The 72,089-nt window shown below is 40.4% G+C and overlaps 1 protein-coding gene across 3 annotated transcripts; it reads left to right on the top strand.

The window, feature by feature from the left end:
- The first annotated feature begins 12,407 nt into the window (after window positions 1-12,407).
- Window positions 12,408-70,883, top strand: LOC120530881 (vesicle-associated membrane protein 2-like). Of its 3 annotated transcripts, none has more exons than XM_039755623.1 (5): window positions 12,408-12,477; window positions 39,138-39,225; window positions 64,923-65,081; window positions 65,163-65,214; window positions 69,265-70,883. In XM_039755623.1, coding segments are annotated over exons 1-5 (318 nt in total). In that variant the 5' UTR covers window positions 12,408-12,475; the 3' UTR covers window positions 69,282-70,883. The 3 variants fall into 3 exon arrangements, with proteins under 3 accessions (XP_039611557.1, XP_039611548.1, XP_039611568.1); XM_039755614.1 differs by lacking the exon at window positions 69,265-70,883 and adding an exon at window positions 68,595-69,014; XM_039755634.1 differs by lacking the exons at window positions 12,408-12,477; window positions 69,265-70,883 and adding exons at window positions 36,545-36,622; window positions 68,595-69,014.
- Window positions 70,884-72,089: the final 1,206 nt, after the last annotated feature.

The following is a 72,089-nucleotide window of genomic DNA, read 5'->3' as shown; positions in this document are numbered from 1 at the left end:
GTCTATTTAAAATGTGGAATTGGTTAAATGGGCTTTTACTTAACAAAACTCGCAGCAGACGAGACCAGAGAGTACTGTACTCTCTGAGTACTCCAGCACGAGCGCCCTCTGCTGGACATTTCGTTAACATTCAGGTCTCTGACGGTTAAATATGAGGGGTATTGTTGCCGAGTGCTGCCTGCAGCCGGACGTTATTGATGTAAAGGCACAATTTTAACCAAATAGATAAACAATGAGTTGAGACAGAGACAGTTTAATTGCACTTAAATTACTTTTTTGTGGGCATGGATGTAGATGCCCTGTGGGACATCCTGAGGGTTTGCGGGATCCCCTCGAGGTTGCTGGATATCATGGCTGGCCTGTACACTGGTACTGTGAGTGCTGTGCAGAGTGGAGGCAGAACCTCTGGGTTTTTCCCAGTTGATTCTGGGGTTCGTCAGGTGTGTGTTCTTGCTCCTACTCTGTTCAATGTTTGTATGGACTGGGTGTTGGGCAAGGTCGTGGGGTCCAGCGGCAGGGGGATCTGTTGGTGAAGAAAGATTCATGGATCTTGACTTTGCTGACGCTGCTGTGATCTTCACGGAGTCAATAGAGGCTCTGATCGGGGTGCTCGAGAGACTGAGTGAGGAGTCTGAGTGTCTGGGCTTGCGAGTGTCCTGGATAAAAACCAAGATCCAGGCCTTTAATGACCTCTTGGGCACAGGCATCAGAAGTGTGTCTGTCTGCATTGAGAGTGTCGACCTTGTCAAGAGATTTACTTACCTTGGCAGTGACATTCATGTCTCTGATGACTCTTCCTGTGAAGTCAGTAGATGGAATGGGAGAGCATCGGGGGTCATGAGGTTGCTGGAAAGGAGTATCTGGCACTCCTGATATCTATGCAAAAGGACGAAAGTCCACGTCTTTAGAGTCCTGGTGCTTCCTGTCTTACTATATGGTTGTGAGACATGGACGCTATCCAGCGACCTTAGACAAAGACTGGACTCCTTCGGTACTGTGTCTTTCCTGAAAATCCTTGGGTACCGTCGCTTTGACTTTGTGTCGAATGGGCAGTTGCTCATGGAGTCCCAAAATGAGGCACATTACCTGCATTGTGAGGGAGTGTCAGTTACGGCACTACAGCCATGTGGCACATTTCCTCGAGGGTGATCTGGCTCATAATATCCTCATTGTTGGGGACCCAAGTGGCTGGACCAGGCCAAGGGATCGCCCACGTAAGATCTGGCTGCGGCAGATAGAGGGTTGTTTCCCGAGGGTAGGACTGGACCACTTGTCTGCCTGGGGGATTGCCAACCGGGTAGTGGGTGCGGCAACACACTTTACCAGTGCATGCTCCCCAACTTGACTTGACTTGATGTAGATGTCCTTTTCTCCCTCGTGTCCTCTTTTTAAAAGTCATGCATCCGGGAAGCCATTAATGTGCATATGCAGTAGAATTAGAAGCCTTTATTGACATTATACCATGTATAACTGAATTACAGAAGTAATTGAAAATAATATAAAATATTTTTGCACATTTGGGGCCAGTAGAACTTCAGGGTCCATGCTGTTAAGCAAACGAATAAAGTGTATAAGTAGCAAGGCTTAACTTACGTTCTCCCTTCCATCTTCTCGATCTCCATCCATCTGCATATTTTTTTCTATCTACTGTACACTCCAGCCACCATAAACAAAAAACCTCACACTGTTCCACTCCATCTGAGCTAGTGTGGTGATTGCTCCTAACCTCCTCCTCCTCCCATCTACACACATATAGCAAATGAACTGTACACTTGCTTTTCCATTCAATTATCTAACCAGCCAATCATTTGGCAGCAGCACAATCTATAGATACAGGTCTGGAGCATCAGTTAATATTTACATTAAAAATGTGATGTGATTTTGGTGTGACATGATTGTTGGTGCCAGATGGGCTTCTTTGAGTGTTTCTGTAACTGCTGATCTCCTGCGATTTTTACACACAACAGAATTTACTCAGAATGGTGTGAACAACAAAACACATTCAGTGAGCTTAAGTTCTGTGAATGGAAATGCCTTGTTGATGAGAGAGGTCAGAAGAGAATGGTTCCACATGACAGAAAGGCTACAGTAACTCATAGATTGATAGAATTTTATTTTTGTCCCCAGCATAACCACTCCGGACAACTGTGATGAGCAGAAAAGCACCTCAGAGTGCACAACACATCAAACCTTGAAGCAGATGGGCTACAACAGCAAAAGAGCACGTCAGGTTCCACTCCTGTCAGCCAAGGAAGGAAAGTTTAAACACACTGGAATAAATGTATGCTTTTTCTACTCTTAAAGACATTTTGATCTATTGGCTTATATACTTAAATACTCCAATATTTTGTTTCTAAGGCAAATATAAACAGTGAACTTTGTCTTTGTTTTTATTTTCTTTAAAGAAAATGTTTTTAATTTGTAATGCCCCAACTGCCCCCACATATATAGTTTTCATTTAGATTTTTACTGAAATCTAGTGTGTCAGATGTTGGACCACAATCATTATATCATCGAGATTACTGTGTGGGATCTTTAAAATGAATGAATGTGGAATTAACTTTCCTCCTTCTACCCAGTTAATTGTATTGTGACATGTAGTGCAGGTATAAATAGTCCTATTGGGTAGAAGGCCATTATTTCTGTTTGCAGCAGTTCATAATATGGCGAGAACAGTTCAATTTAGCAAAAAGGAACACCAATCTGAAAGCTTCTTCAAATGCAGTTGCAAAAACCATCAAGAACATGATGAATATGATGAACCCAACTCTTATGGGGACCACAATGGGAAAGGCACACAGAGAGCTTCCTCGTCTGCAGAGCAGGAGTTTATTGGAAGCAGCAGCCTTGAAATTGTCAATTAGCTGCACCTCCGATTACAACTCAGTAGAAGGTTCATGGAGTTTGTGCAGCACCCACACGTCAGCATCAAGTCTTCAAGTTACACTGTGAGAATCAGACCTTCAAGTGCTGCAAAGAAACCACCACTGAAGGAGACAAATGAGAAGAGACCTGCTTGGGTCAAGATACAAAGCCAGCAGACATGAGACCAGTGGAAACCACATTTGAGAGTACAGTTATGACTGCAGATGCTGAGAAGCTGAATAGATGCTCTCTGCATGTGTGGTTCCTGAAGCCTGAACAATGTACTTAATAAAGATACAAAGCTAGAATCTTGTCTGCAGTTGTCTTTTTACATAGACACTCAAAACAGTTTAGCCCATGTAAAATCTTTTTCTAGCAAGAATAACAATACATATTACAGCAACTATAAAATTGTTCATAATTTTGGTTCTAGATGTGCTGCCTATGGCAAATGAGTACTCATTTATTTAAAAGTATATGAAGAAAGAAACTGCCCATTATAAGCTTTATCACTAGTGCTACTGTTGTATCTCAGTGGTGGACAACACCTTGCAATCATACTGAACAAAATTGACATTTTAATCAACTTTAACCCTTAACATTTGACACACTGTACTTACTAAAGTTTTTTTATGGTTGAACAGAGCTATAGATTTTGCATGTGTAGTTTTATTTCAATCATTCGATTCTTCCTCTACCATAGACCAGTCTTCTGCAGCATACTGAGATTTCTGATAAAAACATTTGAAGCAGTGGTTCTCAGCCTGTGGGGCGGGCCCCCCTAGAGGGACGCGAAGTAACAAAAAGGGGGGCGCGAAGATGTGGCAAAAAGGAAACAAGAATCAAAAATATGAAAAAAACATCTGTTGAAACAAAAACAAATTAACTTAAACTACATTCTGATACAAAAAAATGTTGGGGGCGCGATTAAAAAACTCGGGTCGCAAATACTTAAAGGTTAAGAAACGCTGCTTTGAAGTCTTTCTTAAAAACACATTCTGTTTTAGGATTTTTAGGGCATGCCAGTGAGAATTACACACACGACAGCAAATGGTCCTTAAAGGAAATGCGCTTCTCTGAGCCGTCTGAGCTACCGCCGCTACGCGAAGGTAGTGAACAGCGCCACCCAGTGGGCTTGTCTTGTATTCTCACTCGCAGGTAAAATGCACAGTAAGTATATATGTATGTATTGAATATTTCCTGCTATTCGTGGCCAGGGTGGTACTTCCCTGCATAATGCTATCATAATTGCAGGTATACTCATACCGGCATGGCCGGATTGCTGCAGCCGAGGGCTGCGATATTGATGAAGAATGGCTGTTGGAACGTCAAGTGCTTGGATCCAAGAAAGCAATTAGTCTAATTACAGTACTTGCAGAAACATAATGATAGATTCTACTGATACTGATCGTGAAGCATACGAATGTGATGATTTTACACAAACGTTAAATATAATGACACCTCTGACACACAGCACATGGATCAGATACAGATGTTCTCTTACAGAATTTCGATTTGTTTATATGTAACTGCCTTGACGAGGTTTTAGCAAAGGCTTACCCGGTTTTTCGCAGCGAACTTACTGGATTTGCCGGCGACCTTGTTCGCTGTATTATTTCCAGAAAATTTACCGAGCACCAGGATTAGACAAACTTTTACTTCCCGAACAACCCGTGATACTCTGCGAAACCCCCGACTAGCTCCAGACTAATTAAAGACGTCAAACAGACGCGTTACCTTAGTACCCGCGCCCCGCCTCCTCCTCCAGCCCTCCGCGCAGCTGTGCGCATTTCTGATCCTTGACTGCAAAAGATGGGAAGTCAGTGCCCATTCCTATTTAATATAGTCTGATCGCCTTCCGCTACTATATGGACTAAAGGATGCTCTTTAATAATAATTAAATTAGTCTCATTATATTTTTTGTTTGTCAATCACCCTCATTAATAGCAACTTAAGAATTCTATTACTAACTAAAAATATCTTCTTCTTCTTTCGGCTGCTCCCGTTTGGGGTTGCCACAGCTGATCATCTTCTTCCTTATCTTTCTGTCCTCTGCATCTTGTTCTGTAACACCCACCACTTGCATGTCCTCTCCCACCACATCCATAAACCTTCCCTTAGGCCTTCCTCTTTTCCTTTTCCCTGGCAGCTCTATACTTAGCATCTTTCTCCCAATATACCTAGCATCTCACCTCTGCACATGTCCAGACCAACACAATCTTGCCTCTCTGACTTTGACTTGAGCTGACCCTCTAAAGTACTCATTTCTAATCCTGTCCATTCCTGTCACACCCAATGCAAGTTTTAGCATCTTTAACTCTGCCACCACCAGCTCTGTCTCCTGCTCTCTTGTCAGTGCCACCGTCTCCAAATCATATAACATAGCTGGTCTCACTACCGTCCTGTAGACCTTCCTTTTCACTCTTGCTGATATCCGTCTGTCACAAATTACTTCTGACACTCTTCTCCACCCATTCCACCCTGCCTGCACTCTCTTTTTCACCTCTTTTCCAAAATCCCCATTACTCTGTACTATTGATCCCAAGTGTTTAAACTCATCCACCTTCACCAACTCTACTCCCTGCGTCCTCACCATTCCACTGACCTCCCTCTCATTTACACACATTAATTCTGTCTTGTTCCTACTGATCACCATTCCTCTCCTCTCTAGAGCATATCTCCACCTCTCCAGGGTCTCCTCAACCTGCTCCCTACTATCGCTACAGATCACAATGTCATCAGTAAACATCATAGTCCATGGGGATTCCTGTCTAATCTTGTCTGTCAACCTGTCCATCACCATTGCAAATAAGAAAGGGCTCAGAGCTGATCCCTGATGTAATCCCACCTCCACCTTGAATGTATCCATCTCTCCTACCGCAGACGTCACCACTGTCACACTTCCCTTGTACATATCCTGTACAACTCTTACGTACTTCTCTGCCACTCCGACTTCCTCATACAGTAGCACAGCTCCTCTCGAGGCACCCTGTCATATGCTTTCTCCAGGTCCACAAAGACGTAATGCAATTCCTTCTGGCCATCTCTAAACTTCTCCATCAACATCCTGAGAGCAAACATTGCATCTATGGTGCTCTTTCTTGGCATGAAACCATACTGCTGCTCACTAATCATCACCTCACTTCTTAACTTAGCCTCCACTACTCTTTCCCATAACTTAATGCTGTGGCTCATCAATTTTATTCCCCTGTAGTTACTGCAGTCCTGCATTTCCCCCTTATTCTTAAATATCGGCACCAGTATGCTTCTTCTCCACTCCTCAGGCATCCTCTCACTTTCCAAGATTCAATTAAACAATGTGGTTAATCTGGTTAGTTTCCACTGCCATCTCTCCTAAACACCTCCATGCTTCCATAGGTATGTCATTTGGACCAACGGCCTTTCCATTCTTCATCCTCTTCATAGCTGTCCTTACTTCCTCCTTGCTAGTCCATTGCACTTCCTGATTCACTATTTCCACTTCATCCAACCTCTTCTCTCTTTCGTTGGTAATATGAAATAAAATATACAAAATAAAATTTAAAATATATCAGAAGGTGCGTATATAGTTAAAACAGCTTGTGAAAGGTTGACCATATACAGAAGCCTATTCCTGCCACTCAAAAACGTGTTATTTCACAAAAGCATTGCGTTATTTCACAATAAAAATAAGCTATTACACAAAAGATATTGCATGATGAGTTTGGTATCATTGTACATGCAGTGAATCAAATAGAATAGATAAAAAGATCTTGTACATTCCTGAAGAAAAGCTCAGGGGCTTGGTGCAATAGATCACGGGCTAAAGCCTCTACTCACCCCCAAAACCAGCATTTCTGATTGATGGCGCCAGGGTCTGCATGGGATTTGCACGTGCTCACCCTGCAAGTCAGTGAATTGCGCGTGTGTCCCCGATTTTACCGGAAACATCCCCACAACACGTCACAGTTAACAAAATGTTGTATGCTGAAGAAAAAAATATCCATCCCCGTTTTCCCCTGAATATTCAAGGTATAAAACACTAGCTGCCATGACACCAGATCACACTGTTTCAAAATATGTATAGTACATAATTAACTAATTTAAAACAAAACATCTATATATATATACAACAACAACAACAACATTTATTTATATAGCACATTTTCATACAAACAGTAGCTCAAAGTGCTTTACATATTAAAGAATAGAAAAATGAAAGACACAATTATAAAACAAAATAAATCAACATTAACATCGAATAAGAGTAAGGTTCAATGGCCAGGGGGGACAGAAAAAACAAAAAAAACTCCAGACGGCTGGAGAAAAATAAAAATAAAATATTTTTTTAAAATATTTTTATATATATATAATTCACTAACGCAAGACACCCATGAAGGACACCCCGGAAGGGGCGTGGATTCACTAAGCCGCCGACAAGTAAGACACCTATAACGCACGCAGGATGGAGCCACACCCACCAACTCCAAAACCATTGGATACGACGACAACTCACAGAGCCACGCCCACCAACTCCAAGACCATTGGATACGACAACAACCCGCAGAGCCACGTCCACCAACTCAGATGCGACGACATAGAAAAACCGCCGTCATTTATATTTGTCTGTCGTAGAGGCCACATGCTACTCTCACTTGGAGTCTCCAAGCCACGTTGACTGTTCATAGAGGCGTGTTTCTCGCGGAGGTGAATCGCCATATGCAGAGTGTAAAACGGTTTGCAAGGGGTATCCCATGGGATCCTTAAAACATTCCTTTACAACTGAGTCTAAAACACAATGAAGTGAGCAGTCTTTAAAAACCGAGTTTTCGGTTACGACACACGACCGCATGCACCATAGCAAACTGTTTTACACGCTACATACAGCAATTCGCATCCGCGACAAACATGCGTCTTCTTAGATGTTCCTGCACTTTGTACACACCCCCCTCCCAACTCGCTACTACCATGGTCGGGTGTCTTGGTGGATTATATATAGAAAGGCAGCCAAAACCGCACAGAGCAATGAAAAGTCTATGTGAGTCACAGGTGCGTCTGGACTGTGTAAAGATGACAAGTTGGAGGTGGGCACATGAGCGGGCAGTGCATACTGAACAAGAAATCAGCAGACTGGCATGACGGAGGGAGCGGAGTGGACATCCTTCTCCTCTCCTCCCATTCCACCCTCCACGCCTGAGCGCTGCATGGACGATTGTGTATTGGTTCATTACGTGCATTGTTACAATGTTGCTTTTCTTGATGATTTATTACATTACCGATTTTTCAAATGTTAATTTTCTCCCTGTGCTTAAAAATCATTAAAAACCGGCCCGATTATGCGGCGTATGGTACGCTGCCGGTTGGCTAGTATACTTTATTAATAGGTTTCTGTTAGTGGATTGCACATTCTTTTCATCTTGGCTGTGCGATTTTGCCCTACAAAGGACAGACGTATATCCTCCCTCAGTGTTGTGTCTTGGCACACATGCAGACCAGGCAGCGTGAGCCGGGAATACTGGCTCTGCGCTACCAGTATACCCGTATTTAAACATCTGTACTAAGCATACGAAATTTTAATCTGATTAAAAATAAACGTATGGCTGTATCTTTCATTAGTTAGTTAGTGTCAGCTGATTGCAAGCTATGTGTATTCTTCTTCTCTCTCTCTCTCACCGTGGCATACCCGACATTGGAGGCAGCTGCTGCAATAATCACAAGCTTCCCTGTGACCTTAAACTGTGTGGATTAAATTTAACCCTCTGAACATGTACAACCAAATGTTACCCTATGAATTTTGTTCACTTCTTATTAATTGATTCCGTGAGAGTACATCCTTAATCAGTCCCCTACTAGCCGTCACAAGAGGTGAAGAATTTAGCTTGCTTGATGAAACTGACTACACCAGGGGATATCTTTTTTTGTGTAATAACATAATACTTTTGATTTTCTCAGAGACACTTTAACGTTCCACTAGACAAGGAGGACAGCTGCTGTATAGGCTTATAAATGTTCGAAGCACTGGGCGACATGCAGATCAAGCATCACGGCACAAGCAGCCGCAGCAGCAGCACCAAGCCAAATGATCGAGCATAGAGGAGGTAAAAAAAAAATGTGTTTGTTTCCCATTGTATCACCGTTTAAGAGGGGGTTTTGGAGGAGCAAATGCATCTCCTTAGCATGCTCTTCACAATGCAAAGGCAGAGTCGCGAAATGGCTGGCACGTAGCATGCCCGGTAGGGAAAGGGGTGGGCAAGCGAACCAGGGGGCAAAGCCCCCTAGTGTATATACAGTACAGGCCAAAAGTTTGGACACACCACCTCATTCAATGTGTTTTCTTTATTTTCATGACCATTTACAGCCCTCCATCACTCTCCTTCTTGGTCAAATAGCCCTTACACAGCCTGGAGGTGTGTTTGGGGTTATTGTCCTGTTGAAAAATAAATGATCGTCCAACTAACCTGACTTCTGCACAACACAACTGCTGGTCCCAACCCCATTGATAAAGCAAGAAATTCCACTAAATAACCCTGATAAGGCACACCTGTGAAGTGAAAACCATTTCAGGTGACTACCTGTTGAAGCTCATCGAGAGAATGCCAAGAGTGTGCAAAGCAGTAATCAGAGCAAAGGGTGGCTATTTTGAAGAAACTAGAATATAAAACATGTTTTCAGTTATTTCACCTTTTTTTGTTAAGTACATAACTGCACATGTGTCCATTCATAGTTTTGATGCCTTCAGTCATGAAAATAAAGAAAACACATTGAATGAGGAGGTGTGTCCAAACTTTTGGCCTGCACTGTAGATATACAGTAGCAGGAATGACCTTCCAAGTGTACAGAGTAACACAATTTATTTAGTATATAGAGCTGGGCGCTGGTTGTCATAGAATAACGACTAGGATTAAACTAAACAGCATTCTTTTTCCACCTTTACATTTTCAGCACAAATATAACACATGGAGCCTTAATAATAATCATTTTCATTTTACTTTTGTTTTAAGAATTGTGAATCATGTCAGCAGCCTCTAAAAGACATGTTTTGGTTGAGAAGTGCCGAATTTATAGCTGTTACAAAAGGAAAATCAGAAATATAGCAGTTAGTTCTCATTATGTTTAAAGAAAAAAGAAACCATCTTTTGTTTGCTATGATGATTGCTTAGGTTTTAATATAAAGAACGGCAAATCGGAAATGTGGAGTTTAGGAGTGAAATGGAACAGGACGGTGAATAAAAAGATACTTCTAGAATGCTGGAAACGTGTGTAAAATACATTGTTAGTAAATCCAGAATACATCCAGCAAAAAAATAAACCAACACAGCAAAATGGCCTATGCAGTGTTTGATATTCCTGTTATTCGCATTTGCAATTGGGTTCTACAGTTGACTCTTCAAACCTTGGCTTGTGATGGTTACTTGTCATCTGTGGCTAATTAAAGATATAAGCTTTGATAGAGCATACTTTATCTATCATAATTTAACCCATAATCTTTTCTGTTCCTTAGACTTTTGCCATTCATTTTAGAGCTAAGAATCTGTATTATTCATTTACTTTATACTTTATGTACCTGAGATCTTGAAGTTCATGTGTATTGCACTCATAGTATTTTATGTAGGAAGTGCCCCAATGATACCTTTAGCCTAGGAGCCCCCAAACTTCCTTAATACGCCCCTGCCAAGGACCACTTCTGGCCGAGATGCCTGCACATTGCAAGTTAAAGTCATTCATCACCCACTGACTCTCTGTCTTATATGGACGGTTCATGGTCAACAGTTAACTTAAATGGAATGCCTTTTGTAAAAAAAAAAAAAAGAAAAAAGTTCCCTCAGATACATGAACTGCATATGAAGTTTGGCCAAACTTTGGATCAAATTTTTCCATCCATCAATTCCATGTACCTAGTATGGTAATGCTCTAACAATAACCATGCACTCAGGGCCGTCTTAACATATGGGCACAAGTTGGGGACCCCAGAGACACGGGGGGCCCACAATGTTTTTGAAACCTACAGTACAGGCCAAAGGTTTGGACACACCTCCTCATTCAATGTGTTTTCTTTATTTTCATGACTGAAGGCATCAAAACTATGAATGAACACATGTGGAGTTATGTACTTAACAAAAAAAAGGTGAAATAACTGAAAACATGTTTAATATTCTAGTTTCTTCAAAATAGCCACCCTTTGCTCTGATTACTGCTTTGCACACTCTTGGCATTCTCTCGATTAGCTTCAACAGGTAGTCACCTGAAATGGTTTTCACTTCACAGGTGTGCCTTATCAGGGTTATTTAGTGGAATTTCTTGCTTTATCAATGGGGTTGGGACCAGCAGTTGTGTTGTGCAGAAGTCAGGTTAGTTGGACGATCATTTATTTTTCAACAGGACAATGACCCCAAACACACCTCCAGGCTGTGTAAGGGCTATTTGAACAAGAAGGAGAGTGATGGAGTGATGGAGTGCTGTAAATGGTCATAAAAATAAAGAAAACACATTGAATGAGGAGGTGTGTCCAAACTTTTGGCCTGTACTGTATGTATGTTTCTACTTTGCTTTCAAAACACGGGCCCCAGCGCACTTCTTTCCCTGGGGGCCTATGATGCTGTTAAGATGACCCTGCTGGTGGTTGAAATGACCCATCAATAAACACTGAAACAAGACTGAGAAAGGAGTATTGGAAAGAAGGGCGTATAGTGCAGGGTTTATTTTTCTGACCTCAAATGGAATTCAGTACGTCACTATAAAGAAAGAAGCAAGGAGACCCTGCAGTTGTAGCTATACATACATACGTGGCACAGGTTAGGTGCCAACCAAGTCAGTTTGTTAAGTGGGAAAAAAGTGTTCAACGGAGCTCTCTGAGATGGCATTATGGGTCTACAGTAGGGGCATTGATCTGAAACCGCCCCTCATCGTAAAGCAGATGGACAGATTCCCCTAACGCAGTTGTTTGAGGTGAAAATGAAACGCAGGCAGGGTAAGAAAGAGATCGGGCGCCGTGCTCGAGTTCTTGACTCTGTAGCGGCGAGGAAGCTTATCAGTTATTCTTTTCTTTTTTTAGGGCAATTCGTGCATGTATGCCTTCAAACCTGAAGAAGTCAGGCTATAGACTAAATAAGCTGAATGATGACGCATATCACTATCGCATATCACAAGGGTTTTCTTACCCTTTTACTGTATCATTCATTTATGCTCCAAATCAGTATACAGTAGTCAGCTATACATCGTAGTCCCGAGAGTGGCGACGTGTTGCAAGTTAGTCGGAGGAGGAAGTTAACATTTTTACTGTACTATGTGCACATGACAATATTACTACTAAACTGATTACATAGAATACTTTTAACTATTTGAATCCAAAACAGACGATTTTGAAGGCTAAATCTGCTTCCACTGAGCACGTTATTTATTAAATTTCTGAGGACTGCACACCGTCCTCATGGTATCATGGTATCGGAAGACGTACGAAACGTTTTGTGGTGTCTGTAGTGCCAGGCAGAGAGAAGTGCAGGGTGACACCTAAAGGCAAGAACTCGGATAGCACCGCCGTCGTTACTCAAATTCAAAGCCATCTTTGTTACTGGATTGATAGTCGGCGGTTTTGAAGTAGTGAGAAGTTTTTGTCGTCTCGCCGAACAGCGTCATGTAAGTACCACCAAGTTCGTCGCATTGGTTTGCAAAACTTTTAACTTTCTTACAACCTATTAGAAGTAGAATCCCACCAATAACTTGGCATCTGGCACAGCTTGTGCTGTCGGTGCTGTCCGCAAATATATGGTGCTGAAATGTTTCAGAATACTTTGCCGTTTTTACCCCTAATTAGATTGTTTGTGAAAGTAACTGGAATAATCTCATGGGAAATTAAGAACTTCATCATCTTTTTCTACGTAGTGGTTAGTCATTGTGGAGAATTCCACGTTTTTTTTTGTTTCGTTCTGATCGGTTTTATTAACGATTTAGCAGATAATGCAAGCGACAGGAGAATCTGTAAGGGCACGTTTATTCATGTAGGCAAGGGGGCATTTGTTACATTTTTCATTCTCATTCTATTTTCATTTTAAATGTGATGTCAGACAAAGAGATGAAGGTTCTATTAATTACAAAGTCTAAAAATGCTCCGGTGAGGGTAGGAGGTGTGTGCGTGAGTGAGGGCTGCACTGTATGGTTACCGCGGGCTGCAATGATCAGGGCTATGGTGCCGAGGTCAGGATTTCTACACTGCAGCTCGGTTTTTAGCCGATTTACTGACCGTGTGGGTTGTATCGATTTCAGGAAGCTTATTTTAGTAGAGTACTGGCCCGTCATGAATAAGACTTACTGTGTCAATTAATTTCTTAATGAACTAGCTTTTCATCTATGAATGAATCTTTCTTTGTGAATGATGCTGCCTGGGTTGGATCCGGCTCTGCATGTGAAGTTCCTACCGTTAACAGATAAACAGTGGTTTAGAATTTGCAGAATTGGTATGGTGGAAAAGTACTTTTACTTTGTATACTTGATGTTCTTTTCCAATTATCTATCTATCTATCTATCTATCTATCTATCTATCTATCTATCTATCTATCTATCTATCTATCTATCTATCTATCTATCTATCTATCTATAATATTTTTGCGGGGATAGAGAAATCATAAAAGACTCCTAAAAGGTGTTGAAACCTGAGATTATTGTTCATTATTTGTGAATATGTAATTGCCAAACTAATATCTAAGGTAAGGTTTAGGTTGTCAAAAATAAAAAAGCAAAAAACAGTTTTTATTATGAGAATAATGATAGTACTATAAAACTTAAACAACTTTGCTTTAATGCATTGAGGACTGCATTGCATAGAATGATAAACTGAAATACAACTGTATAGATGGTGATACAGAGGACAAGGTGTTTTAGGACCCTTGGAGAGCATCCTGTTTAAGACTAAATAACTGAAAATGTTAAATGCCCATAAAGACAATAACAGCTCTTCGTCCTGGATGTAAAATGTGTTTAAGGTCTTCTTTTACACTCCATGAAGTAATCACCCCTTTAGCTACCATTCCCTATAGAGTGGACATCAGATGAAGTGAAGAATTTCTTCTTTCTGGCTCTTCCTCACTCCAACTCCATCCCTTTATTAATCCCCACCCAGACAGGTTACTTTGCTAACCATACCACCAGCACTTCAGAACTGGTAATTCACATGAAGCTAAGCATGTTCGGGTCCGGCCAGTAGTTGGATGGAAGACCATCTAGGAAAAGCTCATGTTACTGCTGAAGGGGTGCTTACTCTGTGGTCTGTGTGCAAATCTCAATGCCCCAGTGCAGTGATGTTGACACTGTGCTGTAAAAGTGGCACTGTCCTTCAGCATAAATGACAAATTGACGTCCTGACTCTCTGTGGTTAATAAATCCCTGGCCACCGAGTAGGGTGTTTTCCAATGTATAGGCTGCATTGTTCACCATGGCCTGGTCATTCTGGTCTCTTAACCAAGCCTTGTTCCTTACTAGCTAACCATCTCTCTAATTGCTTCACCGCCTAACAGCAAGTGTGTGGTGAGTGGACTGGTGAAACATTTCTACTGTTACATCATCTAGGTGGATAATGCATATTAGTGGAAGTTGAAGTGTCTCCCCATTCACTATGTAAAGTGGTTTGAGTAGTAAGAAAAGTGCTTTATAAATGTAAGGAAGTATTAATTATTATTATTATTATTATTATTATTACAAAATAATGACAACACAAAGTGTAGATGTTTCCTTATGATGGATTATGTTTAAAAAATCAAACATGAAAAGGGACAAAACTAGTATCAGTTAGTTGTGGTCCTTTAAAAAACTGAAATCCAAACAGACTGGAAAGTCTTGTACAGGAAAATCAACACTGAACCATTCTACAAAGCAGATCTTTGGACATGTTTAGATATCCAGCTGTATGTGTGAGCCTGAAAATAAAAAATCACAGCATTAAATCAAAAAACTCAGGTGTGTTATTCTGTTTCTCAAGTAAAAGAGGGCATACACTTGTGCTTTCAGAAGTAATTGAGAAGTTCTTCGTTAATAATTTATTCAGTGCATTTTTGACGCATTTAACTGTTGCTTTATTTATTGCGGTTTTATAGGAATGTCTGATATTTTTAGAAAGAGTGAGATAGTCTATATTTAAAAGGTTGGAATTATTTTGGTTACAGGATTAGATGATTAACTTCCAAGAAATTTAAACAAGATAGTCCTGATTATTCATTCATTCATATATTATTTCTCTAATTAAATTCACTCCATTTTGGGGTGCAAAAGAGTACCCTGGAGTATCGTATGCAAGCCAGAGATAAAATCAGGCCAGAAAAACAGTCCATTATAACACAGTTTCAGTGCTGATCCAACAACAAGCAGCAGCAGCAACAACAACAACAACAACAACAACAACAACAACAACAACAACAACAACAACAATAATAATAATAATAATAATGTAATAGTCTCTATTCTATTTATCATACATTCAAAGGATTTCACTAAAAGATGGAGTGGAAAGGGCCAGGGCAAAATTACAGACAATTCAAAACATGTAGACAGAGAACAAAAGGCGAATTGGGGAAAATTACATAAATAAAAAAAAAATAAAAAAAAAGACAAACATGACATAAGAAAGTCACAATTTTAGGTACAGTACATCATGTGTACAGAGTACAGGGAAATTCTTACTTGCTTGTACTGTAAAGGAAGGCAGGGATGGACTGAGTACCCGACCAGAATTAATGGTTTCTTGCCTGGCTGAAGGACTCATGTAGTAGATGAAGGGTTGCCAATGAATTGATCTTGTGAAGCTATGAACATGAAATGAAAGGATAGGTGAGACTGAACATCCAGACTGTATACTCCCCCACATGCTAGGTGTCAGCACCCCTTGGCCAGATTATCAATGTACACATCTGCAGGGTAACCTGGGAATTGTTAAACCATTAGACAACCCTGCTGGTCCCATGGGTGCTATCAGGAGGAGCTATTGAGAATTTGTTTCTCTATTCCAAGGAGGTTCATTCTGATCTGGAAATGCTTCATTGGTGTTATATCATGACACCAGAAGTAATTTCTTGGTGTAATATTGTGACACCAGAAGTGCTCCCAAGTCTGACATAAAATGAGATGCCTCATCTTATTTGAGTGAGTTGGAGTCAGGAGAGGAGGAGGATGAAGTTCACCTGGGGAAGTCTGAAGGAATAAAAGAGAAGGAAAAGATTGGAGCTTGGTGTGTGTGAGAGTGTGTATTTGTGTAGAGCGGAACTACCTTACCTCGAAACCTAGCCTTTCTAGATTTCTGTGATGGATGTATAAAGAGAACAGTGACATACTTGCATGTGCTCTTAAGGAAGGGGATGGAGTGGCTTCCTGACAAAGGTGGATGGTTCCTGATTAGGAAGCAGAATCTCAGAATTACAAGAGTTGAAACACTGCTGCATTATGCATTAATATTCAAAAGTATTTTGCAAGTCAAATAAAAAAAAATTAATCTTGTGTCTGTCTTGAAATAACAGCAGATGATTGGTTCCCTTGCTGTTGTTGGCTTCACAGGAATGTGCCTGAAGACTGCTGGTTCTGATGTTTGCTATTTATTTGTGTCCAGGGTATCTTCTCAATTTTTGCAGAGCAGGCTTTGACCCCTATGGATCAAGCAGGTTCAATAGTGGATACATGAATGGATACAATAGTTTCTGAAACTTTCCATAATACTTTTCAGGCCAGTAGTTATTTTTGCATGTCTAGTATGTGACAAGGCTACTCTGCTTTCTCAACAGAGGTTGGCTGTTAGTCCCATACGGTATATACATTCTTTCTGCATCTCTTAAATATTCCGTCTAGCATTAGTTTTATACACATTTTAATAATTTTAATCATCTTTTGAACTTTATTGATCACACGTGTAGGTGCAGAGGCCACTAATAGGGAGCACTGCAGAACACCCTTTCCCACACCAATGGTGCTAAATAGAAGCAAAGCACTCAGACTGACTGTGCTCCAATTATAAAATATGTACAGCATATGGAGGCAATGCATCCTAGTCTAACATGTTGCCTTTGATGATGGCATCTGCCAAGTCCAAAATAATACTTATAAAACACCAATAAACATGAATGATGTGCTTTTCTTTGCTTGCTTTCCTACAGACACCCTTTTGCTCTTTTGTCCTGTTGTGCTGTTTCTATTGATGTAGTGATGTGCTTCAGTGCCCATGACTTCCAGCAGGAGCTGTCCAGCTGTTATTTTACTAAATTTGGAAGGATGCTATGAAATTTAATATCACACTGCTTCAGTCATTCATCACATGCAGCATCTCATAAGCTCAATTGCCTCATGAGGTGGATTTTCAAATATTAACAATGATTGACTGATTTGAACAGAAGACAGTGGACTATTGTTTCTGAAATCAGGCATGCATCCTGCTGGTCAGAAGTTATGAGTGATAATTTCAGTAGTTAGATTTTCAACAAGTAAGTGTTGATGCTAGACAGTGTTCCCTCACTGCTCTTAGGACTTGAGCCCTATGCTTGGTCCATCATGTTTACATGGGTTTTTTTCTGAGCAGTTTGGTTTCCTTCCATATCCCACAAACATGGGTTTGATGTCGACTGATGACTCTGAACTGGCCTGCTGTGGTTGTTCTGTGGTGAACTGGTGTTCCATTCAAGTTTAGTTCTTACCATGTACCTATTGTTTCCATGATGGTCCCAGGCTATCGAGAACCCTGTAATGGACTGAGCTGGTTCAGAATGGGTCTCCAACAAGTTATAAAAACTGGTTAGGCTTTCATTGTATAGAGAAATGGCAGTGCCAAACACTTGCTTACAGTCACTTTTCTATGCCTTCACATCAAAGCTGCCTGTGGAGATTGGGTACAGATTCAGAAATTTGTAAACAGAATCCCATGAATAATCTGGAGCTTAGTTATATTTAGCAGTAGAATTCACACTTTGTGAAGGACGTCAGAGAATACTTGCCAAAGAGTCACAGCTTGTGTTCATGGCAGAGAAACAACTGCCTAATTGGCTCCATTTAGTAGGAATAATTATAAATACACTCTCAAAATGTTGTTAAATTCCCAAAGACTAAGTGAAAATTTATTTTTTGCTTCTCTGAGTTTAATTTACCAGCCTGTGCCAAATTTCTTTTTTGAGGTTGATGAATCACATGCAGACATTAAGAGAACTCATCAGAGACAGAAACTGCAGAAACTGGGAGCTACCAGGGTGGCTCATTACTTAGTGGGGTTACCTCACACCTCACTTTATGTGGCTCAAATCACATGTTCTCTTCATGTCCATGTGCCTAACTCTACTTTCTACTCACAGCATTTTAGGTGACCTAATGACTTCACATTGTGCCTATATGAGTGTGTGGCAGTGTCATCCCGCATTGTGTCTGTTAGTAATGGCACAGGCTCCAGCTCCCTGGGATCCTTAATTCGGTCTGTCAGTAGTTGCTGATGCTGGGGATATTTTCATCATTCCTCACTTTTCACTGTTAGTTGCCTTAAACTTCATTACACACCTTAATATATAACATATTGGGATGTAAATGTCAGGTGCTGTATCATTCAGTTCTATTGCTTTTTAGGAAGCTGTCTTTAAGTCTTTAGCCAGCCTTCCATATCCAAAGGTGTGGCTGGTTTCCTTTAGTAGTAACGCCGTTCATCTGTCTGTCCGTGAATCCAATTAATCCAGTTCAAGGTCATTGTGACCAGAGCATATTCCACCAGGCCAATTAAAGGTGGTTTGTAATCAGTACATTATTGTTCACATCTTCAAGATGAGGGAGTGCAATCCATGTAGGCAAAGGGTGAACATGCAAACTTCACACAGACAGCAACCAGGGAGGGCTTCAGATCCATCTCTAACCAGTGTGCTGCCCTTCAGAATTGATCATTAATTATATTTTTCATTTATAATGTTTTAAGCCTGTTTTTTTAGGACTTATTACTCTTCATATTTCCTTCTTCCTTTGTGTCACCTTTGGGAGGGTATGGGACTACAGCCATCTTGGGTTTTATTACAAACTGTGATTGCTCTGAATTTTCACTAACCCTAAAACTAAAATGTTAAAACTACATTTGTTTTCAGATAACCTTAGGGCTACCAAGCCAAAGGCACTTTTAAGGTAGGGTGGAGAGACTTAGAACAATTCGAGATTGACCAGTGGATTGGTGGAGTAGTGGTAGGATGGTGAAGGTCAAATGACCACTAAATCCCCATGAACATCTCTGTCCTCAGTTTTGCTGATACACTTTAGACACTGACTGACAGAAGGAGGGACAAGCAGCCAAAGTTTCTTGGTCCTTCTGCTGGGCTCACTCTCTGATAGGATGACTTGCTGCTACTCCACATCAAGAATGTGTTGAATTTGTCCTGAGCACTGCCTGCATTGAGAACACCCCAGAACATGCTGGCAGAATTGTTTCTGTCAAATGGTACTTGGGAATTTTTGAGATGTTTTAACGGCTGCTAATAAGAAAGGGTAATCTGTTGAGCATATCTCCACCTATTACTGTACCCTGCAGCCTTCACATGGACAAGTGGACAGAAGATGAGGAGAGTGACTCGAGCCCTTGTGCCTTTGACTCTGGCCTTGTATCCAGCAGGGGGCTCTAGCTCCCTTGTTGGAATAAGTTATTTTGTAATTACAGGCTGTTACATAACCTGAAACTATATAGATATAATATAAAAAGGTGATACCCCTCCCTTAGTGATACGGTGGTAAGAAATCACATAGGAGAAATAACGTAGCTTTCTTTAATGGTGGTTTACGCAGCATAACAGACGTGGAATCCATGACAAGACTTTTGTGTAGTGAGGACCCGATGTATACTGTTTGCCCATTTCGTCGCTGTGTTGGAAGGATTTTCCAGATCGGATGACGGTGTCTCCCATCCGTCTGTCGGCTTCAAAGGTGTGCCGGGTAATGTTCCAAGGCTTTATACTCTTTCTCCATGTGCAGACCCCCACTTAGGTGAATAATACAATTCCAAACAAGGCAAAGAGAGAATACAATTTCATGCTGAGTCTGACACACAGAAATAGTGCATATTGTTCATTTCGCAGCTGTCCTTAACTTGTCTTGTTTTAAAATGCTTTGCCTAGCAGTTCTAAATGCTGGGCCCCTGTACTAAATCTGGCTTCGTGTTAGCTGTATATGTGACAAGAAAATAAAAACAGATTTAAAATATTTGCACAGAGCACAGTGACATATTAAACTTATTTTCTGATTACAGGCCTGTCCAAGCATCCTTGTTATATCATGTAGGTTACCATTTTTGGGCTAATCAATGGTCATTTTTGCAAAACAAACTGGCCACATCAATACACAGATGACAACAAATTCCATTTTTTCATGTTCATCAATCAATTTTCTGAAGATGCTTATCCAGTTTAATGTCATATGGAGTTCACAGAGTAAACTGACCTTAGAGGGGATGCCATTATTCAAAGGGCACACTTACTCATATTGGCACAATTAAGAGCTGCTAGTTAACCCAAATTGGGATTTGGGTGAAATCTCCTCATGTGCAAGACTTCATACAAATAGTGCCACCATACTACCTCAGTGTTTCGCTCTAGCATTAAAGCTACTGCCTTCATGTCAGAATGTGGCAATCCCAGTACATCTACTGCTTAAGAACCATGGTTGGGGGAGCTAATTGAGATCAACTACAAAATGATAACAGTGACCTTCATGTTAATCATTTCTAGGGCACACCTTCACTTCAAAGTGACCTCATACTTGAGGCAAAACCTTCATGTTCCTCTGAACCCAACCACCTTTGGATCTTTCAATTATTTCAGAAGAACAAAGGAAATCAGGTTTGTATGGAGCAAGTTCCCTGTTGACACACTGCTGTGTTGACCAAATGCTGAAAATTCTATCCACTAAACTGTAAAAAGCTCTGGAAGGAATCCGCTAAATTGATAAATCTACCTTTATGAGTGGAATATGTCCAGAGCCATATTTGAATTCAAAATGATTTCTTATTTTTTGGCTTCTGCTCTAAAAGAACAGGACTTTTAAGGTGGCACTTGCTGTGTTCTGCAGCTGTACTGAGTGTCGAATTGAGATAAAACCCACCGCACAAACACTCAAACGACTTATCTGCCTGTGCAAACATGCGAGCATGGAAAATTAATTAAACCCGTTGGTGGTGTTCACTAATATAATATTTATCTTTGTCTGCGGCCACATGCTGACCTTCAGCCTGGCTGAGAGATTCACTTCCAGCATTGTCTACTGTTTGTTTCATGGGCATGTAACTTCACATGCATCTGAAGCACCAGTTAAAAGGTGCCAAGTGGAAGCCTCCTTCAGAAAATGTGAAGAGCACAGGGACCCTGAAAGTCGTGGATGATCGTGTTTGTCAATCTGCTCCCCTTGGCAAGATGGCGTAATGCACCAGCTTCCTTGCATGGAGTTACCTCGCCTTTATTTGCAGTCTCTGGTTAGACATATGGAGAAAGAAGATAACAGATCCATGTGCCCAAATAATCCACTTTGTATACTCTTCTGCTGATTGTACATTAATGATAATTTTATTGCCTAATTAAAGAAGTTGTTCAGTGTTGGTGAGGGGCCACCACAAAGTCAAGAAAACCTGTTCACTCTTTACAGACCCAAATCAAGGTAACCTGCACCTCTCCTTATGAGCCAGGGGCCAATGGGCTAACACCATGCCTTGCCACTGTTTAACTGCTGCTGGATTGACAGATTGAAATGCAACTTGCCTCCTCTTCACATTCTCTTTGCCTTGACAGACAGGCATTATGAACCGCAAACCAAACAAGTGTTTGTTCAAACTCTGCCTCTGACTCCCATTTCAACTGATGGTGAGCACATTATATGGAGAATGTGAGCAATAGATGACAGTTGGAATGACATTGCTTGTTTGATGCTCTTGAGACCTGGCTTCTCAACCTGACCTATGGGTGGTCTTGGTTGGTGCAGGCCTTTTTTGCATTTAGTTTCTTATTAAACTTGTTTAGTGACACATCTTGTTTCTTATTTTCAGATTTGCTCGCATATTCACATTTGCAAAGGCATCACTATGAAACAGCATGAACACATGAAGGACTCCTTAGACATGTATGTTATGTTTCTGATAATAATGAAACATATAAAGTATATACATAGTGTAGGTCAACACTTGGGAACAGTTTTGCGATGGTGCTTACTCCAGAGGTGTGCAATATAAAGTTTGGGTTTTGTTATAACTTTAGCTGCAAATGAATTTAAATTTCTAGCACTTTCAGTATAAAAATTTCACATGATGATACAATGCAGTCTGACACTTTACCTGCAGTACTTTAAGAATGAGAAAAAACATGTCAGGTTGGAATGGTGGTGCAGTGGTTGGTGTGAGCAACTTACATCTCAGTTTTGAGTCCGGCGCCTAGTTATCTCCATGTCTGCTTGGGTTTGACTTCAAAGATGTGAAAATTCAGTGGATCGTGTACTCCATAGTGCCTGTGAGTGTGTGCATTGTGCAATAAACTTAAGTCCAATCCAGGGTAAATTCCTGGATATGTTCAGGTTGGGGTTCTCAACATTTTTTTTTTTTGCTTTGCGCAATCACCCACCATAACCTATTGTCTATAAGGGAGGAGAGAAAGCCTTAGATTCATCAAAAATTTTGATCTCCGGTTTTTACTGAACCTCTGCGCTTTAGGATCCCTGATACCAAAATCATCGATACCTCGAATGGTGGGTGTGTGTCTGTCTATGTGCGTGTGTGTGTCTGTATGGCACAGTTTCTTGAAGATGGTCTAGAGCTAAAATGGCTAAATGAAGAAATACCAAACTCGAACGAAACTTCAGCCTGTGCTGAGATGATGATGTGCTGATTAGTTTTTGAACCAAATCGTGCAAGAGAAAGAGGCACTCTAAAGAAACCCCAAAATACGGTAATTCTGCAATTAATTTTGAATTCTTTTTGCCAATTGCTTTCATAATGACTTATTTTATGGTCAGAAAGATCAGCATCACAGCATTAAATAATTACTGAAATGTTATAGAATAGTTTGGGTAGCTTGGTTCCTAGAGCATATTAGGTATTAAGTAAACTTGTATTAGGTAAAATCCATCCATCCATTATCCAAGTCGCTATATTCTAACTACAGGGTCACGGGGGACTGCTGGAGCCAATCTCAGCCAACACAGGGCACAAGACAGGAAACAAACCCTGGGCAGGGTGCCAGCCCACCGCAGGGCGCACACATACACACACCAATGCACCAAATCTGCATGTCTTTGGACTGTGGGAGGAAACCGGAGTACCCGGAGGAAACTCACGCAGACACGGGGAGAACATGCAAACTCCATGCAGGAAGGACCCGGGAAATTAACCCCAGGTTAATTAAGCACTATCACTGTGCCACCGTGCCACCATTAGGTAAAATCAAGGGTGATATTTTTCCCCCCCTTCTTAGATATCATATTTGTAGGGGGAGACTTTAACAAGGTATTACAGTGTAATGTTTTAGATAGAAATGCATACCTTTTTTAATTAAGGTGCCATTAAATTGATTTCAAAATATAGCCAAGACATTACTAATGTTGCACAGCTATTACTGCTTGAAACGACTGATTTATACTGATTTACACAGCCATGACCCCACTGTTCTAAACTCTCTTAGCTCATCCTTAATTAATCATGATTTTTATTAGTGAAAACTTATTAATTTCATTAGTACTACTGAAACATGTTGCTGTTTAATAAAGCATGTACATTTTCTTTGCTTGTGGTTGGTACTGGCATTTAAAAAGTTCAATTCTGGGTTATAAATGAACTGGCTTTCACAAGAAACATGTCAATCTACTGTTTGTCTGTTTTTTTTTTTTTTACAAAATGAAGGTTATTTCATGTGGCAGATTATCAAGATGCTGAAGATTTCACACAAAGGTGTCATTTACTGAAGAGGGGATAATGGATCTAATCAGGACTGAAAAGAATGGGAAGGGCCAGATGCACAACTGCATAAGTGGATAAGGACATCAGAGGCTGTAGTTTGAGAAATGCATGCTTTATAGGTCCTTGAATACGCACCAAATAACAGTGTCTTCTAACTCCAGGATTCTAGCCTTAAAGGCATGAAACTGGCAAAAAAACACAATGGTTAAAACTGGCAAAGAACTGGAATTACCCATTGTTTGTGTGCTCTTGCCTGATTTACTCTTCTTGAGATGTAACTTGAAATAGAACAGTTTCTCTGTCTTATGGGGTTCACTCTCTGTGCCTTCACTGGCTGTTTCCTCATTTACCGCAGGTTCAGGGGCGGATAAAGACTTCTAGAGGCCCTAAGCACTTAAAAGATTTTGGTGCCCAATATATACCTAATTCAAAATATAAACAATAATAAACCATAAAATAAAATTTTGTTTTTTGAAATGAAACAAAGCTTACAGTAAAATAGAAAATGATTATTTTTGTACACTTCCACTGTTGAAAAGTTTTCTCTTACTTTTTGTGATTGCAATGTCTTTGATCAGATCTTCAACACTGATCTTAAATACCACATCCGCTTCTATACGTAGTAGAGGTAAGGCATCCAGCCTGCCTTGTTGTATTGTTGTTCTGCTGGGATTTTTAATATACTTCATCTGAGAAAATGAATGCTCAGCTGAACAATTTGTGACCATTAATATGAAAAATATATGAAAATGTGGCAGAGGTCCCCGACTGGGACTCCCCTATAATGAAAGGTCTGGGTGAGAGAGCCTTTCCAGTGCATTACCTCCCCTAAAGGACAGCCCTCCTTGACGTGCAGCAGTGCCACGGGTTTGGAGCATGGAAGCTCAACCCTGTTGGAGCCCTTGGCCACCGCCAGCGGGTGCCTGGAGAACTGCTGAGCCCTAGTATGGAGCACTTCTACCACATCCGGTAGTGATGCGTGAAGTAGGTCAATAAGCACCTCTGGGTGCCTTATAAAAGGAGCCAGCAGCCACGACTCCAGGAGCCAGAGTCGGGTGGGAGAAGACCAAGAGAGAAAGAAGAGAAGTGTGTTTTGGACTGTGCTTGTGACCCAGCTGTACACGTGGGAAACAGGGGAATGCGTTTGTGTCCCACGTCTGTCTGTGTCGGGGTTGGGGTGGCTGGTGCGCCCCAGGTAGTCCACAAATGCAAATGTCTTCCTTTGGAAACACACACTCAATATTATTTTCCACAATCTTCTTTTATAATATGCTATCATTGCTGTCCAGGATTTTAAATCACCTGTAGCTCGCAAACCATTTGAACTATTCACCTGAAAATTGGTAAACATATATTAAGTAAAGTCTACTATCCACTTTTGGGGTGATGATTAACCTCCCAGGTTATTCCTCTTTTTATTTTTATTTTATTTTATAGTAAAATCAACTCTCGGCAGCAGCCAGCAGGGCAGATGTGTGGCACATGAGTACGGGCGCCATTCTCATCCCTACAACCTTCGCCGTCACTTCCCCTACCTCTTCATATCTTAAATCATTCTTGAGGCAGATTGAAGACTTAAGTGCCAGCTTAAGTGAAAAATTAGGGAAAACCTACTTAGTAATTGCAAAGCAAACACTGACTTAATCAGTTTTAAAGCAAAAAGATGCAGATGAAAGAAGAGAAGAAGTGGGCTGCTAGGGTGGAGAAAAGAAGAGCTGCTCAGGAAGCAGCAAGTGCAACAACCTCTGAGCAAATGAATGCTAAACATACAGAAAAAGAGTATTCACTTCATGTTATTGTGCAGTGCACCGTTACTGGTTATGTTACAAAGTTCAGCATGACTGGACGACTGAATGGGACAGCAGATATTATCAAGATAAGAATAGTCATGTGAGCCTTGGTGGACTGTGTGGCAGATACCCGATTCTAATTTCGCTCTATTCCAAGGATTAATATGTATTTATTAGTGAATATGTATGTATGTATTTTTTTCATTCAATTGGGAGCCCCCCCCCTTTTTGTGGAACCTGGTTCAGCTGCACCATTTGCAGTTTGTACCATATGGTCCATGGTAAATCTGGTAATGGAAAATTTTTATGGTGCCCCCTCAGTGCCCTAAGAACATGCTTATTTTGCTTAATGGTTAATCCAGCCTTGCACAGGTTTAGGACCACTGTTCTAGATTAAATTAGTTTGAGAAGACTGTTATGTTAAATAACATACCCATTCTGAATTACTGTGTTCTACAAACAGCACCATTAGCTGGTGACATCTGTACTTTCTTAAAACCCCTTAAAAATAAACAGTCTAGCAGAGGAACCTTTAGGGATCAAATGTGCATGACACCAGTTACAAGCAAGCTGCACGCCTACTAATCACTTGGCATCTTCTAGTAATGGCCTCATAATTGGTAGATGGTGTACTCGGTGGTGATGTTTTAATAATCCAAAGAAGATGAAATCATCTGTACCAACATGCAATAGACCACAATGTCTTATTAACTCTCTCTCTTATTCAGTAAATGCAATGGTTTTCTTCTTTTACAGCTGTATACAAAGTGTTTTTAAAGCTAGGAGTGCAAAAGGTCTATAAAAACGAAGCCAGAACTTGCTCAATTGGCTCTTTTAGCCTAAACATTTGCCCCAGCTATAGCTCTTTCTACTTCCAATGGTTAGAAATCTCATATAACCAATCATGCTGCCTTCATCTAATTAGCTTTATTACATTATGGCCTGTTTTGCTCATCAACCGGTCATCGAATTTAACTAAAGATATTCTAACAGAGCTGCATCCATGCAGACAGGACAATAAAGATTAACTCTGAAAAAAAGTGCTGGTGTACTTCCAGGTTGAATTCAACTGTCTTTCTAAGTAAAGACACTTTTATGTTTAAATAGTACCTTTTTTTAGTAAATTCCATTGGTAGAGGGGCAATGTTCAAGTTGCATACCCATCATAAAACTGTCCACATGACCCCCAGTATTTCTTAATTAGGATGGGAACAGTAGTGAGTGACAAACAGTTTTGAAAGATCAAAGTGTACCGTGCAAATATATTAAAACAAAAGCAAAATAAAGCTCAGTGCAGGAAATAAGCCATTAAATACGTCATAAAGAATTGGCAGTGCAATTGTGCAGGTTAAAACCACTCAATAGATACTTTCAAATCCCTTGGAGTGCTTCAAGGCGTCAGGTTGGTCTCCTTGGCAAGATAAGTGCGCCCTTCTCTTCCAATCTATCTCTAACTCTCCAACTCACTTTGTGCCAGCAAAGTGAGTGGGTCCAGATGGAGTATCGCCACGACTGCTGAAGGCCTGTGCGTTGGAGCTGTGGAGTCCTCTACAGAGCATCTTCAACCTGAGCCTGGAATAGGGGAGAGTTTTGAGGCTTTGGAAAACATCTTGCATCACCCCAGTCCCAAAGGTATCACGTCCTAGTGAGCTGAATGACTTCCAGCCTGTCGCTCTGACGTCACATGTGATGAAGACCATGGAGCGGCTGCTGCTTCACCACCTGAGGCCACAGGTCCACCACACCCTCGACCCTCTGCAGTTCACATACCAGGGGAAGGTGGGAGCAGAGGATGCCGTCATCTATATGCTACACTGATCCCTCTCTCACTTGGACAGAGGCAGTGGTGCTGTAAGAATTATGTTTCTGGACTTCTCTAGTGCCTTCAACACCATCCAATCTCTGCTCCTTAGGGTCATGCTGACAGAGATGGGAGTAGATTCATACCTGGTGGCATGGATTGTGGACTGTCTTACAGACAGACCTCAGTATGTGCATCTCAGGAACTGCAGGTCTGACATTGCGGTCAGCAGCAAAGGAGCACCGCAGGAGACTGTACTTTCTCCGGTCCTGTTCAGCCTATATACATCGGACATCCAATACAACTCGGAGTCCTGCCACGTGGGCTGCATCAGGAGTGGGCAGGAGGAGGAGTATAGGAACCTAATCAAGGACTTTGTTAAATTGTGCAACTCAAAACACCTACAACTGAAAACCAGCAAAACCAAGGAGCTGGTGGTGGATTTTACCAGGCCCCTCATGGACCATGATCATCAGAGGTGACTGTGTGCAGAGGGTCAAACCTATAAATACCTGGGAGTGCAGCTGGATGATAAATTGGACTGGACTGCCAATACTGATGCTCTGTGCAAGAGTGGATAGAGCCGACTATACTTCCTTAGAAGGCTGGCGTCCTTCAACATCTGCAATAAGTTGCTGTAGATGTTCTATCAGACAGTTGTGGCTAGCGCTCTCTTCTACACGGTGTTGTGCTGGGGAGGCAGCACAAAGAAAAGGGACACCTCATGCCTGGACAAACTGGTGAGGAAGGCAGGCTCTATTGTAGGCATGGAGCTGGACAGCTTGACATCTGTGGTAGAGCGATGGGCACTGAGAAGGCTCCTGTCAATCATGGAGAATCCACTGCATCCACTAAACAGTATCATCTCCAGACAGAGGAGCAGCTTTAGCGACAAACTGCTGTCTACTGTCCTGCTCCACTGACAGACTGAGGAGATTGTTCCTCCCCCACACTATGCAACTCTTCAATTTCACCCAGCGGGGTAAACGTTAACATTATTCAAAGTTATTGTCTGTTTTTACCTGCATTTTTATCACTCTTCAATTTTATATTGCTTTTTATCAGTATGCTACTTCTGGAGTATGTGAATTTCCCCTTGGGATTAATAAAGTATCTATCTATCTATCTATCTATCTATCTATCTATCTATCTATCTATCTATCTATCTATCTATCTATCTATCTATCTATCTATCTATCTATCTATCTATCTATCTATCTTCACCCCAGTGGGTCTACCGAATCACACCTAGCTAGCCTTCCACCGTCCCATACAATGTATCACACTCACAGGATCTTGGGAGGTCTGTTCCCTCGGAGCACCATTGCTTTCGCTCCCTCGCAGGGGCTCAACTTTGCCCTTTATTGTCTGCGCTTGCTTGCGCCACCAGTCTTTCTTTTCTTCTTTTGTTTTGCACCTCTGCCACTCCTTTTAAATACTGGTGGGCACAGGTGCCTAATTAAGCGCCACGGAGTGCCAACAAAGGAATCAACCAGACAGTGTGTGTCTGCATGTGAATGCGCCAGCCACCCCATAGCCATGGAACTGACCTTGTGACAGCCATTTTCAGACATTTTATAATTATCATCCTATGTACATATTGTTTCATTTGAGTTCAGACTGTTTAATTGCAATACCAGTCAGGAGTAACAGCTGCTTTGTGAAGGACAGTCAAACTCCTAAACCTGTGGACCACACTGCCCACCCTTCCCAGTTACATCTGTGATGGATTCTTGACAGCCAAGTGAGTTTCATGGTGGATATTCTGAACACACACAGTCATACCCTCCATTATCAGCTTTCGTTGCTCTATTAAGAGGAAATGAATCAAAAGGCGTGGCGCCTCCATTACCTGTTTGCCTCTTCAGAACTACTGTACTTTATTACAGTAGGGCTTTACTCACTTTGTAGCATTATACCATAACATTTTCTAAACCCACATAATCCTGAGCAGGATTGTGGGGGCCTGTGGCCTATCTGGGTAAGCATAGGGTGCAAGGCTGGAGCAATACATTATAGTTTTGTTAGTAATTATTTGTATAAATAAAAAGCAATTATACCCAAAACGCCAATAAATTTAGCTTGTTTCCAATTGCATCCAATTTCTCTTGATATTATTGTTATTATTATTATAATTATTATTATAATTTTAAATCAAAGTTGCAAGAGCAGTATACCTCAGTAAAGGTCCAAATTGTCTTCCAGTTTGCCACTGGTTGAAAACTGCAATTACCCCGCTGCCACCTGTTGTTCCCTAATGGCTGATATATTTAAGACGGTCCATTAGAGTTTGTTTTCATTGACCTTCTTTTATTTATTTATTTTTTTGTCTCCATTTTTTGTATATTTATGACTTTTCGTTTATATTTTGCTCATCCTTTTAGGATTTTTTTGCACTATCTGTGTTTTCATTTCTGACATTCACTTTACTGCTGTGTGGTCTGCTTTCTGTTTTCAAAGTAATTGCTACTGATCGTTTCCCTGTTGACTTTGCCTCCACAACTACATGTGTCTGTCTCATGGTTTCAAAGCCCCTCTAGTAATTATATAATAATTGTGTGGCTGTGATCTGTTGGCATAATTTGTTTTTATACAAATAATGTGACCTGTAGGGGGTGCCCACTGAACACATTGGAAAGACTCTAGCATACAGCAGATTTTAACCTCAGACTTGCTGGAAGCTTTCCTTAACAGTTACTAAGTATACCACATAGGGCTTAAAAAGGTTCTAGACTACATCTACACTACTTCATTTTCCTTTGAGTTTTTAAATGATCTCTGTCCACAGTAGCATGTTCACATTGTTTATGAAAGTATCTCTACCAAAACTAAAACAACTGAAAATGCATCTGAAACAAGATGTTTGCAAATATTGGGCATGTGCACAACAAATGGAAAATGCATGAAGGGATGGCTATGGTACCAACCAAAGGGATTTATCACAAAACTCCATTCATTCATCCATCCATCCATCCATTATCCAAACCTCTATATCCTAACTACAGGGTCACGGGGGTCTGCTGGAGCCAATCCCAGCCAACACAGGGCGCAAAGCAGGAAACAAACCCTGGGCAGGGTGCCAGCCCACCGCAGGGCAACAAAACTCCAGTGACTAGTAAATCATTTTCCTTTTGCACATACATGCAGCATTCAAACTGCATGAAATGCATTTTAGATGCATACTGGTAAGCCACATGACAAGCGCCATTAAAGCAACTTCATCTATGTCTGCTATAATGGAATATCAGTTTCTTCCATGATGGTGGCCAATAAGGCCGTAAAATGTTGTAATGAGCAAGGGATATGCAATAAGCACAAACAAATCAGAGTGCAACTTGAGTCTGGGGTTTCAAAACCCTTCATTTTCAGCCACCCACACTGAAGTATACAGCTCTGGAGACCGTTTTTAAAAGTCAGGGATTAAAAATACAGGGGTAGTGTTGACAAAAGGCAAAAATGGAGACTAATGTCTACATTTTTAAATGAAAGCTCAGAAGTGTGGACTTAGCTCTAGAAACAACCAATTCTACTTATGTAATTAGATGATTGTGAGGCAAAGAAATAGAAAATGTATAAAATAGGGAACACATGCTGGAGGAACTGGAAGGCTGCCATGGAAAAAGACAACTTTCCATTCTTCTGTTAGATTTCACTCTGATGAGAATTTTCAGAACAAACCTCATTATGATCATTTTACTGTTTTCCAGTGATTTATTTTAGTTGTTACCATTAAATGGTGAAAAACTTCATTAGCAAATACAAGTTAAAGGCATTTTAATCATAATGTTTTTGCTTCCTTTATTATTAAAACCTACTGGATGAAAATGATTTTCTTCAGTTTACATTTCTTACATAGGATAGTATGAATATACAGCGGTTTTACAGGTCTGTTACCCAGTGTCCCAAACTCTTCATCATCCTTGTGTGTGTAGAGTTTGAATCTTCTCCTTGTATCTAAGATTCACTCCACTTTACCTCCAACATCCCAATGACATGTCTGCTAAATATTGTTTTTAGATAGATAGATAGATAGATAGATAGATAGATAGATAGATAGATAGATAGATAGATAGATAGATAGATAGATACTTTATTAATCCCAAGGGGAAATTCAAATACTCCAGCTGCAGCATACTGATAAAAAACAATATTAAATTAAAGAGTGATAGAAATGCAGGTATAACAGACAATAACTTTGTAGAATGTTAATGTTTACCACCCCGGGTGAAATTGAAGAGTCACATAGTGTGGTGGAGGAACAATCTCCTCAGTCTGTCAGTGGAGCAGGACAGTGACAGCAGTCTGTCGCTGAAGCTGCTCCTCTGTCTGGAGATGATACTGTTTAGTGGATGCAGTGGATTCTCCATGATTGACAGGAGCCTGCTCAGTGCCCATCGCTCTGCCACAAATATCAAACTATCCAGCTCTGTGTCCACAATAGAGCCTGCCTTTCTCACCAGTTTGTCCAGGCGTGAGGTGTCCCTCTTCTTTATGCTGCCTCCCCAGCACACCACTGCGTAGAAGAGGGCACTCAGCACAACTGTCTGATAGAACATCTGCAGCATCTTATTGCAGATGTTGAAAGACGCCAGCCTTCTAAGGAAGTATAGTCGGCTCTGACCTCTCTTGCACAGAGCATCAGTGTTGGCAGTCCAGTCCAATTTATTATCTAGCTGCACTCCCAGGTATTTATAGGTCTGCACCCTCTGCAGACAGTCACCTCTGATGATCATGGTCTATGAGGGGCCTGGTCCTCCTAAAATTCACCACCAGTTCCATGGTTTTGCTGGTGTTCAGTTTTATACCGGGACGTTCAAGTGTATGAATGGACTGTGGAGTGGACCAGCACTGCTCCCTGCCTTGTACAAAATTCTTTCAAAATGCACTCTGGCCCCAAGCAAACATGAACTGCAGTAAGCAGATTTCAAATAGTTATTTACTAGTGAAGAGCAAAGCAATTTGACTAAAACTGAATTAGTAGTGAAACTTAGTGTTGCTTCAAAAAAAAATCTGAAGCAAACTGTGTTTTGTCTCTTGTGCATTTCACACCATAGTTTCTCATCTTTATTTCCATGTACAGAAGCATGGGAAAGTGTATTCTGGTACAGCACTTGAAATCCATTGACCTGGGTATGTGGGCACCAGTCAGACTCTGGAAGTATCCTGTTTCAGATTGATTTATGGAGTTGGGGAAAAGTATGGATGGTGTTACCTCTGACCCCAAATGAGGCTGAATGTGCAGGAAGGCAGTAGATGAGGCAGATCACTTAGAGGGAGCTGTAGAAGATCGGCGATGAGTTGGATAGTCACTAGGAATTGAGACCATGATTTCATCTGTGCAATAATTCTTAATGAGCAATATTCTGTTTTTTTCACTCCAAATAATTTTAAAAACCTCAGAAACCTCTTTCCAGTGAGTTTTTGTTTGATAACTGTAAAATCGTACACAAAACAAAATTTTATGGGCAGTTTTTCATAACTTTATTGGAAACAAAACTTTGCCCATCACTATCTATATACTGTATATAATTCACTAAGGCAAGACACCCATGGAAAGGCAAAACACCCATGGAAAGCACGCTGGAAGGGGCGTGGATTCACTAAGCCACCGACAAGTAAGACACCTATCGTGCACGCAGGAAGGAGCCACGCCCACCAATTTCAAGACCATTGGATACGACGACAACTCGCAGAGCCACGCCCACAAACTTGGACGCGACGACACAGAAAAACCGGCGTCATTTATATTTGTCTGTCATAGAGACTACATGCACCTCCGAGCCACGTTGACTGTTTATAGAGGCATGTTTCTCGCAGAGGTGAATTGCCATATGCAGCATGCAAAATGGTTTGCAAGGGGTATCCCATGGGATCCTTAAAACAGTCCTTTACAACTGAGGTTAAAACACAATGAAGTAAGCAGTCTTTAAAAGCCGAGTTTTCGGTTACGATGCATGACCATGTGCACCATAGCAAACTGTTTTACACGCTACATACAGCAATTCGCATCCACGACAAACATGCGTCTTCTTCACTCATGGACAATTATATGTTGCTCTCTCCAGAGTTCTATCTTTTCATTCACTTTCTGTTATATCCTCAAACTCTCCTTTTTTAGACAACTGTGTCTTTCCAGAAGTGTTCAACTATCAATAAATAATTATGCGGCGTTTGTTATGCCGTGGATTCACTATTGTGTTGTATTTTGCTCTCTCCAGAGTTCCATCTTTTCATTCACTTACTGTTGTATTCTCACACCAACCCGTTTTAGACAACCGTGTCTTTCCGGGAGTGTTTAGCATTCAATAAATAATTCTGCATGAGATTGAGCGTGGGTCTACCCGGCGCAGAGAGGCATGGGTAAGCCATTGAACCCCATTCGGGCTGCAAACTGTGGAATTCCCACTAAGTGCAACTCATACACTCCCACTGGTTATGTCACTACCCTTCGTACACACCCCCCTTCCACCTTGCTACTACCGTGGTCGGGTGTCTTGGTGAATTATATATAGAAAAGCAGCCAAAACCTCCCTGAGCAATGAAACGTCTATGTGAGTCACAGGTGCATCTGGACTGTGCAAAGACGACAACGACTCAAGTGACGAGTTGGAGGTGGGCACATGAGCAGGCAGTGCATACTGAATGAGAAATCAGCAGACTAGCATGATGGATGGAGTGGAATGGACGTCCTTTTCCTCTCCTCCCATTCCACCCTCCGCGCCTGAGTGCCGTGCACCCCCATCCCTCCATCTGGCAGGAGTAGGCGCGATGGCGGTCCCCCAGTTTTCAGTCACGGACGATTGTGTGTTGGTTCGTTCTGTGCATTGTTACAATGTTGCTTTTCTTGCTCATTTATTACATTAGCGATTTTTCAAATTTTCTCCCTTTGCTTAAAAATCATTAACAAACCGGCCTGATAATGCGGCGTATGGTATGCCGCAGGTTGGCTAGTATGCTATATTATTTTCAAAGAACTGAGCACTCCCTGCTGGACACAGCTGATGTTAATATTACCAGAAGAACTATTTGTCTCCATTTTCAGGAGCATCTTACATACCTAAGTTAAGATGACAAAATTAAAGAAGAGTACCTAAAAGAGACAGCAAACACAGCCAGACTTGTGGGTAACTCACAATGACCTCACCCAAGAGTTTGCATTATGGATTTTGTGACCACTCTTTTAATCTAAACAATATCAAGTTGTTGTGAAGCCTTTAAAATATTTCAACATTTCAAAAAAAAAATCCCAGTGCAGACACAATTTCCCTAGGATCATAAAGCTTTCTGAAGAAATTCTTGGCTATGACGGGAAAGGCACAAACCAGGAGGGCATGGAACAGAGAATGTCAGAGCAGGTGCAGGGGCTTTACGGAATGGGCATCTTGCATTATTGGCAAGTGAGAGGAGAAGAAGAATGCCACTCCAGAACTAGAAAGGTTATCCAGTAAGCTGAGCTGGTAGGTCAGAGGGACCCTACTGACTACGGGTAACAAGTTACACACTGCAGAGATGTCATAGTCTTCCCAAAATTCCAGTTACTACACCAAACTGTCCAGCATAATGGACTGACGAAAGATCTACTACTGACTAATGAAATCACAAAGCATTTCCCTTGTAGTTGAAATTTCATCAAAAAATAAAGTAAAAACTAAGACAATGTATCATTTAATCTCCTATAACACTTAAAGCATCTGAGGATAGGGATGTAGTGCTCTCTCCTGGAATTCTGATTCCTGGCCCATTCTTTGTGTAAGTGTCGATGCAAAGACACACATTGTCATCCTATCCAGCTCTGGATCCTGCCTTGCACTCAGTGCTGCCTTGTAATGTCATGTAAGGCATAATAAAAAGTATACATTAGGAAAATTGATAAATGAAGAAGTGTAACATTTCAAAATGACACACAGGGATAATATAACTAATTGGCCTAACTGGTTTTAAGGCCTTGACAGTGTATACATGGTCACTAGACCTAAGTGGAAACCATCGAGAAAAAGACAGAGAAATTTGGTGAGAAGGAGAAGCAGGGGTGTAGCTGCATTTACTTCATTATGGGTGCAGAAAGTGTTTGGAAAGACAGCTGTTTGATATTTGATTGCATTGTTCAATGTGTGGAGACACAGTGGATTAGTCATTAATGCCTACAGTTCCAGTGTACTGGGTTCAAACTTCAGTCCGCACAGACTGTAGAGTTCACATGTTCTCCTTTTGTATGTGTGTGTGTGAAGGGGTTTCTCCAGGTTCTGCAGTTTTCTTGTAGAGATTCCTTTTTATCATCCTCAAGATAGACAAGTAGGCTTGAAGGATGCCTGTCAATTGGCCTCAATATGAGTAGATTTGAGTGTGCTCTTGTGACAAGCAACTGACCACCAAAAGTCTTGCAAAGAGACTATTTCCCCTCAGAGATTAACAAATTATATTAAATCAAAATTTTTTAATCCAGAGTTGGTTCTTGCCTAGCATCTGATGCAGGATGTTTTGGTTTTGGCCCTACAGTTTATTATAGTGGTTTTGAGAATGGTTTTCCTGTTAGAAGAATGTGCACCCTCGGTTCTCCTGGCGTGACAGTACTAGTCAGGTTATCAGGACAGCATGTTTAACTGCTTTGAGATGAGGTCACTTACTCATTGTTTAATTAAGCATCTGTAATTATTGTTCAAGGCACTATATAAAAGACAGATTAACAGAGACTGTCTGCAGAGCTTGTGACCCCCATATTTCTGTTTACAGTAGACTGCTCAGTACCTCTCACAGCATGGCCTTGATTCACTTTCAAGGGCTTTAAATGAATGGCAAGTGTGCCTGCCTGACATTTCTGCTTTCAGTCTACTGAAAATGCTAATTCTGACATTTTTCCTCGCTTTATGAGAAAAGCTTAAACACAATTGGCTTTTTAAAATTATTTATTTTTTATTTGATTGTCCATACATTTTTATTAATGTGTGTTCATCATCAAATTAAGAGGAAGAAATAACACATCTGCTCTCAGCCTCTGCCCACTCCAATTCTGCACAGAGCAAGAGAGCTCGATAGCGGAGGTGGACTGTAGGCGGTTGTTGCAGCTTCAATCCTTTATTGCTATTCTTGATTCATTATCTTTAGAGGTGCATTCTAATGCTGGAAAAACCATCAAAGAAGATAAAGGAAGCTGTGGATGCTGTTTAAATAACTCACTGAAACAAAAAAAGAACATCAAGAAACATGAATGCTTGATCGAGCAGTTCATGTGTTCAGAGTAAGACAAGATTGGTGAAATCCTTCAGGAGGAGAAGCACATAAGTGAGATGCTTTATAAATTTGAAATATTTTTTTGTTTGTCTGTACTCTGCCACCCCAAGTATGTGGATGTACACTGAACAGGAAATGAAAGATACTATCCTACACCACTCACAATGCCTCAAAAGCATGCACATACAAACCAAAACAAAATCAAACTGATTATAACTATAAAACGATCTTTTGTTCGTTCTAATTCAGAGGAGCCCAGATTACACAGCAGTGTTTCTAGAGCAGCACACAATTACCTAGCTTGTCAGAGGTCAGCAACACATGCGTCACAGGCGCAATCAGATGTGAGAATTCACCACTCAAGGCTGCAGGCAGCTTCACAGAAACAATCAGCCATTCACTTAATAAAGAGAAAATGCAGGGAACAAGTGGGTGGCTGGAGCAGCGTCTAGAATAAATTGCGGGCATGCTGCCCAACTTCCCTGCTCACAAAGCACTTACCTTTAATATGAATTGAACTTATTCTGCTGTATGTAGGTGGGCAGCATGTTTGATCTGAATTTGTGAATGCGGTCTTCTCTTTGATTGCCTTGACTTTTCTAAGTTGCTTGTTGTTATGATGGGGTTGGTTTTGATCTTTTTTCCTATGCTTTCCTTTGACAGTGAGTGGATATTTTGGGGAGTTTTCTAGACTGAGGACTTTGTTCCTGTCATGAGATTTAGTTTTGGTTTTGCTTTACAGTTGTTTAGTTAACGTCTTTTCATTATAACATTTTGTTTTGCTTAGGCCATTTGATGTGGTTTGCACTGCCTTGCTATGTATGGGCGACCAGAAGTGCATAATATGTATGTGCGACAATATAAATGTCAGCACGGTATGCTTCATTGTTTTCTGAGGTATAATCCAAAATTATTAGAATGCTTTTGTTGTTGTTTAGTGTCCTTTTCTCTTGATTCTTTTAAATTGAATTCTGGTCAAGACTGAGCTTTGGGTTTTAGCTCAGATATCTCAATTTTTGTTTCGTGGTTTTCAAACCTTGGCCTGTGTTTTCAACTGCATTTCATCTCCAGGTCCCTTATTTGTTTAATCTACCGATGTTGTACTCTTAGCAGAATACTGTGTATCGTTTGAGTGGCAGGTGTCCCCTCTTGACAGTTTTCTGCTTATAGCTCTCTTTGCTGTTGGGACAGGTTCCTCTTTGTTCCCACTTTTCAAATAAATAAGTAGCAGAATGGACAGAAGATCTCATAAATCCAATGACCTAAGCTCAAATCTCAGCCCAGTCACTGTGTGGAGTCTGTATGTTTTCCTTGTCTTTGTTTAGTTTTTCCATGGGAGGGCACATATTTCCTCCTATATCCATGACACGTTAACTGGTGCCTTGAAATAAGCCTGCTGTGGGTGTATGAATTTATGTACCCTACAATGGAGGGCCCATGGACCAGAATCTGTTCCTGCCTTATCCCTGATACTACTGGTTTAGGGCCTAATTTCCCATGAGCAAGTAATGGAATAGGCACATTTAAAAATGGATGGGTGGAATTACTTTGTTACTACTAGTTCAAACTACTACTGCAATAAAATTGCTATAACATGACAAACTAGAGTTGCCAACATCATCTTTTTGAGGCTGTAGATGATACCAGCCATCTTGACATTATGCACAAATTAATTATAACATTAGAAAAATAGAAAAATTTAGACTAGAGATGGCCATTCAGCCCAATAAAGCTTACCTACCCACATAACTCCTCCAAAATATTTTTTTCAGTTTTGAAGGCCTCCTCAAGTCCTACTGTCTACAATATTACTTGCTAACTGCTGTGCTCTGTGTGAACAAAAACCAATATTTTGGCAGAATGTACCCTTAACAAGTTTCAAGTTGTGTCTCTGTGTTCTTGTTGAACCCACTTTAAAGTAACAGTCTTGTTCCACTGTACTAATTTCCGTTATAGTTGTAAACATATTTAATCATGTCACCTTCTAATCTTCTTTTCATTAAACTGAAAAGGTCCAGTCCTTTAATATTGCCTCATAAATCGTCTCCTGCAGTCCTGGAATCAACCTAGTCGCTCTTCTCTGGACTTTCTCTCGTGCTTCTATGTCTTTATCATGGCCAGGAGATCAAACTGCAGTGCAGTACTGCAGATGAGGCCTCATCATTGCGTTATAGAGCTTGATGTATTACAATAAAACAATTGCAGATTAGAGATGAATTATGATTTATGCTGTGTTTCTCTGCCTGTTGTATCCACTGGTTCACTCAGGCATCTGTACCCCCCATCAAATGTTCACTGACCTTTAGAAATGACCTCAAAAGCCCCACCCACTACATCTCCCTGATATTTGATGCTGCTTCCCAATTAGGAAAACAGGAATCCTCTAAATTCTCACAAGGGCTTAATTGCTTCTAGCAGTACCCAAACACCATTTTTGGTGTCCCCACAGCTTTCCACTGTCACTGACATCCTGAGAAGGAACACTTACCCATTGCAGTGCCCTACGGATAGAAGTATATTACTGACTGACAGCATCACACGCCTCTGTTTCTTCTTCTTTTCACAGGTCAGCTACTGGCTTGACTCAGGCACCTCCCAGAGCTCCTCCTGAAACTGGCATGTGGGTGCAATCTAACCATGGCCAGATGGATGAGGTGAGTTTTATTAAAGTTAAGGGTTACAATCTCAAGTAATGATGCAAAGGGTTGTGTTTGAGTGGCACTGTGGTGTAAATAAAACATAACCATTTAAAGGAGATGCCTTATAGAAGTCCATAAAGAGTGTCTCTTCTTCCTACTCCTTTATAAAACACTGTCCAGACTGTCATATCACCACATGCAGAATTTTGTGATTTATATCAGAGATGCATTTCATAAGGGCTAGGGTGAGAATCAAAAGACCTGGCCCTGCAATAAGAGCTTAATAATAATGATTGTTTTATTAAACAGAAAAGGATAAATAATACTTACTTAAAAATACTGAACTTTAAGTGGTAAGTACAGAAAACACAAAATTTTAAATATGAAATTAAACAAGCATACAACTAATTACCAAAGCCCAAATATCCACAATATAAAATATACATCTCTAAAAGAAATAGGCAAAAATTCAAAACCAGACAAGTGTAATGCTCCCTCTTTCATTTTGGGAGCCTCATGAACCCAACACCATCAGTAATATAACCAGATGAGTTTGGCAAATGAGGACAAACACATAGAAAGCGAGAGGATAGTGAAAAGGTGCTCAGTGCTTTTTTTAAAAGCAATTCAAAAATCAAAGTGTTCAGAAAGGTGCAGTGCTCCAAAATTCAATAAATAAATAATTCAGTGAACAGCCAGCCTCTTTAGCAATGACCTTTTGTGTCTTGCCCTCCTTGTGCAAGGTGTCAATGGTCGTCTTTTGGACAACTGTCAAGTCGGCAGTCTTCCCCATGATTGTGTAGCCTACAGAACTAGACTGAGAGACCATTTAAAGGCTTTTGCAGGTGTTTTGAGTTAATTAGATGATTAGAGTGTGGCACCAGGTGTCTTCAATATTGAACCTTTTCACAATATTCTAATTTTCTGAGATCCTGAATTTGGGACTTTCATTAGTTGTCAGTTATAATCATCAAAATTAAAAGAAATAAACATTTGAAATACATCAATCTGTGTGTAATGAATGAATCTAATATACAAGTTTCACTTTTTGAATGGAATTACTGAAATAAATCAACTTTGTCATGATATTCTAATTTTATGACCGCCACCTGTATTTGAATGAACATGAACTCATGATCTTTTAAACATTAAGTAATGCTTTTTAATGCTTTCTTAATGATCAAGGATCATGAGAATATGTAAAGAGACGGTGCACAATTACAGAATTAACCAACTGAAACCAGCAGAAATCACATAAAGAAATGAAAAATAACAGAAAATGAACACAAACAACAATAAAACATAAAATACACAGAAATTCACATTGATACATAACAGTTTTGAACACAAGTCCTTTTACAGTAAGGACTAAATTTCTCAATTCTTCCTGCCAATTAATAATTGGGTTATACTTTTGAAGTCACAGAATATCCAGAATAAACTGTGAAATAGGAGATGTGATAATAAAAAGTTCATTTTTTTTCTTAATGGATGAGTGCAATTTGTAATTTGAGAGGTATAATAAAATCCTAAAACCAGTGCAGATTGGTTTATCATCAACTGAGACTATTGTAATCTTATAATTTAATAGAATAGTTGTAATTCCTAAAGTGGACAGTAATAAAGTACTAAAAACGCTTTCAATTAATGCAGTGATTTAAATATTGTTTGAAGTGCTGGAACTAGACAACTATATTACTTCAAGGGAAACCAACACCCACCACATGCAAAAATTACAAAAGACGCTGATATCTACACATCCAAATGATTTGAAAGAAAATAAACTAAAAACAAAAAATGCAAGATGTAAGAGATCTGGGTAAGATCTGGGTGAAACTACAACAACAGAGAGTGGCCAGAACTTATCTGTGCTTTTGGATGACCAGGCACAGCATGATGAATGGACTACAGCTCATTAATATCATTTAGATATGGTTGCCTGAACACATCTGGTAAACTGAATGAGAAGAAAAATTAGTAGATATGCCATAGACTGAAACAATTCAGGACATTTAAAATTCCAAGAGACAGGGAATATCAGAAGCCTACCTAAACATGATACCTTAGCATCTGGGGTAGAATGATGAGGATGGTTAAGTGGTTATGACTTCCGGATAACTCACAGGTGGCTGCCTTTTATAGAAGTTCTCTCACTTTTTTATTTACACAATGTTTATTAAATGTTCTTTTTTACAATTATTAGTTAATTAATTTATTAACTATTAATGTTAATATTTGGTCTCTGACTGTTTGCTCTCAGTTTTGTAATAGATTTTTAATTTGAAGATATGCTGCTGTCATCTGTTATAGCTTAGGTTCAAATCCCCATTTTATGTCCATTGTACTCTTTGTTAAGCCATTTATTTATGTTAATGTTACTTTTATTAATTATCTGCTGTATTTTCTTTGCCTGTGTTATGTTCTATGAGTTTTGTGTGTGGTTTCCCTGAGAGGCGGGGGCACCTGGCAATCACCACCGGAAACTGCTATCGGCCTTATAAAACCAGAGGGTCTGCCACAGTTCCCGGTGGTTCATTCGACTATGCTAGGGAGTGGGTGAGTTACTGATACTTTTCTGTATTTGTGCTACTCTGTTTTCTGGAATTTTTGACCTTCTGTTGAATCTTTGTAACCTTGTCTTCAATTACTTTATTGGGACTTTGTTTGCCTTGCTGTCAAATCCTTTATGCCTTTTGTGATCTTTGAAACATCACAGTATAATGGAGCATTTTTGTGACAGGTAAACATTTGATTTTATAAAGATTCTGTGTTTTCCCTTTTACTAGTTGGGCTTTTGATGGTAATATCCCCCTCTAGTGGGCATTTTGGAAGCTTTTGGAACACTTGTGCTTTGGGACTCTGAGTTCATAACATCATTTTAGATGCAGACCAGAGCATCAGCCTATCTCAATTGCCTTTTGGACAAGCTATGATCATGACAGATGTCACAGGGTGAGTGAAGAGTATCTGAAGCATATGAAGGCTGCCATACATATATGACTTCTGAGGAAATCCATCCATCCATCCATCCTCTTCCGCTTATCCAAGATTGGGTCGCGGGGGCAGCAGCTTGTGCAGAGATGCCCAGACTTCCCTCTTCCCAGCCACTTCTACTAGGTCTTCCAGGGGAATCCTGAGGTGTTCCCAGACCAGCCAAGAGACATAATCCTCCAGTGTGTCCTGGGTCTTCCTCGGGGCCTCCTCCTGCCCGGAACACCTCACCAGGGAGGCATCCAGGAGGCATCATGATCAGATGCCCAAGCCACCTCATCTGACTCCTCTCAATGCGGAGGAGCAGTGGCTCTACTCTGAGCACCTCCCGGATGACTGAGCTTCTCGCCCTATCTTTAAGGGAAAGCCCAGACACCCTGAGAAGGAAACTCATTTCTGTCGCTTGTATTCCCGATCTTGTTCTTTCAGTTACTACCCACAGCTTATAACCATAGGTGAGGGTAGGAATGTAGATCAACTGCTAAATTGAGAGCTTTGCTTCACATCCCAGCTCCTTTTTCACCACGACAGACCGATGCAGAGCCCACATCACTGCGGACGCCTCACCAATCCACTTGTCAATCTCCCACTCCATTCTTCCTTCACTTGTGAAGAAGACCCCGAGATACTTGAACTCCTCCACTTGGGGAAGGATCTCGCTCCCAACCCTGAGAGGGCACTGCAACCTATTCTGGCTGAGGACCATGGTTTCGGATTTGGAGGTGCTGATTCCCATCCGAGCCGCTTCACACTTGCCTATGAACAGATCCAGAGAGAGCTGAAGATCACGGCCTGATGAAGCAAACAGGACAACATCATCTGCAAAAAGCAGTGAACCAATCCTGAGCCCACCAAACCAGACCCCCTCAATGCCCTGGCTGCACCTAGAAATTCTGTCCATAAAAGTTATGAACACAATCGGTGACAAAGTCCAACTCTCACCAGAAACGGGTTCAACTAGCTGCCAGCAATGCGGACCAAGCTCTGACACCGGTTGTACAGGGACCGAACAGCCCCCACCGGATTCCCCGAGGGACACTGTCAAATGCCTTTACCAAGTCCACAAAACACATGTAGACTGGTTGGGCAAACTTCCATGCACCCTCCAGGACCCTGCCAAGGGTGTAGAGCTGGTCCAGTGTTCCGCGACTAGGACAAAAACCACACTGTTCTTCCTGAATCCGAGGTTCGACTATCTGATGGACTCTCCTCTCCAGGACCCCCAAATAGACTTTTTCAGGGAGGCTGAGGAGTGTGATCACTCTGTAGTTGGAACACACCCTTCGGTCCCCTTTCTTAAAGAGGGGGACCAGCACCCTGGTCAGCCAATCCAGAGGCAATGATGTCCATGCGATGTTGCAGAGGCGTGTCAACCAAGACAGTCTTACAACATCCAGAGCCTTGAGGAACTCCAGGTGCATCTGATCCACCCCCGGGGCCATGCCACCAAGGAGTTTTTTGACCACCTCGGTGACCTCAGTCCCAGAGATGGGAGAGCTCACCTCCGAGTTTTCAGGCTCTGCGTCCTTATTGGAAAGCATGTTAGTGGGACTGAGGATCAACAACATCCTGATTCGAGGTCAGCAGCGCACCATCCCCACCCTACACAGTGTTGACACTGCACTGCTTTCACCTCCTGAGACACCGGATGGTGGACCAGAATCTCCTTGAAGCTGTCCAGGAGTCATTCTCCATGGCCTTCCCAAACTCCTCCCATGCCCAAGTTTTTGCCTTAGCAACCACCAAAGCCGCATTCTGCTTGGCCTGCTGGTACCTATTAGCTGCCTCCAGTGTCCCACAGGACAAAAGGGTCCTGTAGGACCCCTTCTTCAGCTTGATGGCATCCCACACCGCCGGTGTCCACCAGCGGGTTCGGGGACGGATGCCACGTCATGCTTCAACCACCTTAAGGCCACAGCTCCGGTCAGCTGCCTCAACAATAGAGGCACAGAACATGGCCCATTCAGACTCATGTCCCCCACATCCCTTGGGACGTGGTCAAAGTTCTGCCAGAGGTGGAATAAGGAATGTATAAGTGGGATATATGAAATATTCCTGTATTCACCTGGTAGCACTGCAATCACTGCCACATAATGAGCTCTGTTACACCTTATCGCAGGAGCAGCTTGTCCAAAGATGGAAAGAATGAAGCTCTGGAGCAAGGAGGAAAAGAAACTGAACTGACTTTCCTTCATAAATGTAGAATGTTCAACCACTTGTAAATAATTTGGAACGACTTTTACATTTCATAGCAAGTTATGGCAAGCTCAGGCACTGTGGCATTTTCTGTACTGCAAAGAACTAGCCTAAATGTCTTATTTCAGACACAATTTTATTTCTGGATGGGTTCTATCTGATCATATCAGATGGAGTGGGAAAAAGCAGGAATGGGTCTGTGGATTTATGTGAATAAGTAATGGTAAAACAGACATCACATTTCAATTTAAACCAAAATGTACTATACAGACATTCAAATACTGACTCAGTTTGTCCACATTATAAGTTACATCACCCTGATAAATTAATAACTCACTCTGTTACCAACACTCTAATGATGAATCATTCTAACCCTAGAATGCTGTTTATTAATCTAGGGGAACATTGGATTGAGCAAATGTCCATTAGCATGTTCCATCTGTAGATATATCAAGCCAGGCCCCTCTCTATTCAATGTTAATGCCTCTAAATGTAAACCTGTGGCACATCTAATAATTTGTTACATTTATATAGCACTTTTCTGAGTACTCAAAGCACTGTCCACACAAGGAGGAACTGAACCCACAATCTTACAATACAATACAGTTTATTTTTGTATAGCCCAAAATCACACAGGAAGTGCCGCAATGGGCTTTAACAGGCCCTGCCTTTTGACAGCCCCCCAGCCTTGACTCTCTGAGAAGACAAGGGAAAAACTCCCAATAAAACCTTGTAGGAAAATGGAAGAAACCTCGGAAAGGCAGTTCAAAGAGAGACCCCTTTCCAGGTAGGTTGGGCGTGCAGTGGGTGTCAAAAGTAGGGGGTCAATACAATACAATATACACAACAGAACAATTCCTTAAGACAGCATAATAATAAAAATTTTAGAATTACGGTTTAACAGTAGATGATACGACATAATTAGGTTTCGATATTTTTAGAGTCCTGGAGACCTCATCCATCTAGCTGCATCTCCATTTGGCCATGCCACGGCTGAAACGTTGCTCCGATGAAAGGACCCTCTTTCCCATGATTCCTGTGATCCTCCATCAGGGATGACTTTACCATAGGCAGGCAAACAACTTGGCAGGTGGGCCGTGGCACCAATGGCCACATTTGGGTACCGAGAAAAGAAACAGAATAGGTGAGGGTTAGTATTCAAATATAATTATCATGTTACTTATGTTATAGTGCTAATGACTAACAACAGAGATGCAGTATGTACAGTTAATCAGCAGCTCTAGTCAGGATATGCTAAACTGAAGTAGTGAGTCTTCAGCCGGGATTTAAAGGCTGAGACCGAGGGGCATCTCTTATGGAAGCAGGAAGACCATTCCACAGTTTAGGGGCCCTGTAACTAAAAGCTCGACCTCCCACTGTTATTTTATTAATCCTTGGAATCCTAAGCAGACCGGCATCTTGAGATCTTAATGTGCGCTCAGGTTTGTAAGTCATGATAAGTTCAGACAAGTAAGCGGACCTTGGCCATTTAATGCTTTATATGTTAAAAGGAGGATTTTGAAATCTGCCCTAAACTTAACTGGGAGCCAGTGTAAAGATTTAAGAACTGGGGTTATGTGTTCATATTTTCTTGTTCTTGTAATAATTCTTGCAGCGCATTTTGGATTAACTGGAGGCTGTATAGAGAACAGTTTGAACAGCCAGTGAACACCGCATTGCAGTAGTCAATCCTACTAGAGATAAATGCATGAATTAATTTCTCACAATCCTGTTTATTTAGAAAGCGCCTTAATTTCCTAATATTTTTAAGATGGAAAAACATGTTTTGGACGACTTTGTAATATGCTTTAAATGACATGCTAGAGTCAAAGATAACTCCTAGATTGCGGGCTGATTCAGTAAAATTAATTGGGATTCCAACTGAGTTAAATGACGACAAAATATTGCTGTGATCAGCGTCATTCCCTCCAACAATTAACATCTCTGTTTTATCTGTATTTAAAGACAAGTAGTTCTCATTCATCCATTCCTTTAATTCACTAACACAACTAATTAAAGACAACATCGGAGAAACTTCATTTGATTTAAATGAAAGGTATAACTGGGTGTCATCTGCATACGAGTGAAAATTAACATTATGTTTCCTAATGAGAGATCCCAGTGGAAGCATGTAAAGTGAAAACAGTAAAGGTCCCAGTACTGAGCCCTGCGGACACCATATTGAACTTCTGTGTATAATGATGGAGTACTGTCTGCACATTTCTGTACATACTGGAATCGATTTGATAAATAAGAACTGAACCAAGCGAGCACGGTGCCTGTAAGCCCAACATCGTTTTCTAGCCTGTGCAGTAAAATAGAATGGTCAATGGTGTCAAATGCTGCACTTAAGTCCAACAACATAATTACAGTGGAATTTCCTTCATCAGAGGATATCAGAATGTCATTTACAACCCGTGTTAGTGCCGTTTCTGTACTATGACCAGTGCGAAAGCCAGACTGGAATTTCTCAAATAAATTGTAATGCGTAAGGTGTGACTGAAGCTGACTGGCGACTACTTTTCTAGTATTTTAGAGAGAAATGGTAAATTTGAAATAGGCCTATAGTTATTTAGTATGTGTGGGTCTAGGTCTGACTTTTTAAGTAAAGGTTTAATGACTGACACTTTTAGTGCATCAGGTATGTGCCATGCAGTAATGAACTATTGATAATGTTAGAATAGGGCTGCAAGAACATCCATTGCACTTTTACTAGTTTTGTTGGCACTGGATCTAGGGAACAAGTAGTGGGCTTCATTTTAGTAATTAAAGTTAAGACTTCCTGGTGAGTTACAGGATTAAAATTATTAAAGTGCTGAATGCAATGTGGACAGGGTCTGCTAAGCTAGTATTTGGTTTGTACTGTGATGCTGAGATCTGGGATCTTATATTTTTAATTTTCTCATTGAAGAAGTTCATAAAGTCTGTACTGCTAATATCTGTTGGTATTTTGCACTGTTGATCTGAATTCCCATTTGTTAATTTAGCCACTGCTCTAAAAAGTACCCTAGGATTTTTATTATTGCTATCTATTAATGTAGAATAGTATTCTGAGCGAGCTTTAAAGAGGGCCTTTTTATATTTATTAACACTCTCTGTCCATGCAATTTGAAAGACATGTAGCTTTGTTGTTCTCCATCTGCGCTCCAGTTTTCGACACTCTAATTTAAGAGCTCGAGTATTTTCATTAAACCAGGGAGAGTTTCTATGTGCTTTGATCACTTTTGTTTTAGGGGAGCCACTGTGTCCAAAGCATCTCTCAAGGTCACATTATAATGTGATGTTAGCTGATCTAAATTGTTTTCCACGTTTACATTTGATGTTAACTGATCTAAATGGTTTTCCACAATTACACTCGACTTACTCAAGGTATCTATAAATTTTGAAGCAGAATTACAATCTAGATGTCGCACTGTCTTTGTTTTAATCTCGAGTGCTGGCATGGGCAGAACTAAATCAAACGTAATTAAGAAGTGATCGGAAATAACTACATTTAATGGAGTAATATTTAAATTTTGAATTTCAACTTTGTAAGTTATAATTAAATCTAATGTATGGTTATGATTATGAGTTGGACCTTTGACAATCTGACAAAATCCTACTGAATTTAACAAATAAGTAAAACATTTGCTAAAAGTGTCAGTTTCCACATCAATGTGTACATTAAAATCCCCCATCATACTACGTGATCATAATTTATAGCCAAATCAGACAGAAGGTTGCTAAATTCAGTCATGAACAATGAATATGGCCCTGGTGGTCTGTAGACTAGCACTATAATTGTGTTGGAATCTGTTTTAATATTTAAAATGAATGCCTCAAAGGATGTAAAGTTGCCTAAATTTTTAGGAGTGATTTGCATTTTGTTACAATGAATTATTCCAAGGCCTCCTCCTCGACCAGAATCTCTAGACTTATGAAGGAACGAGTATCCATCTGGTGACGCCTCAGCTAGGGAACAGTGTCACATTTACTAAGCCAGGTTTCAGTAAGAAGACACAGATCAGATTTTGAACTTAATATGATATCATTTACCAAAACAGCTTTAGTGCCAAGAGAGCGAATGTTCAATAAACAGCATTTAAAACTGCATGGTTCTTTCTGAACTGCTGATATATTTTTTGTTTTAATTTGAATTAAATTTCTATTACAGATGCCCCTGGTGGAGTGTCTGGTTTTATCCCTTGGTCTAATTATACACCTTATTTTTTGGTTATCAATTAATTTATGGTTTGTTTCAAGACTAAATTTACTGGATGCCCCACAACAGGGATTATGGGTAACAGCTTCAGGAAAATAACAGGTGGGATAAACAACAGCCTGTGATTTAAGATCACATGACTGCGGCCTGGATGGTGCTCTAATCAGTCAACCAGGCAGTTTTGCTGCCATATTTTGGGATAATACATAAGATTATGTTTACAGTTCACATTCACCTGGAGGGTGCTCAGAGCTGAGAGTCACGTGTGCTTTGTGCTGACGTGTGCTTTGCAAACGCTAGAGTCTGTTGGAGAGTGTTGGTTTGTTCTGTGGTGTGAGATTTACATTAAAAAAATACATTTTGCTCTTAAAAACTTGGGTTTTGGTTGCCTCTAAGGAACCGTGTGGGAATTTTTAAAGCTTTTTTCCCTTTAGAAGGGTTTTTTTTTGCTTTTTTTTCGCCCGCACAAGAGCAAAAGTAGCTGGGTGTTTGGAAGTGCGCTTGGAAAAGTTATTTGTACTTGTTCTTTTTCTTGTTATCTGTATTTGAATTAGCATCGAGGCGGCAGGGTAGAAAGCAGCAGTAACTGATATCGGCATTTGTAAATAAATAACCGCGTCGTCGTAACAGCGAGTCTTTAGTTTAAAGGAAAAGAAAAAAAGGCCGCGGCTGACTTCAAAGCAGTAAAAGGTGGAAACTCAGTAGTGCGCAGGTAAGCGGCCTGCGTTAAGACACCGTTCAGGCACAAGGAGCAAATAAGGTAGTAAAGTTTGATTTATTTGTTTTATTTTAGATTAAACAGTCCTTAGCCGTCCAGAGGCAGAACAGTTAAGTGGGCGACAGCGTATTGGTTCATTAATACGGGGGAATACAAACAGTGCGAGTGAAGAGCTTATAAGTAAGAAGAGCGCAAAGCTAGAAGAGACAGAGAAAAGTAAAGTTAACCTCATAAAAAGGCAAACAGCAGGCAGCTGAGAGGGAGAACAGTACAGGAGCTTAAGGGGAAAAGGTGTAAAATATCTGTAGCAGATCTTAGTGTTACCATTTAAGTTAAGAAGAAATTTAATTTTAAGAAAGAAAAAAAAAATATATAGTTAAGGCAGCTTAGTAATCCCAAATCAAATTTTAATATCAAATATCATCCCATTATATAAAAAGGGTGACAGGGCAGATCCAAGCAACTATAGGCCAGTAAGCTTAACAAGCATCACAGGAAAATTAATGGAAGGAATTATTAAGGATAAGATTGAGCAACACATGACAAGGACAGGAGTTATTCTGAACAGTCAGCATGGGTTCAGAAGGGGGAGGTCGTGTTTTACTAACATGTTGGAATTCTATGAGGAGGCAACAAAAGGATACGATCAAAGTGGAGCTTATGATATTATTTATCTGGACTTTCAGAAAGCATTTGATAAGGTGCCACATGAGAGGTTGGGCATCAAGTTAAAAGAAGTGGGAATTCAGGGTGATGTTTTTAGATGGGTGCAGAATTGGCTCAGACACAGGGAAGCAGAGGGTGATGGTGCGAGGAACCTCATCAGAACTGGCCGATGTTATGAGTGGTGTTCCACAGGGTCAGTGCTAGGGCAGCTGCTATTTTAATATATATAAATGATTTAGATAGGAATATAAGTAACAAGCTGGTTAAGTTTGCAGATGATACCAAGATAGGTGGATTAGCAGATAATTTGGAATCCGTTATATCATTACAGAAGGACTTGGATAGCATACAGGCTTGGGCAGATTTGTGGCAGATGAAATTTAATGTCAGTAAATGTAAAGTATTACACATAGGAAGTAAAAATATTAGGTTTGAATACACAATGGGCGGTCGAAAAATCGAGAGTACACCTTATGAGAAGGATTTAGGAGTCATAGTGGACTCCAAGCTATCAACTTCCCAACAGTGTTCAGAAGCCATTAAGAAGGCTAACAGAATGTTAGGTTATATAGCACGATCTGTGGAGTACAAGTCCAAGGAGGTTATGCTCAACCTTTATAATGCACTGGTGAGGCCTCATCTTGAGTACTGTGTGCAGTTTTGGTCTCCAGGCTACAAAAAGGACATAGCAGCACTAGAAAAGGTCCAGAGAAGAGCGACTAGGCTGATTCCAGGTCTACAGGGGTTGAATTATGAGGAAAGATTAAAAGAGCTGGGCCTTTACAGTTTAAGCAAAAGAAGATTAAGAGGTGACATGATTGAAGTGTTTAAAATTATGAAGGGAATTAGTACAGTGGATCGAGACTTGTATTTTAAAATGAGCTCATCAAGAACACGGGGACACAGTTGGAAACTTGTTAAGGGTAAATTTCGCACAAACATTAGGGAAGTTTTTCTTTACACAAAGAACGATAGACACTTGGAATAAGTTACCAAGTAGTGTGGTAGACAGTAAGACGTTAGGGACTTTCAAAACTCGACTTGATGTTTTCTTGGAGGAAGCAAGTGGATAGGACTGGCGAGCTTTGTTGGGCTGAATGGCCTGTTCTCGTCTAGATTGTTCTAATTCTAATTCTAATTCTAATAAGATCCCCTCCAGTTAGGATGAAGACCATCTCTTCTGAAAAATCCAGGCCTTTCCCAAAAATCATCCCAATTGTTCACAAATGCTATGCTTTTATTTGCACACCAGGTTTCTAGCCAGCAGTGAAAGGAATGCAATCTGCTATAAATCACATCCCCTCTATACAATCTTGGTAAGGGACCAGATACAATTAAATTCCGACATTTTGTTTTAGCTTTGGTGCATAGAGAGATGAAGTTCCGCTTTAATACCTCAGATTGCTGTAAATAAATATCATTAGTGCCGACATGCAGCAATAAGGTAGATACTTCATCGTCGGCAACACGGTCCAATGCGGCCTTTATGCCAGAAATCTTGGCCCCTGCAAGGCACTTAACATTAACTGCTGGTTTAACATAGTTTGGAATTCTAACATTCCGCACTATGGAATCGCCAATTATGAGCACTTTATTATTCTCAGTTTCCACAGGCGCTGCATGAGAGCTGAGAACCTGTTCTGGGTCCGAATTGGTGACCTGGGTGCTGGGGGACTAAATTTTGGATTCTTAGACCCCCGTCTTACTGTTACCCACTCGCCCTGTGGCTGAATTGGTGTTGCTGATTTGCAATCTTCCATAGTCTCCTTACGGCAAAGCAGCAGCACTACCACTGAGCCACCTGTCTGGGCAGGTCTGACTGTCTTACTGCCACCTATACAAGCCTGTTATTGACTGTAGCATCTTTCTTATTATCCAAGCTAGAAATTCTTATACTGTATGTGTTTGGGGGAGTTATGTTTTTTTTATTATTATTATTTTGAGCTTCTGTAACTAAACATAACATGTTCAATTTGCACAGTGTGTAAAAGTATGTGACAAATTAAATTTGGTTTGGTTAAAGAAATTGCCTTTCAGATCTAGAAACCTACAGCTTGCACATTCTCCAAATGTTTGTGTGAGGTTTCTCTGAAGGCTTAGGGGAAGTCATCTAGTCCAATATAAGTCGGTGTGTTTTTTAGTGAATGTGCCCATTGATGGACTGGCAAAGGTTGGTTCCTGCCACTGTATTCAATTATGTAATGACAAAGCAAATCTAATAAATTGATCAGTGAACAGATGAATAGACCTCAGGTGAGTACAGAGTAATTGCAGTTGCCAAGCAATGGCAAATGGAAGGCTTGAATAATGGCAAACATCCTCAAGAAAGTGTGGCTTAGGATGAGACAGAATACTGGAAAAGACAGTGCAGCATTTTGATTTAATTAGCAACTGGATGCCAGTTATGGCATGGAGAAGAAATCCACAATGAGATCCCAAGATTGTTTCTGCTCGCATCTAGCTTGTCTGTATAAAGGGGTTGACCCCCAGAAATTCATTTCATTTCATAATTTGCTATAGCTCCCTTTCCCCATACTTCTGCTGACCTCAATAAAGTCTATTGAGTTTGTCAAAAAGTAATGGCTATTTCTACCATGATTCTGTGGATTCCTAGTAGTTCAGAAGACATCTTAGTAATTCAATCCAGCCAACACTTTCTATTACTGTTACTAAGTCGACGATACTGTCTCAAAATTATTTAACCTCTAATAAATACAGTATGTATAAGTCAGTCTTTCATGATCTCTCATATTTCAACTAATCTGAAATTCTTACATAAGTGGAACAAACAGTGGTTGTCAAGTATTCATCAATTCTGCAGATCTCTACTGCCCTCCATTACCTGAACCTCACAGGTCTTAATTAAAAGCACCATAATGAAGCCCTGATTGCTAAACAAAATTACCATATGCATCCATCTGTTATTTTTCCTACATCCATATTTTGTTTCTGGCAATATAAAAGCTTCTGAGCTTACCAAATATTTAAGAGCACTTCTGCCATTGCATAGGCCCTGCTTTAAATTTCTTTTGTGTGGTATTGCACAAGGCAAGTTTTTAAATCTCTGCTTTAGATTCACTTCCTTCAGATATATTTGGGAGTTGTGTTTTCTGAACCATTACGGTAATGTTATGTTGGGGGCCTCGGGCACAGGGTTTGAAAGCCCAGCCCTGTAGGGACCCGTGGCCACCGCCAGGCGGCGCCCCAGTGCCTGAATATCCCGGGAGCCCGGCACTTCCGCCACACCAGTAAGTGCCGGGGGGAAGACGACAGGGGACACCCGGACAGCTTCCGGGTGCGCAGCCGGCACTTCCGCCACACGGGGGTGTGTCCGCGGAGATTGCCGGGAAGCAGCTGGAGCCCATCCGGGTTCCTATAAAAGGGGCCACCTCCCTCCAGTCATTGGCGGAAGTCAGGTGGAAGAGGACGGAGCTGGAGTGAGGACTGGAGGCGGCCAGGAGAAAGAGAGGCACAGGACTGTGAACGCTGGCCCGGACAAACACAGACGGACAACATAGTTCCACCCAACACACGTTTATTTATACAATATTTACAGTTCAGTGCACTCACAAACCCCAGTGCCTCCAGCACCGATTCCCCCAATGTCCAGGCCACACAGTCCTGTGCCTCTCTTTCTCCTGGAGCCCGGCCGGGGACCACACCATTAAGAAGTAAAATTACATCAGATTATAATGACAATTTATAAGAAGTCAACAGGAAAGTAAATTTCACATCTTCATTGAGGGTTACTTGCTCAATTCAGAATTACAATGTAATATCAAGGAGGAGTGATTAGCTTCCTATTTTATGACCTGTTCACACACATTCACATTCATACAGAGCCAATCACCATCCATTTAATGCTCTAACGATCTTTGAGATATGACTGAAAAACTGGAGTGAAATAAATGGGTTGAATGGACAGACTGCAGACATTTGAAAAGCAAGGTGCACTATATTAATATCATTTGAAATCCTGAGGTCTCCTAGTCAAATATTCCTCTTCCAGAGATACTATTGATTCATGATAAAAATATTCACTCAGCAACATTGTGCATGTTCCTTTCTAACCAGGCAGCTCTCCCTCTCAAAATCAGAGTTTATATGTAAACAAGGCTGTAGCTGAGCGCACAGACCACTTGTGGGACTCACAGATTGTCCTAGTAGCCACTGGTAGGATGTTCTGTACTACATGTAAACTTTCCTGGCAAAGGATCTTAAATGTCACATTTTGATTGTCAAACATACTTAGTTTCTTAGCAACAGCTGGCTCTCATGCCAGTCATTGTGGTCTTTAAATTAGTGGTATGATAAAAGAAGATGCTAGAGACACAGCAGGACCCCACTCTTTGAGTACATTTTGACAGATTTAAAGGGAACACAGTGTTGTAAACTACTCTGCACTTGTGTTTCTCTAAGATGGCCTATTTTTAAACGGAAGCGTGACCACGGGGGTGCTGGGGCAGCCCCTGCCTCGCCAGAGACAAGCCGTGCCCACCCTGAGAAATACTCTGTCTGTCCAATGACAACTCTGGAGAAGAATAACATTTGATTTTCAAAACTGAGTTGCTTTCCAATTAGACAGGCACCGTGCTGCTCACAGTTCACTTCGCCGCACATTTTGCAGCACGTTTTGAACCTGTTGACCGCATTTGTTAATTAAAACAGCATATACTGTACGTTCCATTCTTCTTTTATTTTCTGGTTGGTAACACCAAAGGCTATGCATAGGTGGCTTATTAAAAAGCAGACATCTTCAACCTCTGTCCCTCCGCAACCTGCTGGCTCCACGGTTGAGCCCAGCACCGCTGCTACCAACACAGAGCACAGCGCTCCCACGTTGGGAACTGATAGTCCAAAAGATGTACATAAGCCAACACAATCCTCCAGCTCTGCGCCCGTGTCAGGTACTCCAAACCTCGGCCTTCAACAAAATATACAGTCCGGTCTGCCTGACTTAAATATGGATAGCCCATCCCAGCCCAATTTAATTAATTATCCCAAGCGCGCATTCGGAAAGACACTCAGATGTTTTAGTGCAAGCTGGTATCAGTATCGACCATGGCTTGAATATTTTGTTGTCTGTGATGCCAGCTTTTGCTTTGCCTGCCGCAAATTTAGTGTTTTCAATTTGGACCGCGAGGACATATTCACCATACATGGCTACACTAATTGGAAAAAAGTTCTAGAAAAAGATGGTGGCGGCTTCCAAAAACACGTGTCTAGTATCCCGCATGTCAGAGCCATGTCTGCATGGCAAGAGTATTGGCGCCGGGCAGAGACGGGTGAAAGCATAGTTCAACTACTGGGTCCAACCCAGACAGAAAAGAATAGATATTATGTGAAAAGCATTGGGGAGGCCATTCAGTTCCTTGCAGTCAATGAACTGGCTCTGCGTGGTCACAATCACGAAGGTGGGGAGGAGGGACTTTTCCTTAAGTTCTTTGATTACACAATCGAAAAAGATGTCAAACTTGCAGAAATTGTAAGATACATCCCAGACAACGCAAAATACACATCCAATGTAATTCAAAATGAAATAACTGAGACTCTTGCCAAAATGGTGATAAAAGATATCAGGACCAAATATGAAAAAGCTGACTCTCCTGGACTTTGCATAAAAGTGATGGTACGAGGGATTGCTGTAACATTGAGAATTTGTCTGTAGTGATTAGATTCGTCCAGAACTCCATCCCTGAAGAACACCTGATTGGCTTAATTGAACTGAATCAGCTTGATGCTGAATATATTTGTAACCAAATTCTGCCACATCTCTCTGAGCTAGGTTACAGCCCAGACAATTTAGTGTGTCAGTGTTTTGATGGTGCTTCTGTCATGTCTGGGGCACGGGGTGGTGTCCAGGCTTTGTTACAAAACAAAGTTGGGAAGTATATTCCATATGTACACTGCTACAACCACCAGCTCCATTTAGCAGTGATACATGCAATTGAATCAAAACCTTTGACTAAGAAGTTCTTTGACTGGTCAAATTCATTGAACACATTTTGTCACAGACATTATTTTTCACACACATACAATACACCCACACTAAAAAGACTTCTAGAAATACAATGGACCAGTCATTATGATGTCATAAAGTCCATTGTCAACAATGAGGAAGGTATAAAGGGGCTACTCTTAGAAGTAGCAGAGGCTGACACTGCCTCTTTTGACATTTGCATAGAGGCATGTGGTCTTTTGACCCAATTGAAAAAGCAGAATTTCTTCAATACAGGAAAATTCATCCTTCATGTGCTTGGTGTGCTGAAACCAGCCAATGCAATTCTACAGGCACATGCACTGGATTTGTGCACTGCTGGGGAGGTGGTGACAGCTTCACTGGCCTCACTGAAGGAGATGAGATGCGACTCATTCTGGGAGGAGCATTTCTCTCAGTGTGAAAGTAGGCATACCAATTCGCTCAAAAGGAAATGGAAAGTTAATTCACAGTTTGATTGTATTGTCATGTCTACGCTTGGGCATGGTGACTCTGATGAACAAATTTCTCCTAATCAGACTTTTAAAAGGGCTATGTTCAGCATTCTTGATAAAGCTATTGTGGAAATGGAGACAAGATTCTCTCAGAGAAATGTTGAACTATTGAGGGCCACATCGCTTCTCCTGCCAAAATCAGAATTATTTCTTGATCATTCTCTCCTGAAACCACTTCAGTCACTTGCAGGCACAGAGCAAAACAGCATGAGCTTGCAAAATGAAATTGCTGTGGCAAAAGAAATGTTGATCAATAAATTGCCAGCTGATGCTAATCTCTCTGAAGCATGCAAATACATTCAACAGTACAAAGAGGCCTTCCCTATGTTGCATTCGTTATATGTAACAGCACTCATCATTGGTGTGTCTTCAGCTGCATGCGAAAGCTCTTTCTCTACTTTGAACCGCATTCTCACTCCACTCCGCCAAACAATACTGCATTCAAGGAAGAGAAATTTAGTCATTCTGGCACATGAGAAAAACATCACAGAAAATCTAGACATGAATGAATTTATTTCAAAATTTGCCAAGAGTAACCGCACACTGGTCCTGTAGATAATATCCAGGTTAAACACTGGAAACTGATATCCTATAGCCTCCCTAATGACTACAATGAGCCACGTTTCTGTTCTTGCTCTCATATGTTGTATACATTTGACTTTATTGATATTTACCTTGTAGATGTAGTTCTATATTTGTTCACAAAAAATAATAATACAAGTTCCATTGCCTCTGTTAATTTTATTGAACAATAGGTTATGATTTATGCCACAATTTTTGCTTTTATATGTTATATAAAACTATGTTGTTATTTTTATTTGACCCCCCTACAAAAATGGGGATGGAAGGATGGATATTTTTTGCCCATACCCCCCAGACAAGCCAACTGCCCACCCACACATGATATTCTAGTCACAACTCTGTTTTCAAAGCTTTTTTATTGACCTGAAAGTTTCATTACAGAGCATATAGTATAGGTCCAGTAAAATTTTAAAAACTACCTTTAGATCAGAATGGCTCTCCACTAAGAATAACATGGCTTGGAAATAAATATCTATTGACTATTAAATTGAAGGTCATATATTAATAACAAGTAGATGATGTCAACATATTTGGTTTGAACCTTGCAGCTGATCAATTTCTGTGTGCAATTTGCAGAATCTTCCTGTCTTTTTGGGTCTTTCTCCGAGTCCTCTAGTTTTGTTTTAATTTCACATCTTCTGAGGATTGTTTGAAGTATGTCAAGGTTCCTTAAGCTCAGTCTTGGGGCTCCTGTGACTAAAGGTTTTTATTCAAGTTTCACCATTAGTGACTCTTTGACTTCTTTGTAATTCATATTTTTGTTTAATTAGCTGGTCTGTCTTTCTTCACTTATCATGCATTCAGAAAGGCACAGTAGTGTAGGTTTTATATTAATAAGAAAATGTATAAATATTTGTATTTTTTTCCTGTTTTTGTCATTTTGTTAATAATTCTCCTATTTCCTTTTGAGTTTGCTAACTTAATTGTATCCTAATGATGACAATTAATGAGTAATGTAGACAACTGGGGTCTTATTTATAAAACTTTTCATGGATTTAAGAGTGAAAATATCTTCATGCCCAAAAAATAGAAAAATGTTTAGGGGAAAAAAATTTAATTTATTAAAAATTACATACGCACATTTCTATGCAATTTACCAATTATAAGTCACAGTCACCTTGTAAATATGCATACATGAGTGCGCCTCGAATGTCACCCTGAAACATCCATATATGGGGCATGCTAATCAACTTCATACATATGTAATCATGATGCTGCAGAACTTCATTGGCTGCTAGAACCACCTCTCTCTCCTTATGTGTCAAAGCTCCATCACCTACATCCAGAGTCTGGCTGTGCTCCACAGTCAAGTGTGCAAGGTCATGTGTGGCATTATAGCACCTCTCCTCTGCGGGTCCAGGTAAGGCGTAAGGCACAATCACCCGAGCAGGTGGTCACTAGTAATGATCTGATTGCTGTTACAAAGAATAGGACAGGTCATATGAAACACTGAAGGTTCAGCCAGTTACCTTACCAACAAGCTAGCCACCAAATACAGCTCTTTCACATCTGTCAAGGCTACATTGCCTTAATATAAATGAATAATGGTCTGGCCCAGGCCACTGAGACACAATGTTTGCCAGACACATCGTGGATGACTTATGTATTAACGGAATGTAACTTCTTATGGTTAACAAAAGCAGCTCTCACTACGTGCCCTTATTGCAACATGAGGGCAATAAGGTGCTCTGATTACATTAGGAGAACCAGACACTGCTGCAAATTAACTTTTTATGTTGGCAAAAACCTGCGGTGGGCTGGCGCTCTGCCCGGGGCTTGTTTCCTGCCTTGCGCCCTGTGTTGGCTGGGATTGGCTCCAGCAGACCCCTGTGACCCTGTGTTAAGATATAGCAGGTTGGAAAATGACTGACTGACTGTTGGCAAAAACATGTTTATCATCTTTTTTTTTTTTTTGTATGGACACCCACACCATACAAAAACTGGATATAGCACCTTGTTGGCTAGTTAATAGCTTCTAGCACAGCAGACATGATGGAGTGAAGCTTGGCTGACATATTCCTGACCTGTCAGCTAATTTCTTGAGAAATAGCAACATATAGCTGATATAAACTGATGATAAACCAAAAAAATTCTTCAGTGCAAATACGTAGCATTGGCCCTCTTTAAAAGGAACTGCTACGCTGTGCATCCTAGTCCTCATATTTGAGGTGTAAAATGTTTGTCACGTCGATGCACATTATAATATCAGCTCAGTAATATGAATTATCATGTGTGGGAGTCGTCATTTACCTGGTTTGGCTGCATTTCCTTACTTGATTGAGGGTTTTGTCATTTCCTAGTTTCTCTGAAATGTTGTGTATGCATTGGTCAGTGTTGCCGTAAACATACATAACATTTCAATTTTTCTTTTATAAATCCTGACGTTTTCGTGGGAAGTTGCATATACATATTTGAAGCCCATTTTGTGCATACAAAAGCTTTATAAACGAGGTCCAGGAGGCTGAAAGGCTACAGCTACTTCATGTCAACTGGGGTTTGGGGTTTCAGTAATAAACAATGGCTGGAAAAGTGGTATGAGAATCATGGTAATGATGACAATAATGAAATTCTGACAAACCAAAATGTAACGTGCTTAAACACTTTATACAGTCCAATAAAATTTAACAAATCTAGAATGGGCCGAATCATAGGAATTTCAGTTTATAGCAACGTTCAAGGAATGTAACTGTTTATAGCGTTTTGGAAAAGTGCACTTACCTTAAGAAGGGTGGTTAGCACCAGGGGAGTTGCACTCCACTGTTAGAGGCTCCATAGCATCATTCAAAAATTCTTTGACAATAGTTGGCTCAGGATGTGCATGCAGCTTGGAGGCCTATGAGTATGTGCAAGCCTCAGAGTAAAATGAGACTGTTGTCCCGTCAGTACTATGCCATTATGGAGCAGGGGTGCGTAAATGGTTGCTGGCACAAATACTGTATGTAGAGGGAGTGCCCTGAGAATAGCTAAGACAGCCACTAGGAAGTGTCTAGCTGCAGACTTCCAGAGCTCCACTACGTTGAGGAGGCAGTGATGCTATGTGATACTCGCAATTATACTATGGTTACAATTATAGTTTTGGGACTCATATAATGCTAACTGATGAGTAAACCAAGTGACATAAATGTGCAATCTGATTGGCTGTTCAGCAGAGCTCCTCAATTGCAGAGTTACAGAAGTCTGTAGGTTGATCCTTTTCGCATGGGCAGGGATGTTTGAATAGTTACAGTGATTTTCAACTGGAAAAGGACAAACTGTGTATCCAGCATGGCAACATGAGAGAAGATTGGACAAAAACCCAAGTGTCCCTGGGGATTGGACAAGGAAATCCCAGAGGCAGTATAAACCATCCTCTGAATTTTTTGTAGGTGTGGAGGTGATCATTGGGAGGAAAGGTGGTCAGCTGTGTGTTTATCTGACCTTTTGGTCTTGGGAACTTTTTTTATTTCCTTTGGAATAAGTTTTCACTAACTCCAGGTTTCCTGTCAGTTATGAACTAGAAGATGGGTTTAATCTTATTTAAAAACACACTTTTACTCTCTGCTTTTAACTCAGTATGATATGTTGGCTATCTGTATACTTTTTATTATGAATCTTTTCAGCTCTTATGTGTTTCTGTTTCATTTAACCATTGGTTACTGTGTTTCTGATATGTTGGGTTTTTATTGTACAGCACTTTGGTCAGCCTTGATGGTGTTTTTAAAGTGCTTTATAAATAAATAAATACATAAAGTAAAAGTATAATAGTTTAAATATAAGTAGCGAGATACAGGCTGGAGATTTTATTTCTTAATTGGAAGACAATTATTACTGCTGAATTATTTATTACTCAATCACCATTTTGTGCTTCATATTCGTGTACTTACGTTCCCAAAGCTTACTTAATTATTTAAATTTTAAACAATCACTGTTTTCATTTTTTTTTTTGTTTTCTTAAACAGGCAGCAATTAACAATGAGGTGCAAATGACAAAGAAGTCAGCAGCTCATCCTCTAAATTGGTCCCGTTTACAACTGTGTGTGTTCACCATGAAACATCTGCTTTTTTAGAAATAAACACAAAGAAATGTAAAAGAAAAGGACAGAGACTTACCATATAAAGATATGGTCCACATATCTTAATATTTAAAGTGACAAAATAAGAATTAGGTGTTGTGACCCTATTAAAGCACTAACAAGTCACACAATGAAATAAGCTCTTATCAGCAATGATTTACTTCTAATTGAAAAATTTGTTTAGACCAAAAACTTTTTAGCCAATGTGGCACCCCAGTGTCATGAACTAGAAAGTTTCAAAGCACAAAAGTCCCTAAAAATCCCAAAAATGCCCACTACAGTAGGGAAAACCATTAAACCCTGCTAGTTACAAAGACAGCAAACAAAGAATCTTTATAAATAAAATACTTCATTTTACAAAAATGCTCTGAAGTAATCCAAATGCCAAAAAGCTTAAAAAGCAGAAGATGTTGCCTGTAAAAGGCAATCCGATAGCAAACAAAATCCCAAAACACAATATAAAGAATGGTCAGAAATAATAAAGCTAAAGGAGTCAAAAATACAGTATTCACAAAGCAAAAGAATACTACAAAACTAGCAAAAGTCATCAATGTCAGTGTATTCAATGTGCCACAAGGTACTGCAAATTTTCCTCAGGCTTTATAGGGCTGAGAGCAGTTCCTTGCGGTGGTGGCCAGGTGGTCATGCCTCTACGGGGACCACCCACAAGACACAAGGAACATAACTGAAGATGCGTCAACTTCAAAAACATAAACTATCATATTTAGAATCTACTAGAAGAAGGCTGGACATCTGCCCATAGCCACCCCTTTTGCTTATATTTTTCCCCTCCCGTCACCGTCTGTTGCTATGCAACACTGATTATGTTCCAGTCACCTGATGGGAGGAGCGCTGGCAGTAAGCCTAAGTATAGGAGGAGATTAACTGGATGTTTTTAATATAGCACTGGGCATCTTGCCCTTGGCTTCTGGTCTACTGCTCCCAAGTTGTGTGGGTTGAGTTTATTATTATTACTATTATTATTATTTTAATCTTTTTCTTGTTTTTGATATTGTCTTGTGTTTTTGAATACCTTTTCTGTGATCTCCTGCCTGCCTACTTGATTATTACTTTTTGCATTACTAATTTGTATAATAAAGCAACATTTATTTATACTATGTCAATTTTGTAGTCTGCTCATCAGCATGCTGCTTATGCTTCACAAGCTAAAACACTGTGGTTAGACAGCTTAGCTTATCCTCCAAAAGGGATGGAACTTTTAGGCTGTGCTACAAGATCTTTCTTTTCTGTGAGTTGGTCCAAAAATGTCCAAAAGACAGCTTAAGTGCATCTTGTTGATAGAGCTTTTCATTTCCTTTTTTTATGAATACTATGGCTCCACAAAATAGCTAAAGTTAAGGCCTTCCAAAATGCCCCAAAAAACAGCTCTCACATCAAGGAAATCCTGACACAAGGAATCTTTATAAAATGAAGAATTTATCAAGAAAGGAGCAAATACAAAAAAAGGCTTTAATGGGCAACCATGAATCAAATGTTATTAAAAACACAATCTATACTAATAAAAGGCAAAGCCCTCACTAACTGACTAACTGACTGACTGACTCACTCAATCACTCACTGACTCATCACTAATTCTCCAACTTCCCGTGTAGGTGGAAGGCTGAAATTTGGCAGGCTCATTCCTTACAGCTTACTTAAAAAAGTTAGGCTGGTTTCATTCCAAAATTCTACACATAACGGTCATAACTGGAACCCACTTTCGTCCATATATACGGCCATAGCCTGCACCTTGGTCATCGTGTGAGGCGGAGTTGCGTCCTGCATCATCACGCCTCCCACGTAATTGAGTGCCTGTCCATATAAGGTAAATATTCACAGGTGAAGGACTGTGCTTATGCAAACGAAGATGAGATGGTCATGGAGACATGCTGCCGCTAAATATTCGCGAATGAAGGACTGTGTTTATGCAAACGAAGACGCTGCCCCTGGCATTTGTCATATCTATGATGAATACGATATTCGCGAGATACAAGTTTAATGAGAAGACGCAGGGTATAAACGAGACTTTTGATCACTTTGTAACTGAAATAAAATTGCTGTAACGGAGTTAAAATTGCTTGTGAATGACTGTGCTTATGCAAACGAATAGGAAACCAAGGTGTAAAGTTTAACTTTAAATTAAGTTCATAGACATGCTGCCACTGGCGTTTGTCATGCTAAGAGACTGTGTTTGTGGAGGGATGGACAGTTAAGGCGGGTGGGGAGTCACGTCATCATCTCCCCTCCCATTCACGTCATTTCATTCACTTCATTTTGCTCCGAGCTCAGCTCCACAGCTGACGCGGTCTTGCCGTTCTTTTTCCTTAGTGTTTAGTCCTCTCACTTTACTGATTTATAAAAAGGAGAGTTGAGATCTGAGAGACTGTTTGTGTGTTTGTGGAGGGATTGACAGTTAAGGTGGGTGGGGGAGTCACGTCATCATCTCCCATTCACCTCATTTCATTCACTTCATTTCGCTCCGAGCTGAGCTCCGCAGCTAACGCGGTGTTGCGGAAACAACTTCTTGACGCTGCTGCCAAATATTCACAGAAAAATCCACAAGTTAATAGACACGCTGTTTGGTTTGGGACACCAATAATGTTACTGAAAAACTTACAACCACCGAAACTTTGTAACGGCACGAGACTTCAGGTCACATGTCTGCAAAAGAACCTAATTGAGGCAACTATTTTGACTGGCAGTTGCTCAGGGGAGAGAGTTTGTATTCCTCGCATCCCCGTTATACCCTCTGATCTCCCATTTCAATTCAAATGCCTCCAATTTCCAGTAAGGCTCGGCTTCGTGATGACAATTAATAAGTCTCAGGGACAGATCCTACAAAAGGTTGCCATTGATTTGAGTCAAGATTGCTTTTCACCTGGCCAACTATACGTTGCATGCTCAAGAGTAACCTCACACAGCTTGGTCATATTACAGCCAGAGTGCTAAATTAACAACGTGGTATACAAAGAGATCCTTAACAAATAATTATTGGTATATTTTCCCTCAGTTTAAAAAGGTTTACTTTTCTTCTTAATAAAAATTTAAAAGCAGTACTTCGCCACTGCAAAGCGCAGGTATTTTGCTAGTCTATAATATATTCCAACATCCAGAGCTAACAGTTGAAAGTCATGAGAAGCCAGAGAACATTAAGTGCAAAATACTTACAAGAAAAAACAGCTTTGCCAGAGAGCATTCAAATGAATTGCAGGGATTTGCTTCTCCAGCCTGATTTAAAATGCCGAAGGCGGTCCCTTAACAAGGAGGTAAGGGGACCTGCCTCTTGGGATCCACCTACAGAATACAAGAAACATGGTAGAATTAAAATACATGTATAGAAATTATATGATTAAATAAATAGAATAAAATTAACAGAAAATACATAATTTGACAAATAATAACTGAACAGAACAATAGAAAAAATATTGAAAGCAATTAATAATAATAATGAAAATTGAATAAAGAAGACAAAAAAGGCAACTGAAAAAGAAACTGTGTGATGAATCCTGGGTTGACCATAGCACTTTCATTACTTCCTCTTGGAGAAAAGGATGTTTCAGTCTGCATTCTTTTGTTTTCTAAGTATAAGCTTTTCTTTGAGTCTTCAGTTTTGCCTGATTATTACCAAATCTTTTGTGTTTTAACATTTTTTGCTTGTTTTTGTTGTGCTTGCCAACACCAATGTCAATAACAGCAACTTTTTTATGCACTTTGCTAAATAATAATTTGCTGCCTTTCAGATGCCCAACTTTGCATGACAAAACAGGCTAACACTTCCAAAGCCTTTACTACAAAATAACAAGTTTCTTCCCAGGTGGCTGCTGTGATGCAGGAAAACCTTGAGAAAGTTGTGGATCAAGATATGATGGTCTCAGTGGTAGATGCCCAAACTACCTCACTGCAAGATGGAACCTTTCAGATTGTGGTCTCTGGAGAGAATATGAAGCAAAGACACTTTTGTGTAAACTACAAGGTGAGTTGTCTAAACAAGAGTTAAATGGCAAATAGCTTGACATCACTCATTGCCTAATGTTGTTTTTGGCTTCATTCTTAGATGATAATTGTTCTTGGAATAATCTGCACCATTGTTCTCATCATTATCATCAGTAAGTATTCTTTACTAAAGAAGTTCATAAACAATGAATGAGTTTGTAGAGCATAAAGAAGGACTACAAATAATATGTTACATCAATGAGACATTTAAAGATGAACAATATTGGCTGCGGAATAACTTTTCAAGAAAGTGTCATATAATACAACTTGTCTTGGGGTTTGTCTAATTTGCTGACCACAGTCACTGATTTTGTTACTGAACCATGTCAATTTAAATGACAGAAAATCATTGCCCATGTTACATTTAGGGACTTAGTTATGACTGTCCAGTGTAGTCTTGCTTTCCCCTTTTTGTGAAAGCCAATAACGTGCTGCCAGATGGAGCTTGTACTGTACAAAGGGTTAAGACATTCAGAAAGTTCAGCAGCAATCTTGGCCTTTTATTTCTTTTTTATATACTGCCATGGTATGTTAGATACAAGACATCACACAGATGAACAAAGTCACTGTGTTCCATATTTTTCGTTGCTGCCTCCTTTATATTGTGTTCCTTATTTCTTGTCACTGCCTCATAGGCATTGTACCTCTGGATAAGCATTCACTGGTTGTCAGCTCTCATGCACACAGAACCCATCCCTATGACTAAAGACAAAGATCAAACCAGTATGATTTTATCGGAGTGAGTCGCAGAGTAGTTGGGGTGAGTTGTTGGGTAAGTCACTTTAGGCAACTAGATTCACAGGAACACATCCCTGACTGCCTCAGACTAGTTTAGATTATGTAAAACAAAGACTATTACTCAAAATCACTGGAAAGTTGAAGAGCATGACATAGCCTTTAGGAAGCAACATTCTTGTCTTTCACCCCATTTTTGGTTACATTTGTAACCTCCGCAAAAAAAAAAAACACTTTTAGTGATTTTTGCATGTAACACTGGTAAAATCACATGCAAGGTGAACTTTTAAGATAATCTTGTGAAACTCTACAGTATACAAAACAAAAATTGGCTGATGTTAAGAGAGCTGCTCCACAGGGGTCAGTGCTAAGGTCGCTGACATTTTTAATACATATATATGATTTGGATAGAAATACAAGCAACATGCTGGTTAAGTCTGCAGATGATACCAAGCTAGGTGGAATGGCAGAAAATCATTACAGAGGGAGTTGGTCAGCACACAGGCTTGAGCAGATTTGTGGCAGATTAAATTTAACATCAGTAAATGTAAAGTATTACATGTAGGAAGTAAAAATGTTAGGTATGAATACACAATGGTATGTCTGAAAATTGAGTGTACACCTTATGAGAAGGATTTAGGAGTCATAGTGGGCTTCTCAGTGTTCAGAAGCCATTAAGAAGGCTAATAGAATGACAGATTATATAGCATGATTTTGTCGAGTACAAGTCAAAGGAGGTTATGCTCAAGCTTTATAACACACTGGTGAGGTCTCATCTAGACTACTGTGTGCAGATTTGGTCTCCAGGCTAGCAGCACTAAAGAAAGTCTAGAGAAGTGTGACTAGGCTCATTCCAGGGATTCAAGGGATGATTTACAAAGATTTTAGTTTAAGCAAAAGAAGATTAAGAGATAACATGATTGGAGTGTTTAGAATTATGAACGCAATTAGTATAGTGGCTTGAGACTGTAATTTCAAAATAAGGTTAAATAAGAACATAGGGACACAGTTGGAAACTTGTTAAGGGTAAATTTCTCACAAACATTAGAGAACCATAGGCACTTGGAATAAGTTACCAAGTAGTGTGAAAGACAGTAAGTCTTTAGGGACATGCTCTGGGTTCAGTTCACTGGGGGCAATATCTTTTTCACACATTAAGACTGAATGCTTGATTATCATACATAGACATCAAATGAAGGAAACAGCAAACTTTGGTGCTTTATTATCTCATACTCTCTTTTTCATTGCAAACTAAATGATTTATCTGCATTTCCTGTACAAATATACAATAGTGTGCAGGAAATCACAAATTGTTTTGACAACACATAGCAGTCACTGAGAAAATATGAAGTTTATGCTGTGTTTTTTTCTTGAGCAGTAACCAGATACTTACAGAATGTTTTCCTGTATCAGCAAACCTCAGCTTTCAGTATGAATTTAAATAATAAACCTAGCCATGACTTCTAAACTTAACCATTGCTATTAAGTCTAAACCTACCTTCTAAGGTTTAACCCAAAGGCAAAACCTAAATATAATTCTCTAATGCTTAGTCCAGAACAGGGTTGTGGGGGGTGCTGGAGCCTATTCCAGTTGGCATAGGGTACAAGATGAGATCAAACCCTAGACAGGGTTCCAGTCCATCACAGGGCGAACATACAAAAGATCCCAATTAAATTTGGGCCAATTTAATATCGCCAATCTATCTAACCTGCTTGTCTTTGTGAGGAAACCAGAGCACCCGGAACAAACTGCACACAGAAAGAACTTATGACATGAACCCTGGTCTCCTTACTGTGTGTGCTGCCCTTGACAAAAAACAGAGATCACAGTAGTCCTAATACCATGGGCTTCATTGCAGAACAATCTCAAAACATCCAGGAAACAAAATATCAAATTACTTATGTCCCATAAACCAAATGTCTGATATCCAGTTGTATGCACATAACTTCCCAAACACACATATTATGGTTAAAATATTGTTCAATAAACATCTTCCAGAAAAAGCCCCTGTGCATAAGAGAGGTGTGTTCAAATTCTTTGAATTGAAGTTTCACCTCTTCAGTCATTAGTCATCAAGCTACAACTACAGTACTTCCAGGAGTGACCCTCTGCTTGTTGAAGAGCCACACGTGACACATATATTACACATACTTTGCATCTGCAATTGCTTTCACTCACTTTTCTTTGCTTTTAACTTCTAACTGTACTCCTCTCTCAGACCATGCTCTGTAATGTGATTTCAAATTAGGTGGCATAGCAGACAAATGAGCTCTTATTGACCAGGACTCCTAGCCAATGGAGTCTTCAATTCAAATGCTTGTTCAAGTTTATTGTGCATTAGCATTTTCTGTAAGCGGTTTACTTAATATTTTAGCCATACCACCTGTGTTTAGGATGGTTTGAGCATACGTCTGGACGCCTGACACTTGGATTATGCAACACAAGCAGTAAGAGTTTTGTTTTTTTTGGGTGGTTTGATATTGTTTACTGTGTTGAAGGTGAGTCTCCATTGAATCTCATTGTTTCAGAAATGTTTGATCTCCGTTCCCCATGAAAATATGAAATCAAAATTGTTATATTTAAGTGGAATATTTCTTTAATATGCCTTCATTATCTGGCACTCAGAAATATCATAATAAAAGTGATGTCAACATGATTGGATTTTTAATAAATAAACAAGACAGAATTTTTGAAATGTACTGGTTTTTGCTCATTTTCAGAATAAGTTTTTTACTGTCATTTTATTGGATATTATAGGCAACTTGTCATCCCTCATTAGTCCTGCGACCTCAGATCTGACAGCTGATTGGACAACGTGACAGTGAAAGGTCCAAAGCCTGTAGTTTTTATGTGGGGCCTATGGGATTCTAGTCCTAGTGCACATCTCTAGCAGAAAGTAACCTGGATCAGGCATCACTCCATCCTATGGAACCTTTATACACACCCACACTTACTCATACAGTGCCATTGTAGACTAACTTGTATGTCTTTTGGATGAGACAGCATAATCAGTGAACCTGGAGAAAAATCTCATGCAGACATGAAGACTTCAAGAGCTACTTTCTGAACAGACTCATCTCACTTCATCTGTCAAAGTGAGCTTATTATATCATAGGAAAGAGCAGAGGCACCATTCCTGTGAAAAGGAACCATCCCAGCAGATTAGCAAATTCAGAAACCAGGTTGGTAGCACAGAGGGTCTGGCACAGTAGACTTGAGCAGCTAGGACATCTTGCTTAATCTTTACTGGAACTAGTGATGTACTACTTTAATGACACTTGTGATAGAGGCTGCAGATGGCATTGTAACTGCCTGCTTTATAATGTTTCTTTTTCACCTGGCTTTGATTTTACATTTGTTCTGGCTGGGAGACATGGGATGATGGAGTTAAATGCTAATTGTTTTCTCTTTTTCACCTTTATAACAGCATATTTCTGCATATAGATGAACAATCAATGACCTGAGTACCCATAAGTTAGCACATAGGTGACTGGTGGTAAACTGTACCTTCAAATGTTTATTTTATTAACTAGCATCATGCAGCTCTAACCTGAAGCAGCACTATTGGAAGCCAAATGCCTTCTGCTTTTTTCTGACTTTAATAATACATGGATCAACTTTGCAATTCAAAGGTCATTACTCCAAGAAGTACTGCTTTTAAACTTGGCCTCCTTCACATTTTTTACTGGGACTACTTGAAGTTCTAAAGCAAGCCAAGTGCCTAACATGATAAGCCCAAGTGCAGAAACCATCCTCTTGTTTACACCTGAAACAGAATAGCTTCATGCGGAATGTCTGACGCAGTTAAGTGCTGAATGTCTGAGAATAACACACAATGTACTGACATAGCACAAACTGCACAGCTCCCCCAGGTTTGGACTATGGACTCACATCATTCACAATGTTGGTGTCACTCTACATTGCAAGAGTTCTAACTCTTCTGAGGATGATTTGTTTCTGAGACGATCCCTCGCCCCAGAAAGTACTCCTCACATCTCAGAGTTCTAAAATACATTTTGAAGATTTACATTACCAACGTTATGATGTAAAACAATTATTTCAATGAGCAGATTTGTCAAAGGCATTCTCTTTTATACCCTTTATGGATACAGTTCTCCAAAGTGTATAAGGTATTTGAAGAGTGGGGTATTACTAAGCATCCATTCAAAGTAAAAAGAACTTAGAAGACACACTCAAGTGGCTTGACTCAGAAGCTCTACTTCCTTTTCCTTGCTGTTGTTAAAGATTCCTTCCAAAGAAAGCATAACACAAGAGTAGAGCATCACTGGATATGCCAGTTCTAAAATGGAAGATCATTTGCCACTCATTTGGAGCAGGTGCTTTCATGATTTTTTTTTTTAAATGTTTACCAAATGTCCAGTCAATAAAGTTTTCCTTTGCTCTCTCATGTCTGTTTTTTCATGTCATTATTCTAAAGTTATCATTGTATGTACCTCATTTGTTCAAATAAATATTTACCCACTGATGGCCTAGCTTTCCTTGAAACATATGCTTTAGAGCACCCATTCCTTTCCTTCACCAAGGTCACTGTCAGAGCTGCATTTCACAAACACAATGACTCTTACTGAATAATGAGAAACTTTAAGATGCACGTATGTAATGTATGAGATACTTTTTCATGTGTCTCCCAAATTCCTTCCTAAGCAGGCACTTTAGGAGCAACCATAAAGTACTACTTAGTTAACCCCACTCTTGAAGTTGCCTACAAAAAGTATCACAAATCAATTGAGAAGCATATGTTTTTGTTATTGGTCCTTCACTGGAATGAAAAGTAATATAAAGTAAACATGACATCATAATTTAATAACAGGCCCAAAGAATAAGACAACACAGCATCTATTAGCAAACTCGCAGCATGGTGGAACACAAGGCAAAAACACCGCTATTTGGAAAATGCTCCCCCGATGTCTTCATGTGGGTTACCTATACATAATCTTATACATAAACGTCTACTTGTGAAGTGTGTCTGTTTGTCTGGCCCGGAAGTGCGAGTCTACTACAGCATGAAGCTCAGAGAGCCTGCAAAGTGGCCCCAAGTTAACGAGTCGGAAGAAGAAAGTGACTCTGTTGCCAAAGTAACACCGCAGGGTAAAGACAGAAACTACGCAAGCGAGACGAGCACATCGGCAAAACGGTACCCCTTTTACTTTTCCTCCTGCCACTAATACACAAGCGAGGCGAGCACGTCAGCACAACGAAACCCAGGAGAGAGACGCCAAGAGTAGTTCCTTTTAATTACCTGACATCTCTACATTTCAATTTTTTTCTGATTATTTCAATAGTTTCTAGGACCCTAGGCTTTTTACAGCACGGGCTTATACAGGTAGTATAATATAAAAATTAAATATACATAAACAAAAGACATTTGTGTGTATGGAGCAGTCTGCTCTGCTCTGCTTGCACTCATCCACAGCGACGATACATGGTGTGAATTCTATGGATGATGTAGAAACTTATGCAAGTGTGACTTGCACTAGGTGAGATGGTGCCTAATGCACCTCACTTCTGATTCAACCCAAGCAGACATACTCAACTTTGTGGTACATTCATGTTGTGCGTTCACACAACGAGCTACCATGCGTTTGCTCAAGACAGGTTCCAGCCTGTCCCGCTCAATTTGTGCCACAGCTGCACTCGACTACAAGTCTGTCTTGGAGAAGATACTGTATGAACTGTCCTGGCCCACTTAGCTGATGCCTCTACAAGTTCACCAATATAGTAAAATTGCTAGGGAGTCTTGGGGTTGGTTTTTGTCCCAAAGACCACACATAGCTAGTATAATCTATATATATAATTCACTAAGGGCACGCAAGACACTGAGCGCAAGCAAGACAGAGCCCCGCCCACCAACTCTAAGACCATGGGATACACTCGACAGAGCCCCACCCGCCATCTCTAACCCTCCTACCACCTCATGGGATATGCACGACAGAGCCACGCACGCCAACTGTAACCTTCCTCCTGAGTCCAGTGTTGCTCTCGAGGCATGCAACAACTCACCAAACACAGCCTCAGTTTCTTTCGTCTGTGCAGAAGTCTACATGCACCTCTGAGCCACGTTGACTTTACACAACATGCAAGACAGAGAGCCACGATCACCAACTCACAGAGCCCCGTCTGCCAAATCTAACTAAGGGCAAGCAAGACAGAGAGTGCACTCAAGACAGAGAGCCATGCCCGCCAACTCACAAAGCCCTGCCCACCAACTCTAAGACCATGGGATACACACGC

The sequence above is a fragment of the Polypterus senegalus genome, chromosome 1 (genome assembly GCF_016835505.1).
Source record: "Polypterus senegalus isolate Bchr_013 chromosome 1, ASM1683550v1, whole genome shotgun sequence".
NCBI classification, from domain to species: Eukaryota; Metazoa; Chordata; class Cladistia; order Polypteriformes; family Polypteridae; genus Polypterus; species Polypterus senegalus.
The sequence above is the reverse complement of the archived record's forward strand: the minus strand, read 5'-3'. Positions and strand labels throughout refer to the sequence as shown.

What these genes read in the sequence shown, in the direction of transcription:
- LOC120530881 (XM_039755614.1), top strand. An exon ending in ACCATGGCCAGATGGATGAG is followed by an intron (nt 39,226 to 64,922) that starts GTGAGTTTTATT and finishes GTTTCTTCCCAG; the next exon opens with GTGGCTGCTGTGATGCAGGA. An exon ending in TGTTCTCATCATTATCATCA is followed by an intron (nt 65,215 to 68,594) that starts GTAAGTATTCTT and finishes TGGATATTATAG; the next exon opens with GCAACTTGTCATCCCTCATT.